Source organism: Anthonomus grandis, chromosome 6 (assembly GCF_022605725.1).
Source record: "Anthonomus grandis grandis chromosome 6, icAntGran1.3, whole genome shotgun sequence".
Lineage (NCBI taxonomy): Eukaryota > Metazoa > Arthropoda > Insecta > Coleoptera > Curculionidae > Anthonomus > Anthonomus grandis.
The window spans coordinates 40,117-97,045 of record NC_065551.1 but is presented as its reverse complement, the minus strand read 5'-3'; the positions used below and the strand labels follow the sequence as shown (position 1 = coordinate 97,045).

Below are 56,929 nucleotides of genomic sequence, written 5' to 3'. Positions count from 1 at the left end.
TGTAAGTTTCCCACTCCACTTGCTGACATCGATCCCCAGATCATAACAGAAGCCGGAAACTTTACTTTTTTTTTAAGACAGTCATTCTGAAACACTTCTTCTTTAGTTCTTATGACACGACTTCTACTATCACCAACGGATACTTCAAATCTGGCTTCATCACTCCAAATAATCGAGTTCCATTGGTTCGAAGACCATAATTTGTGTTCTTTAGCCCACGCTAGCCTGTTTTTCTTCTGAATTTTTGTCAGTAGGGGTTTCTCTTTTGCCTAAAGATACTGAAACTTGAAAACGAATAATAAAAAAAATAATTTAAGCCTACCTTGTAAGTTTTAAATCTCAGTTTTTGGGCGGCTCTGTTGACAGGTTGCTCTTGAAAACTCTTTTGTTGTTGCCCGATTCCACAATAATTTCAATTCGTTGTAATTAGCACGCCGATTTCCCTTGATAATCCGCTTTAAGGCTCTTAAGTTGGTGTTGGAATAACGCGGTCGACTTCCAATTCTGGGTTTTTGAGCAACAGATCCCGTTGTTTTGTACAATTTAATAATATTTCGAACTGTATATATACCTCGATTTGTTAATACTGTCAGCGATTTGGGAAGCATTTTGACCTCTTAAATGCAAGTGAATAATCACTTTTCTTATTTCATCAGAGACAGCCTTACCACGAGCCATTTTTAATTGTTAACAACACTATGCATTGAAAGTTGATTTAAACGTCAAAGTCGGCTTCTTAGCAACGCAATTTGTTTTATACAGCCTACTTTTATTTTATCGAAGCGCATAAACAGACCATTCAACTAAGTTATTTCTATCACGTATTTTGCGATAGAAAATCATTTTGCAAAGAAAAAAATATCGAAATTAAAATGCTTTAAAAATAGCTGCGTCGGTTTTGTTATCTTTCCATAAACATTTCAAGAAACCAAAAATATTATATTTGAAATAAAATTTTAGTTATCACTTAAATAAATTCTAAAAAATCATGTTTTGGGGCGTTGGGCCAACTTCACTAAGACAGGGCTCGTATTTTATAGGTAGCATGGAAGAACATATATGTGAATGTTAACTTTTATGTAATTTTATTGTTGCATAAGACGTTTATTTATTTATTTAAATGCAATGAAAACTCTGGGTTTTATTCTTTTTAAGGTTAACGCTTGATTTTTCACTTTCATCTTTTTATACTGCTCTTTGGTAAGAGAGAGTTAATTAGAGTACGCATCTGTGATTTGCTTTAAAAATTGATAAGTTAGAACAAGTTTAGAGGAAAATATCATGAACTTTTTCAATTTTAAATGTAGGTTAAATGATGTAGGTTAGATTAATTATGTAAATTTTGTATTTGCCATTTTCTACAAGACTGTTTATGTATAATTTTCAATGAGGTTTTCCCATTTACTTAAAATTGAAATAAGATACATAACTTTTAAATTTTGTTTTAAATATAATTACAACAAAATTACAAAACAAATTAAGTAAAATGTATAAACAAAATACTCGAAAACTTAACAAAAATTCGCGACACAAAATATAATGTATAGAAACTTAACGAAAGTTTTGAATGAAACAGAAAAAGAACTTAGAATACTAGAATATAAACTTAACAAACGTTTGGTAACTTAAACATAATTCTAGAATAGTTATCGTAACTATTCTTTCACAAAAAAGACATCAAGAAAACCTATAATTAATCTCTGTTTGTTAGATAACATAAAAAAATACCCGTACTACTCAATAACAATAAAAAAGAAAAACAGAAAAGAGAATCATTGTATATCCTTCTGGACAAGATCCAGTTTGAGATTAAACTAATAAGAAATCCTACCGAACTGAAAATATTATTTCTGAGTAGGAAATATAAACCCTGTTGGGTTGTAAGGTCGGCATCCAGGCGAATGGTATCCAGGAGAATGGAACCACTGCACATCCAGGGGGGCAGAAGGGGCGTAAATCACGGGAGATGTTGGTACAACACCTCCTCCCTCTTGAGAGGTCGGAGGAGCCACGTGTACTGGGGTATAAATCATCGGCGAGACTAAAAAGGGAAGGTTAAAAGAGATTTTCAACACTTATATGTGATTTTTACAATCAATCATTTATATGGCATAGACCGTTTATTCTTACCTGGAGGCCCATTATAAACTTCAATGGGCTGTTGTACGACATGTGGCATATAACTTGCGTTTTGCATGTGACTAGCTGGTACTACTGTGGTACTGTTATAGGCCCCACCTTGAGGTAACACTAAATGGTCCCTAGTAGCTTGCTGAGTGGGCAAACTTGAAACTCCCTGCTCAGCCTCTGAGTCTTTAATTTCTTGATCACTCTGAGTAACCACTGGAGGTTGATTAGAAGCAGTTGGCTCCATTTGGCAGTTGTAATAGAAAGGACGTGGCTCTTAAAATTATAGAATGAGGAATATTTGTGACAGAAAGAAAGAAAGAAAAGGTGCTATATTACGTAAGACAAAACAAAATCTTGTGTACAAGCATCCTATAAACTAAAAAATTTCCAAATTCACTTTAAATTTCAAATTTCAAACAAACATAACATCTAAAACATTTTACCATAAAATTTACACACATTACCAAAATTAATTATAACAAAACAGATTGAAAAAATTTAAAAAAAAAAACATCTTTTTGATAAACTTGATTAAAAAATAAGTAAAGCTGTCAATAAAACAGAATTTAGAGGAAGTAAATTAAAATATTTAATAGGAAACAAAACTAAAACACTAAAATGATGTCAGAGCACAGGTCAATAGGTATCATTAAAAAAATCGTCAAGGCTATAATATGCCCTGGATAATAAAAGTGATTTTAATTTTTTTTTGAATTTCTTAACTTCTAAAATTTGTCTGATACATAGAGGAACATGGTTGTAAATCTTTTTGCTAAGGTATATAAGTGAGTACTTGGTGAGGGAGGATGTAGGGATTGGTAAGGGAAAATCGTTAACCTGGCGAGTCATATGACCAGTGTTAGAGGGAGATTTAGGACATGTATGAATAAGAGTAGCTGTTTCTAAGATAAAAAGAGAAAAAAAAGAGTTAGGATTTTTTGAGATATAAAGAGAGGTTTACAAGAATCTCTTAACCCAGCGGAACATAGGTATCTAACTGCCTGTTTTTGAATCACAAAAATTATGTTTAATAGTCCCTTGTTGCTTAAACCCCAAAAAGGCAAGCCATAACGAAGATGGGACTCAATAAGAGAAAAGTACACTGAACGTGCAACTACCCCTCCCAGCTCATGCCCCGCCATTCTTACTGCAAAGCATCCAGAGGATAATTTTGATGCAAGATTTAGGTTATGATCTTCGAAGCGAAGGCGACCATCAATGGTAATACCAAGGAACTTACAGCTTTCTTTGTTTTGCAATGGGGAGTTTTTACTAAACATAAGGCCCTGAACGTCACACTTAAATCCCATAATAAAGTTTTGCCCACATTAACCCATATTTTACCAGGGTATGAAAAAACAACAATTTTTCGAATAGCAATATTTCTTATGTATTAAAATAGGTTAGAAGTTACAAAAGTTTAAGAAGTTTAACACAAAAAAAAAGTTACATTCAGAAACTTTCAAAAAAGGGCATGTTGCGTTTTCGCATCATTGGCTAAAAATATATACATATGAACAAAAAAAACGTAATTTTACTTTTTATGGTAACGCTCAAAACAATCGATATGGAGGGACACGTTGCATTTTTTACATAAAAATACCGTTTGACTACTACATATTTTGCATCTACGTCTGGAGTGGAGCGACTTAGTGATAATATGACCAATATTATCATATCTTAGCTCAAGACTTGACTAATATTTTTGTCACTGACAATGTTATAAACCTTCCAACAATTGACTCAAGTGCTATCTATAGTGTTAACGAACAAAGGCCACCACCACTTTTTTCCAGATGTCCCTATTCTATAATTGGCTATCCCGTTATCGTGGAGATCTATTCCCCCCATGAATTTGTTGTACATCTTGATAACATTAGGTTGCTGAATAGGATTGTATTTTTTTGCTTTACGGTCATACCTTTTAGCTCTGTATAATGGTTCGTCATTGTAATGGTTACTTATTACTGTTACCACTGAATTATCGTTCCATCTAACTAATGAGACCCCACTGACAGTGTCATGTGCCGAAATGTAGTAGCCGCGTTTTTGTTTAGAAACACTTTTGGTCCCTTCTAAAGGACAGCGGAGGGTTCTGTTTTCCCTTATAGTTCCGCTCGCAAAATAACCTTTATCGGTAAGATATGAAAATAATTGAAACGAAGAAAAATAATTATCAAAAAATACCTAATGCTTCATTGGGTCATTCACTGTAGACAATAAAAAAACAACAACTTGCCCACCCATACCTAATACAGATTTTTGTTTATTTGGATTTGCTCCTGCGTATGGAATGAACTGATATAAATAACCGTCTGACGAACAAATACACTATAATTTAAAACCAAATCTAACAGGTTTACCCCTAATAAACATTTTGCAGGAGTGCCTGCCAAAGTAAGGAACCATTTGTTCGTCAATGGACAGACAATGTGAAAATATACCAAACTGCAACATTTTCTGATTTATGAGATCAAAAAATGGCCTAAGCTTACAAAACTTGTCATTTTTATCTAATTGTGCGTTATCTGACAAATGGAGGTTTTTTTTTATATTGTAAAATTTATTTCGACTCATTTTTTCATAATGTCTATCCCCTTGTCTTCATCAGTTGACCAATATAGTTGTGTTTGTGGTAGTTTTTGATAACCTGTAAATATTAGCAGTCCTATAAACTTTAGTAATTCATATTTATCCAACTCAAAATCATGTCGATTATTGTCTTTTGCATATTTTTCCGAAAATGTTACAATAAGATTTAATACTTGGTCATCAAAGAACAAAAAGAAAATGTCTAAAGGTGACTTTCCGTGGAGTAAATCTACCAATTTCTCAAGCGCAGGGCCTTCATTCGAAATAGGCTGGGACATCATAGGAATTGAACCCTTTTTCCATTTTGGTTCCCTACTTTGAAATTGGCTGGTGTTAGACCTTTCGATTTTCCGTTTCTTTTCTGCCAAATTCTCATCATCAGACGAATCCCAGTCAAATTAATTCAAATGTGCCCGCTATGTCCACATCATTTTGGCTGTTTTTTTCGTTTACAGCAATTACATCGTCATCTATATTTTCTTCGTCAGTCAAGCTATCTGGTTCTGGAGGATTATAAACAGCATCAATTTCAACTAAAATAATTTTCGTCTACATAACAGGCCTAACAAAAATACTTAGTAGATCTTACCAACATCTCCGGAACGTTCTGCTTCCAATTCATCTACTACTTCATATAAACCACTCTCCAGCTCTTTTTGCGTAAGAAATTTAGGCATGCTTCTCGAAAATACACATACACTTAGCACCGATTAAAATTCAATATTACTAAAAACTTTCTTACACACACACACAAGCCTAAACTGCAATATCTCTAGCTGATACGGTTGGCAACTTAAGCGCTATTTCGACCAAAATACAGATAACGTATTTTCCCAGTGATGCGTTTTCGCAACATTTACAATTTGGAGTCAAGTATTTTGGAATTTGTAACATTTTTTTGTTGTCAGTAAAAAAAGGTAAATACACACGTGTTAGCAATACGATTCAGCTAAACAAATTTCGCCTGTATTATGCTTACCAATAATAAACAATAATATTCGAAAGTATGTTAAGACATTAAAATTTTGAATTGGAATAAAAATTTAAAAATCAAATCACTGGTTTATTTATTGAGTGTTTTAAAAAACTTTTTAATTCAACCTTAGTAAATACTATAGTAACGTTAGATATTTCATTTTTTATTTTGTTTATATTATAAAAAAAATTAATATGACTGTTGCGTGTTCGCATCATTGGTAAAAAATGGGTTAAATACAAGCCTGTTTGCAGCACACCACTCCGATAAAATCTTAAGATCCTTAAAAACCTGGGCTCTAACATTATCAGAATCTCTATGATTCCATAAAATGGTGGTATCATCAGCAAACTGAACCACTTTGCCCTGCAGTTTTAATGAACCCAAATCATTTACATAGAGCAAAAATAATAGTTGTCCTAACACTGAACCCTGAGGTACTCCAGTTTTAAGGGATCTGGAATCGGATAAACATCCAGATACTGTAACTCTTTGGGTACGATTAGACAGATAGGATTCCAGCCATTGCAATGCCACACCTCTAAAACCATAATTATTGAGCTTAGACAGCAGTTTTCCATGATCTACACAATCAAATGCCTTGGATAAATCGCAAAACACTGCCGCCGCGGACTCTCCAGAATTCAAGGACACATAGACACTCTCCAAAAAGCCGAAAACAGCGTCATGAGTCCCTTTTCCTGTTTGAAATCCAAACTGATTTGCAGATAAAATGCAATTATGTTGTAAAAAAGACAAAATTCTTTTTTGATTTTTGCAAGTTTTTCAACTATCTTGGAGAGGGTAGATAATATAGAAATTGGACGGAAATTACAAGGCTCACTCAAATCTCCACCCTTATAAAGAGGAATAACCACTGCATCCTTCAAACCTGCTGGAAAGATGCCATTATGAAAGGAATTGTTTATGGCAGAAGCTAAGGCATTCAATGCTGAGTCAGGCAAAATGAGTAGTAATTTTGCTGATATCCCATCAGCTCCAGCTGATTTATGGTTTTTTAAGCTTTTAATTACATCTCTAACGTCAGTAAGGCTAACAGGATAAAAGAAAAAAGAATTTTGAACTGACACTTGTTGAATATAATGCAAAGAATCGATATTAGTATTACCTTGAGCAATAAATGAGGAATATTACAGTAATAATCATTTAAACTATTTGGTCTTACTTCTGGTTTTGAAACTTTCTTGTGAGAATATCTGAAGTCATTTATAATTGACCAACATTCTCTCTGCCTATTTAAGGACACATTCAAGCGGTCACTATAATATTTAACCTTTGCTGCTTTTATCACGTTTCTGTATAGACTGCGATATTTCTGATGATAAAGAATAATGTTTGCATTAGTTGTAAACTTGCACAACTTAGCCAAAAAACGGAGGTTTTTAGCTGAAGTTCTGAGGCCTGATGTGACCCGTGGTTTTCTATTTTTCATTTTAAGCCTCTTTTTAGGAAAACACTGATTGATCTTGTCACATAGCACATGAAATAACAAAGTAAACGGGTCAGGAGCCATTTCAACTGCATTCTAATTAACCAAAGCTGTAGCAGAAGAAAAAGCATTGAAATTTGCTTTGCTGAAAATTCTTCCTACATAATGAGATGAAGGAAATACAGTGTAAATTTGTACACAAATAATCAATAGTACTTGCAGATGAGGATGTTATACGTGTGGGTGAAAGAACATGCATCTTTAAGTCATAAGATTCCAATATACTTAAAAGGGATGTATGATATGACAGCAAGCTTACATCAGTGAAGTTAATATTAAAGTCACCAGCCAATACAACTATGGAGTGTAGAGATAATTGGGATAATAGAGAATCAAGTTTGTCCAGGAACATACCAATATCTCCTGTGGGTGGTCTATAAACACAAAGAACATATAAATTAAATCGCTTACAAAAACAAAGGGAGAATTCAAAAACCTTCTCCAACAGAAAGCTATCATACTTATTAATTTTACAGGAAAAAGCTTCAATTGTTTGTTTAACTAAAATAGCTGTTCCTCCATGTATGGAGTGTTGCCGACAAAAAATTGATATAGGAATATAATCAGATATTAAGAAACATTCGTTAGGCTTTAACCAATGCTCAGTTAGTAATACAATATCAGGAAAATCACATGAATCAAGTAAAAGATGATGCTTGTCCATTTTATTTCTTAGAGACTGTATATTTAAAATAAAACTACTGAAACTTTTCGCATGCTTATTTTCAATGTTATTTATAGAATGTGAGTGAGCTTCATCTTCTGTGTATTTATCTATAAAAAAGAATCCCTATCACAGTCAGTATCTAGAAGTCCAGGTTGATTACTTGGTTTTATTGTAGACACATTTTTTGATGAAATGCTACTTTTGAAATGTTTTAAAATATGGGTATACAGTAATGATGCCAAATCTGATCCAAAGTTGCTGGCATGATTAGACTCTAAAATTCTATTTAGATTAATATTATTTGTGTGAAATATTCTATAGAGAGCCTTATTGCTATTATAAATTACATTATGGTTTGGATACATGTAAGGGCTTGTCATCACTAAACTATTGCTATGTAAATGTATAAAAATTTTTTAAATATCGAATGATGAGCAAATACCATTTAACGTTAAAATCAACATATCATTTTCTATAAATTCCTTAACCATAGATGATGCAGTATAAATCAGTTCATTGTTTGTACTTTCTGGCTTCAGGAAACATTGGACTTTGTAGTTAGCTTCAAACTGCAGACGCAATTTCTTCAGGAACACTCTACTACAATTACCACCCACAAAAAGAAGCTTAGGTCGATTATCAATGGGTGAATTTGGCCTACATAGTAACTGTGTTGGAGAATTTATATTAACAAATTTAGATAAGTTTTGCTGTTCCTTTAATGCACAAATATCGGCATAGCAAGTATCTTTTTCAACTTCTAACACCTTTATAGACTGGATCATATTCTTATTCATCTTAGTTAAATCATTAACTTCCATTTGTAACATATTTATTTGCATCTTATAGGTTGCAGATTCATTTTCTAATGTTTTTATTGTTACAATTAAATTTTTATTTAAGGTATTTAACTCACTGATTTCTATATTGAAATGTATTTTTTCCTCTTCACATACTTTTAATAGTGACAGTAACTCACATTCTTTAGTTTTTAAATTTGTTAATTCAATTTTAAGTTTATCATTAAGTTTGTGTAGATTATCTAGGGAGGAGGAAAACTTCTTTTCGGCCTCTGACACTTCATCTTCAAACACCAAACTGTTTCTTCTCATTCTTTCTATATGCCTATCCTTTTCTTTTAGTTCAATCAACAATTCATGAATCTTCTGCACATAAGACTTCTTTTCATTCTCATTTTCATTAAAATTTATTTGACATTTTTCTGAGCATAAAATTTTGTAGCCTCCCATTTTTATGGCATCAGAATTTCTATCCAAACAACTTGGGTGGAATATAGACATACAAAAGATGCACCAATAATTTGAAAACTCCTTTTTTTGACAGCATTTGAAATTACGATTCATTTTAATAAATTAAGGAATATATAAATACGGTTAGACAGGAATTGCTAGCCAAACAGGAACTTGAGCCTGAGCGTCACCAAGAACACGCGTAAAACAAACACACGAGCACGTCCTAAGGTTGAAGTTCTATGGTTTGAAGGTAAGGTCAATGCCAGCAAAACAAGTCTAGTTAGTTAAAACAGGAAATATTTATAAAACAAAAAAATATTGACTGAAGTAGGAACCTGTTAATTAGGAACACTTGTACGGAAATATAGCACGTCGATGTGGTTATAAAAAAATCAAATCAAAACAAACAAAACTTAGTACCGGCGTAGCCTCCTACGAACTTAAACATGACCGTCACGTATGACTGCTAAACACTGTTTAAGTGTAACTACTGATATTATTTAAATTTAACATACCATGATATGGAATAACGTTAGGAGTGACAGGAGCAGACGCCACCATTGGTTTAAAATCATAGTATGGTGGAGAAGCTGAACTGCAATGCCCAGGCTGTGGCCACACAAATTGCTCATGCGAATGCTGGTAATAGTGACTGTCGTGTACATATTGAGGAGTTTGCCAGTGGTATGCCTCCCACGAGTATCTTAAATATAAATAGCACACATGATAGTTATACAGGGTGTTTTTTATATATTGCGACAAAATTCAGGAACGTGTTCTTTGGACAAGAATTCGCAAAAAAGTTCCTATAAACATAGGTCCTAAACCTTTTAGATTTTGAGCTACAGGGTGGTAAAGTTTTAACATAAAAATTATTTTTTTTTTTCGATAACTTAAATACCCCTGTAGATATTTGTCCAAAGATTGATATGCAGGGTCTGTGTATCCAGAGCCATTTAGCAACATACTTTTAACATTTTTATGTTCTCCAGTGGCGTGTGTGCGGGTTTTCCGCTGAATACTTTAATAAAGAAAAATGGCACGCCACTAGTTTTTCTTGTATTAAAAAATATTTTTAAATTCCCTGTTTTATTTGCAACATTTTTGATCCCTTGGACTTTGTCTGTTAGATGCACGGTTTTCGCACAAAAAATTAAAAAACATTTTTCTACTTTGACTGATCGCTAAATTTTTTTTTTTTTAATTTTATTTAAAATTTCATTGTAGTTCATTATATGTCGCTTTATTTAACATGTTAAAAAAAGTGACATATGAGTAACGTGTTAATATTTCACGCTTCCAAAATCGCGAAGTAGCCTGTGAAAATAATTTTTTTTAACGTAACGACGCAACGATAATTACATTCTTGTTTAAGAGTTAGTTATACCCCTGTATAATAATTATTACATTGTATTATGCACACAATTCCTCGATTTTAGATTGCTTACTCTAATTCTTGTAATCAGTATTAGATATGCATAAGTTGCATATTATTAATATAAATAGAGGTAAAAACAAAATAAAGCAGCTCATTTGTTAGTAGTAATTGCCGATGTACTAAATAAAACTTTTTAAAAATAAATTTTCTTAAACCCTAAAGAAAACTGGCGCAGTCGGTAGGATACACCAAGCGGGTTATATACAAAAATGATAAACCGCGTTCGTTTTAACGATTTATGGTGTATACCAATAAAAGTTAAATTAGAGATTCGGTAGTGCGAACCAAAGGGGCTCACGACCAGGGAAGATTCGTCCTATTAGTGCGAGGCAAGGAACAGCATCGTCCAACCCTCATAACGTATAGAATCCAGGGAAGAGACAGAATCGCTCGTCCTATTGGAGAAATGAAGATTTTGTTGTTATTGTAAGTACATTGATTATTGTTTATTTGATATATTAACAAGAAGGTATAATTTTGAGTGTTGAACGATTTAATTTGACTAGTGGAAAATCCAAATATTTTCTGTTTTATTTTATTTTTTAATAATAAATAAATAAATATTCAAAATGCCTGAACCCAATTATGCGTTAATTAGGTTCCAAGCCGATAATATCCCATCATTTGATGGTAGCCCTAGGCAGATTAATAGATTTATTTCTGCATGCGAAAATTTCATAAATACTTATAGAAATAATATTGATGTGAATGCAACAATAAATACTTGTTTATTTGATACAATTTTAACAAAGCTTACTGGTAGAGCCACTGATTTGGTAGCTTCCAGAGTTGAGTTAACTACTTGGGAACACATTAAACAATCTATCATTAGTACATTCGCGGATCAACGTTCAATAGATTGCATCATTCAAGACATAATTGCGTGTAGACCAAAAAAAAATGAGTCACCACAACAGTTTGGTTTAAGGCTCCAAGATATAAGAAGTCTTTTGTTCTCTAAAATAAACGTTAGTTCAGATGAGAAAAGTCTTAAAGTATTAAAAATTAATGAATATTCGAATTTGGTTCTAAAAACGTTTATTAGTGGTCTCAACTATCATATGCAGTTGGTAGTACGTCTAAAAGACCCCAAGACACTTGAAGAAGCAATGTGTTTAGCTCAAGAAGAAGAAAACTTCATGAGTTTTTCAAAAAGAAATTTTGATTTAAAACCCCCACAACAACAACAACAACAACATGCGTGGAGACCATCCCAACACAATTCCAACAATAATATATTTAGGCGACCACAATTTAACCATCAACAACGCTATATTGCTACACCACATCCATCTTATCGGCAAAATAGATTTTAACAAAACCCGAACATTTTTAATAATAATCAACCAAAGTTTAACCCTGGCTATCCATTTAGACCACCTCAACATAATAATCAACCACAGCCACAACCGTAATTATGGTAATTTTAACCAAAATAATAAACGACCTGCGACCTCTTCAGTTGTTAGGCAATATACTCAAAATAGAGGTGAACCAATGGACACATCGTCCGGTAACAATGTCATACATGCTCATCCCATACAAACACAAAAATCCGATTATCTCATTGAAGATGTGCATAATATGCAAAATTCTGAACCCTCATGTAGACAAACCCAAACACTAGGTTGCCATTGTAACCCAAACTACCCAATTAATTTGAATAATATATATTCAAATATTAATCGACCCCTTAATTGTCATAATAAACAGAACTATGATAACCTAGAATATTACCCTGAAGAAAATAATTTTGATAATTTTCATTATAATCAACCCTTAGATGAACCTGAAAAATTTTATAATAATTTTCCTCATGAGGAAAATTTTCAAGAAGTCTCAGACCCAGACAACAAGACATAATTCTTTTAAATAATCACACCAATTCTGATCTACCTATTATTTATCTACCTGAAATTAACGCAAAATTTTTGATAGATACCGGTAGCGGAAAAAGTTTCATAAAACCCCAATTAGCCTACGAAATTTATCCTAACTCTATAGTTCACGAACCATTTTCTGTAAGAACAGCACATGCGACTTCCACACATAACGAAATTGTAAATATACCCATATTTCCCTCATTCAAGTCCGAGGAAAATCATAAATTCTATCTATTCGATTTTTCGCCGAAATTCGACGGATTGTTGGGAATAGATTTTCTCACACAAATAAAAGCAGATATCGACCTAAAAGATTCTAATTTAGAATCCCAGAATATAACTTTACCCTTACATTTCGAAAAACGTACTTCTCGCGAACCCGATAACAATATATGCCAACCTTGCGAATTAATAATACCAGCAAGAACATCACAAATTGTTAAAATTCCAGTAAACTACACCTCGGGCATTGGCATAATTAATTATAAGAATTTCGAATCGGCAGAAATGCCACAAGCCTTAGTAAGCATAAAACACTCACATACTTTTACTACTATTACGAATTCTTCGGAAAACACAATAAAGCTTACGCTGTTAAAACCCGTAAAAATAGAACCTATAGAAGAACCAGATTTTCATTTTACTGAAAAAATGGAAACCGATTACGAACTAAACGAACATATAGACAATTTACAAAAAGAAAATTTAAAAAATTTACGTCTCAATCATTGTAATTCAGAAGAATATAAGGCTATTCGTAATTTGTGTTACGAATATAGAGAGATTTTCTACTGTGAAAATACTCCCTTAACTTTTACCAACCAAATAAAACATAAAATTAACGTAACGGATGAGACTCCTATTTTTACTAAAACTTATAGATATCCTCATGTATATAAAGCCGAAGTAAATTCTCAAATTTCAAAAATGCTAAAAAACGGGATAATTCAAGAATCGTTATCACTCTGGAGCAGTCCTATTTGGATAGTTCCAAAAAAAATGGACACATCCGGAAAACGTAAATGGCGTCTAGTTATTGATTATCGACGTTTAAATGAAACAACTGTCGACGAAAAATACCCTTTACCAAATATCTCAGATATTTTAGATAAACTAGGAAAATCGCAATATTTCACCACTCTTGATCTATCTAGTGGCTTCCACCGGATAGAGATGGACCCAAATGACATCCAAAAAACTGCTTTCTCAACAGATACGGGACATTATGAATTTAAACGAATGCCGTTTGGTTTAAAAAATGCACCCTTAACTTTTCAACATGCAATGAATAATGTTTTACGCGGATTTCAAAACGAAATATGCCTTGTTTATCTCGACGATATTATTATTTTTTCAACATCTTTACAAGAACATATCGATAGATTAAAAGCCGTTTTTGAAAGACTTAGAAAAGCCAATTTTAAGATCCAATTAGACAGAAGCGAATTTTTGCATAAAGAAGTAGCATACTTAGGTCATCAAATCACAAGTGACGGAGTAAAACTTAATCCGGAAAAAATACACGCAGTTAAAAACTTTCCTTTACCTAAGACCCAAAAGGACATTAAATCATTTTTAGGTTTAGCTGGATATTATAGACGTTTTATTAAAGATTTTGCGAAAATTTGTAAACCCCTACAGCTTGTCTGAATAAAAATTCGAAAGTAGATTATTCCCCTAAGTTTATAAATGCTTTTAATCACTTAAAAGAACTTCTTATAAATGCACCTATTCTTAGATACCCAGACTTCACGAAGCCCTTCATTTTAACCACAGACGCTTTAAATGTAGCTTTAGGCGCTGTACGGTACCCAACGACCTTCCAATAGCGTATGCTTCACGGACTTTAAACGAAACTGAACAACGTTATAGTACCATCGAAAAAGAACTTTTAGGAATCGTATGGGCCTGTAAATATTTCCGACCCTATTTATACGGTCAAAAATTCACGATATATACGGATCATAGACCGTTAGTTTGGCTTGCAAATTTAAGGGAACCAAATAGTAAACTAATGCGCTGAAAATGTAAATTAGAAGAATATAATTTTGATATCATTTATAAAAAGGCGCTTTTAAATACAAATGCGGATGCACTTTCTCGCATACAGTTAAACGCTATAGAAACCGAGTCCACCTTAAATAGTCCAGGCAATATAAACATTGATATAGCACAATTTTTTGATAATGCAAATCAATATAATTCTAATTTACTTAATCCTAAATTAGTATCTAATACAGTAAAGGACTTAGAAAATCCAAGATCCCCTAAAATAAAAATTTTATCAAACATTCAAATTCGACCCCCAAACCCTACTACAGTTACACAAAATAATATGCAAGGCAATTTAATTCACGACGAGACAATGCACACAGTACATACGACCAACTCTGATAAAAATTATGTCTCTATGACTCTGTTAGATGAAATCATTAATAATAAATTAAACCAATTTATAATCAAAAAATCACCATATCCAACTTATAAGAAAGTAGATCGAGAAAATTTTGATGGAAATAAGGTTATTTATGCCACCCTTCCAACAGACATGGCACAAATTATTAATTTCTTAAAGGAATATTTAAGCCATTCACCCTCTTATATTTATTTTTATTCCCAAGAATTAAGACAATATTTTCATCAAGCCCTAATTAATCATTTTCAAACTTTTAAATTAATAGAATGTACAAAGCTTGTAAATAACGTAAAAGAGGATGAGAGAACCTTATTAATAAAATATAAACACGAAGGAAAGACAAAGCATAGAGGTATCGACGAAACGTTAAAACGAAACGAAAAGTTTTTAAAAGCCAAGTATTATTGGAAACCATTAAAAAGGGACGTAACCGATTATATAAATAGATGTGCATATTGCCAACGTGCAAAATATAATAGAAAACCCCCTGATTAACCTCTAGTATTAACTGAAACCCCAAGTAAACCCTTCGAAATAATCCATATAGACACATTTATTATAGGGAATACCAAATTTCTAACCTTTATAGATAAATGTTCAAAATACGCCCAAGCACTGCCATATCATGGAAATGCAATATCCTGTAGTGAACAACTTATAAAGTTTTTCTCCTTTATAGGCGTACCAAAACTTATAATTTCTGATAATGGCTCCGAATTTAAAAATGAAGTCGTTAAAGAGCTACTTAAAGCACACAATATTGACATTCACTTCACAACCCCTAATCATCACGAATCTAACTCACCAATAAAGCGGTTACACTCTACATTAATAGAACATATTCGTTTATTGCGTCAAGCAGACCCTAACAGCGATGTTTCAAACTTAATGCCATATGCTATTATAGCTTATAATAGTACCATCCATTCGAGTACTAACTTTACTCCTTTCGAGTTAGTACATGGACATACAGACAGCAGAGATCCCATGAATTTAGTAGCTTCACATGTATATGCCGAATATATTCATAATCATAAAAATAAAACCCAAATATTGTATGACGAAATTACAGACAATTCCACTGCATTAAAACAAAGAATTATTGATAAAGTTAATCAGACGAAAAGACAAATAAACCCACAAATAGGTAACATCATTTATAAAAAATCGGACAAACGATCTGAAAAATTAAAAATAGATATCTAGGACCTTTTACAGTTACGCAGATCCTAGAAAATAGTAAATTAGAAATTGAAAATCCAAAAAATAAAAAAAAGGAAATTGTACATATCAATGAGACTAAATTAGTCTCTATTCTTCCAGATGGACTTGCACCGTCTACGGAACCAGTGTCAAATTCAACGACCTTAACAACAACCCCGGAATGATACCCTTCAGACTAGGCACAGCACAATTAGTCACCAATCATTGGTCATTTGTACAGATTATAAATTTACGACCACTGATTAAAGAATTTACGTCTTTAAAAAATCACTCTAAAGTTTTCTCCACTAACTTAAAGAATAACAGCGATTATCATAGTGAATATTTTAATTCCTTAACTTCATTACATGCTATGGAAAAACGCATTGAAACTCTCATTAATCAAATATTTCCCTATGAGTTTCATAACATTTATTAAAAGTATCATGAGAAACTTGGACCCAACTGACGCAGAACACATATATGATAGTATTGAAACCTTACAATCGAGTCAAAATCAATTAAAAATTGATGCAATTAATCGAATTTCTCTTTTAGATAAAACAATAGATCACTTCAAAAATACAATTATCAATATCACTTATAACGAGCAAATTCTGAAAGAAAGAATTCTTCAAATTGAACAACCAATTAAAACCCACGATATTCATAACATTCAACTACATGAATACCTACAAATCTTTACTATTGCAAACCAAATCACTTTAATTTATTAATCAATTTATAATACACTAGATAAAATCGAAGTAGCCTTAACATTCTCTAAGACAAATATTCTTCATAATTCAATAATAAACCCCGATGAATTGTTATTAAAAATAAAAGAAGTAAGTAAACATTTAAAGGGTCATGATAATTTACCCCTTATTAATAATAAAGAAAATCTATTGACCTTAGAAAGACTTATTAAAGTTAGAAGCTTTCTTAAAGATTTTCAAATAACATTTATCTTTGAAATTCCACTGGTTGATGAGAATACGTTTCAGTACTATAATTTATTTGCATTACCAGTTCCAAACAATGAATCCTTTCTTGTTAATTTACCTTATAGACAGTATCTTGCGCTGAGTAACTCAAAATACTTCTACCAAGAGAGACAATGTCTAGAAGTCCAAAACAACCAGTATTTATGCCAGAATACACATAGCAAGATTATAGAGGATCATCCACCATGCGCTGTAGAGCTCCTGACCCTAAGGTCGACCCCTACCACCTGCCATCCCTTTACAATTCATCTGCATGACATACATGTTACCCAAATCATTGATGGCAAATGGGCAATAACTACCCCTAACAGTACTGTTGCCAAAGTCAAATGTGGAAACTCTGAATACAGCCAATTACTAAAAGGATCCTATCTCATGGAAATTCCCCAAAATTGTATGGTTCAAATTGAGTCAATGGTTTTTGAATCATTCGAACCCACTGACTTAACCTACGAACAGGTTAATCTTCCAACCCTAAATTGGACCAAGGTGATACAACATAGGCCTGTCTTCAACCCTCCTTCAATCGATTAGAAGCTTGTCAATCTTAAAGCAGCCGATGACATCCAGCATGAATTAAAAATCCAAGCGAGAAGTCTTCAAGAAATGACGTCACCCGTGTACTTAAACAAAACCAGTTTTTGAACAATTTTCATTTACATTTTAATTGCGATGGTTATCTCTTATTTACTTTTCAAAAAGTTTTACATGAAAGTGAACCAGACAAACTCTAATAGAGAAACTTCACAAAATAAGACTATTTTTGAAAACATTATTTAATCAATTTATTTTACTATTTTTATTATGGTTATATTAGGTATAGCTTATTTTAAATTTGTTTAATCGCTTTTAGAATATAATATTATATTATTGTATACTTTTTATAATTTTGTAAATCTAATCTAGGAATTGAAAATTATTCTGAAAACATACCCTTTAGGATATGCTTTCATCTCGCATGGGAGGAGTTATACCCCTGTATAATAATTATTACATTGTATTATGCACACAATTCCTCGATTTTAGATTGCTTACTCTAATTCTTGTAATGAGTATTAGATATGAATAAGTTGCATATTATTAATATAAATAGAGGTAAAAACAAAATAAAGCAGCTCATTTGTTAGTAGTAATTGCCGATGTACTAAATAAAACTTTTTTAAAATAAATTTTCTTAAACCCTAAAGAAAACTAGTTTAATCTTTTTACTACATTCTTCCTCTGCCCACGATAAAGTTGATATTTGTATGATTTTGTGATATTTTAAATTTTAAATAATAGTCACGGTCCGCCAGTTGACAAGATTAATTTGTTAAAAAAATGGCTAACAATTACACAAATAATGAAATGTGCAATATGCACTCCATTTATGGAGTGGCTAACGTAAACGCACGAGAAGCCTTGCGTATTTATGCTGAACGTTACCCGAATCGTGTTATTCCTCATCACTCCATGTTTACGCGTTTACACCAACGTCTAAATGAAACCGGCAGCTTTAAAACTCACCACTCAAAACGGACATCCCCGAACAGTTACTCCTCAAATTGAAGAACAGGTGCTCAATGAATTCGAGGAAGATCCCACCACAAGCACTAGGAAAATTGCTCAGACGGTACACATTCGTCCAATTCTACTCTGCACTCGCAAGGCAAAACACCGCCATATTTGCCAAGAGTGAATTCATCGATGGGAGAAATTTCGTTTCCCCAACGAATTCTTAAAAGCGTAGACACCAACAAAGCTTCTGGACCCGATGGAATTCCAGCCCTAGTACTAAAACGTTGTGCAGACGAATTAACTCCTCCCTTATGTAGACTGTTCACGGCATCGTATAAACAGGGCTCATTTCCAACAAGCTGGAAAACTGCTCAAGTGCAAGCTGTACCCAAAAACGGAAAGAAGACGATGCCGTCCAATTACCGCCCGATTGCACTAGTTCTAGTAATATCGAAGATTATGGAGAAAGCAGTCAACCAACAATTGTTAAGATATCTGGAATCATCTGGACTAATCAGCGATCATCAATACGGCTTCCGAAAGCTTAGATCCACCGGCGATCTTCTGGCTTACGTCACACACTTGTGGACGGAGGCCATGGACAAGCACGGCGAGTCCCGCTCAGTCGCCGACATTTCCAAGGCATTTGACAGAGTGTGGCATGAGGGACTACTAACCAAGCTCTCCTCAATCGGCATACAAAACTCATTATTGAATTGGATCAAAAGTTTTCTTGAACAACGAACAATCCAAGTAGCCGTCGATGGACACCTCTCCGACAAATTTAACATTAACGCTGGAGTCCCTCAAGGATGAATTCTATCCCCCACCCTTTTCTTGATATATATCAACGATTTGCTAGGAACCACTGTCAATCCAATCTACAGCTTTGCGTACGATAGCACACTTATTTCCACATTTAAGTCCGCCAAACCAACGACAGCCGCAACTTCTCAGAATCTTAGGCAGCAACAAATAGCTTCAACCAACAACGATATTAGAGCAATCTTGGAGTGGGGCGATAAGAATCTGGTCAATTTTAACGCTAAAAAAACGCAGGCTGCAGTATTTACGATGAAGACTAACCTTGGTGGCCCGGAGCTGGTTATGGCAGGGAAAACATTGCCAATGAAATCATCTTTACATCTTTTAGGAGTCGAAGTCACCAACAGTGTGTCCTGGCATGACCACGTTGCAGAGAACGCCAGGGCAGCTTCCAAAAAACTCGGCGTGCTTTTCAAAACGAAAAAACTGTATACACCAGAACAGCTGCTGACTCTTTATAAGGCTCAAATACGGCCTTCCCTCGAGTATTGCTCGCATGTCTGGAGCTCTGCACCCAAGCATAGTTTAAAGCTGCTAGATTCTATACAGAAGAGAGCTATTCGTCTTATCAACAAACCAGAACTGACAAATAGTCTGGATAGTCTGGAACACAGGAGAAAGATGGCTGATCTCTGTTTATTCTACCGTTATTATCACGGTAAGTGCTCCTTTGAGCTGGCAGGCCTGATCCCACCCAGGGCTGTTCCGGCAAGAAGGACGCGTCTAGCAGTTGCGGCTCATCAACATCGAGTCCACCTGCCTACCCCAAGGACATCGCTGTATCGGGACTCATTCATCTGGAGAACATCTTCTTTGTGGAACGGGCTTCCACCTCACATATTTCCCGACGCATACAACCTACAGCGATTTAAGATAAATGCCCACAAATATCTTCGCGCAAGCACCACTCCAATAGTGACATAGGACTTTCCTCTTGTGCTTGTGTTTACCATAAAAAAAAAAAATTAGCAACTTTACAGTTTGGAATATTCTTAAAAGAAACCTTTTATACCCGAAAAGAACGGCTTCGTGTCGTTGGATGCAAGAACGCATAAGGCAAGATGCACCGTTTATAAGAAAAATACCACCGATGAGGCTAATTTCTCGAGGGACGCAATTATGAACCTCCACAATAACCACATACATCAGCACCAGTTTTTACTTAATGTATGGGTCGGCATTATTGAAAACTTTCTCATCGGTCCATTTTTTTACCAGCAAGGTTGACTGGACAAGTGTATCAAGAATTTCTTGAAAATGAATTACCAGCGATTCTAGATGTCCCCATTCAGCTGAGACAGCAAATGTTTTTTTTACATGACGGTGCTCCAGCCCATTTTAGTTTAGTGGCTCGGCAGTATTTGGATATAACGTATCCAAATCGTTGGATAGGTCCGGGAAGTATTCACCCTTGGCCCCCACGGTCTCTTGACTTAAATCCGCTGGATTTTTTTTTGTGGGGCCACCTTAAATCACTGGTTTATAGAAATCCAATTGATAATGTGGAGGAATTGCGTAATCGCATTATAACGTCTTGTGACATAATTCGGCAGACACCAGGAATTTTTTAACGTGTCCGCCAATCAATGCGACGTCGATTAGACGCTTGTATTGATTTAAGTAAAATCTGTATTGTTGTGACGAATTCATAATGAGTTACTTATTAAATTGGGTATTACATCATTTATAGCAAAAATCAATTTAGAAATTTTTATCTCGCACGCTCAACAATTGAAAAGAAGAAGAAAATAGACTTATTCACGTATTTAAAAGAAATATGAACTTAAATCTGTAACGATACCATTCGATATACTTAATTTAATTTAAGTTCAATAAGTTTTAAATATTTAAATTTAATTAATTATTAAAAACAATAATTTACTTGAGGTATAATAGATTTTTTATATACTTAGGAGCTGAGGTTCAATCTATTAATCTCTGAGCTCGTTTCTTCTTTTCAATATCCTACCTAACTTTGTTATGAATATTACAATTAAAAAACGATAAAAAACAACAAAAAGACCTACTTTTTTTTTAAAATACCTAATTTGAACCAACGTTTCGGTAGTTATATCTACTACCGTTATCAAGGTAATTAAAGTAAGATTAAATTAAATTAAAAATAAAATATACTTACCTTTTAAAAAGTATCATTAAAATTTCTTCCTAATTCGAAAATACTTTATATACTTTTTTATATGATTTGACGGTTTATTAATAGTTTGACAAACTATTTTGAAAGATAATAAAAATTTCAAAGGTTACTTTTTTAAAATTAAAGAGGTGTGATCTTAATGTAAATTAATCATAGAAAATACATGAATATCAAATATTTTAAATCATTAATTAATTTTGAAAATACCCTGATCTACTTCTCTCTTTAGCAAAGGAATCCATGTATTATGAAAATCAACCGAACAAGTAGCTAAGCATTTATCTTCATTTAACATTATAAATGCACTTTCCTTTAGCTTAATTAAATTTATTTTAATTTTGATAATCGTAATTTTGAAATTGGTTCCTTTGCTAAAATTGAGGAAGCATTTCAGTCTATTCTGTGGTTATTGTCGAATGCATGTTGGGTAATTTTTGATTTTTGAAAATCATTGTTTTTTATGTCAGATTTATGTTCATTAATTCTTTTTGGTAATGGTCTACAGGTTTCACCTATGTAAAATTTACCACAAGTACAAGGAATTTTATAGATTACATTTTTATTAAATTCATTTTCATTGAAAGGTTTAGTTTTTGTTTATAAGTATCGTAATGTGTTTTGTGATTTAAAAATAGTTCTTATATTAAATTTTTTAGCAATTCTTTTTGTAATAACTCAGGTCTTAGGTTCTAAAAAATAATAAATTTTCTATAATAATTTGCGAAAGCTACAAATCTTTTAACTTCATTGGTATTAGTGGGTCTGGGATATTCTTTAAGAGCTTTAACTTTATCATTATCAGGTAAAATTCCTTTTTCAGAAATAATATGTGCAAGGTATACAATTTCTTTTTTTAGGAATTCACATTTTAAGGGATTAAGTTTTAAATTAGTTTTACGAAGCCTATTAAAAACAGCAATTAGATTTTTATTATGATCTACAAGATTTCTCCCAAAAACTATTAGGTCATCTAAATAGATAAAACAGCTTTCATAATTCAAACCTGACATAGCAACTGTCATGAGTCTTGAAAATACGCTTGGACTAATTTTTAATCCCATCGGTAATCTTTTCATCTGCCATTGTCCCCGATCAGTAGTAAAAGCTGTATATTTCCTACTTTTCTTATCTAACTTTACCTGGTAGTAATCTTGACTAAGATCCAAGTGGGAAAAATAAACAGCTCCTCCTAATGAATCAAAAATGTCAGTAATATTTGGAAGGGGATGTTTTTGGTCTTGAATTTGCTGATTTACTAACCTATAGTCTACAACTAGCCTAGTTGAATCTTCATTTAACCCTGTGAACCAAGTGAATCGATTCTTTATAAACATTTGTGACAGTTAACTTATCGCCTGGCATGTGAAAAATATCTGCATATTTAGCACAAATACTTTCTATTGCATTTTGATCATTTGGATCTAAATAACTTAATTTTAGCAAGTCGAACAGTTTTTTCACACGATTCACCGATATGTCATCTGTTGAAAATTTGCAAAATTCATAGTTGCTTAACTTTTTTACTCTAGGAACACAATTTTTAGAGAAACCTCAGTTTCCCTAGTGTTTAAAATTTTTACAGGTATTTTTCCATCTTTAGGTTTTACAATCATGTTCGCTATAAAAACACCTTGACACAATTCTCCAGGTAAAACCACATATTCTTCTGTAAAACCAACAGATACATAAGAAATTGTTTCACATCGTGGAAACAGAGTCAAAACATTATCATAACACGTAGGCTTGAAGGGTAAGACAACGTTAGTATTATATTTTGTTAAAGTTAATGTATTCTTTTCGTAGTCTAAAATACTCTTATATTTTCTTAGAAAATTTTCTCCTATAATTGCATCACTAGAGCAAGTAAGAGAATCAAAAACGTAAAATTTTTCTTCGAATGTAATACCGCCTGCATGTAATTTAAGATAAACATAGCCTGTTGACGCAATTGTTCCACCAACTCCTTTAATTTCTATACTATCGCTATGTAAGTGTAATTGTGAATTTAAAACCTCCGATTTTATGGCACACAATGTCGCGCCTGAATCGATTAAAAAGTTTACGTTTTTATTAAATATTGTAAAATTAACGATGTTTGTATAAGAATTAGAATAAATAAATATTTCATCATTTTCCGTATTAGGAACGAAAAAAATTATTTGTCGGTGCTGATTTTAATTTACTAGTGGAGCAAGGTTGCACATTTTCTTGATCTAAGTTACTCTGATGAAAAGTGTTAATATTATGGTGTCTACCTGACGGCGAAAAACGCGAACCATGGTTTCCTCGGTTATTAAACCGTCCGCGAGAATTCCGCTGAAACCGCTGATTGTTTTGAGAATTTCTGTTGTTGGAAATACTATTATGATGATAATTATTGTTATGATAATTATTATTTTGACTTGAAAAATTGTTGTTTCTATAATAATTATTGTTTAATCGAGAACCCCTATTGTGAGAAGAACTTCTTAGAAATCTTCCTCTTCCTCTAAAGGCGGTAAAGATTTGGGGATTACCTCTAAAAAAGTCGTTTCTTCGTCTTGAGCTAGTCTAATAGCATTTTTTAATTTAGAAAAATTTCGAGAAGCTAATATTGTACCTAATCTTGGATTACGCAACCCGTCTGTGAAGCGTTTTATAGCTAATCTTTCTTTAATTGGCTTTAAAACAGCGTAAGCATTTTCATCACTTCTAGCCTGCGATATTGTTAAATTAACAAAAAGGTCTTCCGATTCTTTTCCAAAATCTTCAATGGACTTATCGCCTTGTTTAGAATTAAAAAGCTTCATTTGTAAAGCACTGTCAGATTTTACTGTTAAAAAATTCAATTTAATGTCAGATATTCGATCCCTTATGGAGTTATAACTGGTATTGAGTCTTAGTTTTGCGCTATTTGACAACCTAATTTTAAGAACAAATGTTATTAACAAGGATTTACCCTCTGCATTTAACATAGAATCATAGAGTTCAATGGCATTGATTAATTTTAACGTGGTACCTTCGGTTTCGTCCATTATAGGTAGCAAACTTACAGCAACTTTAAGGTCAAAGGAAGCCATATTGGTATTCGTTTTATTTGTGTCTTTATTTTGAAAACTCCGAATCTCGTTATATATTTTGTTTATTTTAGAATTAAGTTCTTTAACAATAAAAATTTCAGAGTCGTCTAATTCTTTACTTTTTATTTTTTCATTTATTAAAGATATTTCACTTTTCACTTGTGTATAAACTACGTCAGCCTCATTAATCTTTTGGTCTAGAATTGGAGTTTTTCGTCGCTCATAATTTAATTTCACAATATACCCTCTAATTGTTTCTAAGGCATTTAAGTGTTCCTGTAACTTATTATCCCCCATTAAGTATTACCCCAAAAATAGGAAGTTGTAAATTTATCATATAAAATAATTTTTAAATGATACCTAGTTCTTGGTTTAAGGGTCCATATCTTCCTTAAAGTATACATAAAACAACTAACAAAACAAACAATAAAAATATAAATTTAAACAGTTACTTACAGCGCTTATTCTTCATATTTATATGTATGTATATATATTTTTACGACCTTATTATTATACTTTTAACTTCTAGTCACACCAGTTTATCCACAATTTTATGTCCTTTTTATACAATTTTTAACCAGCAATAACCTAAAAAAAAAAAACCTAAAACAAAAAAATTATTGGTCCTCTTCCATAATATTATCTCTTGAGTCTCAATTCTTCTTTTGCAATTTCTCTTCTGATGGTTCTTCTCATATTTTTCTTGTACTTTTTAATAATAAAATACAACAGTACTGTTAGAGCTACAGCAACAAGTACGATTAATAAGGTGTCTGTCAAAGAGAATGCCTGGCTCGAGTTTTTAGTAGTGGCATCACCAGATGCGGATTGGGCAATTACAACTGTCTCATCAACTTTCGACTGTGATTTTCCCATCTTCTTTACTAATTATTCTTCAGCAGGGTCGCTAATAACTCAGGTCTTAGGTTCGTTTTTAGAGGCCATTAATAATAGTCAAAATTCAACCTTTCTACATAGTTTATTGAACTATTCTGATCACAATATGGGTCGTATATTGACCGGACATCGCACTTGCTTACTTTGCAGAATTGCATAAAACTATAACGATAACAATTACCCTAGCATATTAATTAATTCTAATAATATACCGGATGATTTTATTTATATTAAAATTACTTCATACTACATTACATTTTTATCTTATCAGAAAAACCTGGAATAAATGGTAAAATAAGATTTGTCGTAAAAAATGGTTGATTGAATTTTATACGTGGATTATCAAACTCTTTAAAGCAATTTTCTAAAAATTCTTTGGGATAATTATTTTGAATTAAGATATTTTTAATAAAATCTTTTTCAGTTGTTAAATATTGATTATTACAAATAATGTGTGCACGATCATATAAACTTTTTACCACTCCTTTTTTTACCATTATTGGATGATTAGAATTAAAATTAAGATATCTATTAGTATGAGTTGGTTTACGGTAAATTCTAGTTTCAAAATTTTGTAAATCCTTTTTAATTAAAATATACCTTTTCAAGAGTAAATTTTATAGTAGATTCTTTTGAGTTAATGAAATTTAAAAAAATTATAAGATCTATTTCGTTATGGTGATATATTGAAAAAATATCATCAATATATCGCCACCATATTTTAGGTTTTTTATCAAATGTATTAATAATTTCAGATTCAAAATTTTCCATAAATATATTACTTTAAATTGGTGAAAGAGGAGAACCCATAGCCATACCAAAGTTTTGTTGATAAAATTCATTATTGTATTGGAAATAAGTAGTTTTTACACAATAGGTTAAAAGTTCTAAAATTGTATTAACGCTTAGTGTTGTACGTACTGCCAAATTATTATCATTCTCTAATTTATTTTTAACAATATTTGAAGTTTTGTCAACAGGAACATTAGTAAAAAGACTTACAACATCAAAACTTACCAATAGATCATGAGGGTTAAAAGAAATTGTAGAAAGTTTTTCTAAAAAGTGTTGAGAATTTTTAATGTAAGAATCAGAATTATTAGTGTATGGAGTTAAGATATTTAAAAGATATTTTGCAAGAGGATGAGTAGATGAATTTATGCTACTAACTATAGGTCTTAAAGGAACATTTATTTTATGTATTTTTGGTAAACCCTTAAAAATGTGGTGATTTACTATTATGTGGAGTTAATTTAAATCTATCAATATTAGAAAATTGGTTTCTATGCTTTTTAAGTAAATTATAAATTTGTCTTTCAATTTTTTCTGTAGGATCTTTAGATAATTTAGAATAATTGCCATCATTCATTATTAAATTTAATTTATTTTTATAAGTGTTAATATTTAAAAACAGTAGCATTACCTTTATCGGCTGGAAGTATTTTAATATTATTATCGGTTTTAAGTGTCTTTAAAGCTTTTAATTCTAAAGAGTTTAGATTTTGTTTAATTTTAATTGGTTTTTCAATTTCTATCTTTGCCCTAATTCTAAATTTAAAAAAAAGGCTAAAGAGAGAAGTAGATCAGGGTATTCTCAAAATTAATTAATGATTTAAAATATTTGATATTCATGTATTTTCTATGATTAATTTACATTAAGATCACACCTCTTTAATTTTAAAAAAGTAACCTTTCAAATTTTTGTTATCTTTCAAAATAGTTATCTTTCAAACTATTAATAAACCGTCAAAAGTATATAAAGTATTTTCGAATTAAGAAGAAATTTTAATGATACTACATTGCTGAAAATTTAAAAGATAAATATATTTTATTTTTAATTTAATTTATTCTCACTTTAATTACCTTGATAACGGTAGTAGATATAACTACCGAAACGTTGGTTTAAATTAGGTATTTTTACAAAAAAAGTAGGTCTTCTTGTTGTTTTTTATCGTTTTTTAATTGTAATATTCATAACAAAGTTAGGTAGGATATTGAAAAGAAGAAACGAGCTCAGAGATTAATAGATTGAACCTCAGCTCCTAGGTATATAAAAAATCTATTATACCTCAAGTAAATTATTGTATTTAAAACTTATTGAACTTAAATTAAATTAAGTATATCGAACGGTATCGTTACAGATTTAAGTTCATATTTCTTTTAAATACGTGAATAAGTCTATTTTCTTTTTCTTTTCAATTTTTGAGCGTGTGAGATAAAAATTTCCAAATTGATTTTTGCTATAAGTGACGTAATACCCAATATAATAAGTAACTCATTATGAATTCGTCACAACAATACAGATTTTACTTAAAAATATCTATTATCTATATTCTTTAGGCAAAACAAAATGGAAGATTTACATTTTAAAATTATTGACGACATTCTTGAAGAATATTTAGATTTCCAAGAATTAAAGATTAATGTTGCTAATAGTAAATCAGTTAAAAACCGGAAGTATTTAATAATCCCTTTACCATTTGACAATAATTCTTGTAGCCAACACTTGTTTTATTGTTTATTTAAATATCAAGACTTATTTGAATTAAATGAGGTTTATTGCATTAAAAATAATTTAGATCTACCTTCTTTAGAAACGATGTCATTTATTTTTGCCGACAAAGAAATCAAATTAAAAATTTGTCAAAATATTGTAACCACACCTGATGAAGACCAAATACCTATTATCATAGAACAATACCACCTTGGCAAAAACAATTTACACCGCGGAATTAACGAAACTTGTCGAAGAATTAGACAAAAATACAATTGGCGCGGTATGAATAAGAACATCGAAGACTTTATAAAAAGGTGCGAAATTTGCCAAAAAGTCAAAATTGTTAGGAAAAGCTTAAGTAGAGCTCTAGTAATTACGGAAACCCCCCGAACACCATTCGAAAGAATAAACATTGACATTTTTGAATACCCAACTCGTAACTACGCTTTAACCATTAACGATGAACTCACGAAATTTGTTCAAGCTTTACGGAACCAAAAAGCTTCTACCATTGTAAATACACTCTTAGTTTACTTCCAACACTTTGGTACGCCCCTAAGAATTCATTGCGATTCTGGCAAAGAATTTGATAACACACTTCTAAAAGACCTATGTCAACTTTTTGATACGAAAATAACATTTTCAAGTGTAGGTCATCCCGAATCGAATGGCTCTTTAGAACGTTTCCACGCGACCCTAGGCGAAATGATAAGAGTAAATCTGGCCGAACATCCGGAAGACCAACCCTTCTCGATTTTACCTTATGCTGTTATTTGTTACAATAACACTAAAAACAGAACACACGGTTTTACTCCGTATGAGTATGTATTTGGTCATACATCAAATAGACCCCCAGAAACACTTTACAATCAAGAAGCCCTTATTTCAAAATACATCCGCGATCTACATAATAGAATGAGCTATTTTTATAAAGTTACTAGGCAAAGAACAGAGGATGCTAAACAAAAGTTAAAAGAAAGATTTGATCAACGTATATCGGAAAAACAACCCGAATTCTCCGTGGGTGATAAGGTTTAAGTCCGAGAATCACAAATAAAATCCAAATCCGAAAACAAATTTAACGGTCCGTATGTCATAACTAAAATCCTTTTAAATTCAGCCAACTTATTAAACCCCGAAACGAATAAAACAACCAAAGTTAATTTCGATAGAATGAAACCATATTTCGAATAGGTTTTATCTCCCTATCATTTCCTTGCAGGTTACTGGGATTGACTTCGATCGCCAGCAGCCAATACCGAATAACGCCCATTAATAATACAGTTGGACTCTTTTTCAATGAAGAAATTAACATTAAAATTTCAAACGACAAATGGACACTTTTAGTATATCAAGATTTACTTCCCTTTAAACAAGCAATTGAGCATAATCATAACATCCTGAACGGTTTATTAGACAGCCTGTCAATCGAAAAATCTAATCGAATGATGGCAGCTTTTGTTGAAATACAAACTCACACTAGTCTTCTTAAGCAAATTTCGAAATACGTAAACGTTAAATATCAAGAATTAATCATCGGTACTAAAGATATTAATTTAAGAGAAAAACGAGGAATATTCGACGGTATCGGAACTGTTTGGAAAGCAATAACTGGAAACTTAGATGCATTAAATGGACAATACTTTAATGACTGTATTGACAAAATCAATAGTAATGAGGCAAATATCGAACGGCTTATGCAACAACGAATTTCAGTTACAACTTCTGTTATAAAGAGTTTCAATTCTACCATACAAAAACTTAAAATCGATGAAGAAACCTTTAATCAGAATATTTGCGAAATAGAAACTTTAATTGCTTCACTTTCAGATGATCTAGCTTTTCATCGTGCACAATTTAAAATCTTAGACTTATGTGAATCGCTAATGGAAAGCTATACATTCATTAAAGACACTATAAATGACGCATTAAATGCAGTCACCTTTGCACGCTTAAAGATGTTACATGGCTCTATAATAAAACCATCAGATTTAGAGGATTCACTTGGGGAAATCTCTCACTCTCTACAAAAATACAAGTTACCTTTGCCAATTTCAACTTCAACTATTGCCCAATACTTAGATTTAATCGAATTAGATTCTTATCAATCTGATACAAAAATAGTATTTGTTTTAAGAATACCTCTTGTTGAACCCTCAGTATATACCCTGTATCGTCTTTATCCAATCCCGATCTTAGATAATCGAACAGGTCTTTATGACACAATATCAACTACAAATAATTATATTGCGCGTGATTATGATTCATTGTTTTTCACTACATTTCAAAACTTGGACCATAGTAAAAATATCGACAGGGCAACGAAAATCTGCACTAATGTACTTCCGTACCCCATCGACAGTGGTGCGATCTGTGAAGCACAACTCCTTAGGCAACATACAAAACTGCCTAAAACCTGTAGACCTTCCATTTTCTATGCAGAAGGTTACCATGTGCAGCTTATCGGTCAAAACTCATGGCTAGTCACAACATCAAGTCCAGTTCCAATCACCATTAAGTGTCAAAACAAGGGTATAGTCTCAGAAATTCTCACGGACAATACCATAGTGATCCTTGGAACTACCTATGGTGCGTTTGTTGGAAGTACGAGGATCCAAGCTTCACTTGAACGAGAAACAAATGAGACTTCGTCGAAGCCAAACTCATCTCCAATATTGATTCCATACTCTTGCTGTGATCAATTGCCAGAGAAAGCGAAAATGCCGAAACTCAAACCATTACGCATCAGTGAACTAAATGTTGATGACCTGAACATTGACCGAACATAATCTCAATCAGTATTCCGAACAGCTTGACAAACTAATCAATCAACCCTTCATCAAAAAACACATGAATTGGTTCACTATTACAACAATTGTATCCATAGTTCTGCTCATAGTCCTTTACATTACTTGCAAGTGCCGAAGACGTCGAACTCCAACCATTGGTATAGTGACGAATAGTTCAAACAATGATGACTTCCCACCATTCCAACCTAAGCCCAGAATACGGACATTTAGAGAGCAGCTTTCGAGGATGGTCCCAAGAAGACGTCCTAGTATCCACCTAGGAGACCAAGAAGAAGCAATGGAAATCAACGCCAATAAGAGTTCTGCTTAAAAGTTGCTGTTTAGATTAACACCAACTTTTCTTTTAAAAGGGGAGCTGTTAGATGAGAATATACCATGAAACCCGATACCAAGGCCAACCCACATGTTTACCGTCTCAACCAGATCCGTAGGCGTTTCCAGGAATAAGCAAACGTAGCACCTTTTATGCTTAGCTGTTGTTTGTTTAAAAAGACTGTGAAAAGAACCTTATCATATTGTTCTCATGATAGTCAGCATTTTCTGTTTATATAAAAAGCTTGTATGCATTGCTTGTTAGCTCTAAGATTATTATTATGTATTTAGTATAAGATAAACCTATGTCGGTTTTTATTTTTGTAATTTGAAATAAAAGTTTTTTAAAAAAGTTATTTTTGAAATCTCAAATCTCACATTTATTATTAAAAAATTGCAGTAAACTAAAAAAAACGAATAATTACTAGAATAAAAAAGTCTAATCAAATCTGAGCAACATGTCCATGGTTTTTAATTTTTTGTGCGAAAACCATGCATCTAACGGACAAAGTCCAAGGGATCAAAAATGTTGCAAATAAAACTGGGAATTTAAAAATATTTTTTAATACCTACAAGAAAAACCAGTGGCGTACCATTTTTCTTTATAAAAGTATTCAGCCGAAAACCCGCACACACGCCACTGAAGAACATAAAAATGTTAAAAGTATGTTGGTAAATGGCTCTGGATACACGACTCTGCATTCCAATCTTTGGACAAATATCTATAGGGGTATTTAAGTTATCGAAAAAAAATCATTTTTTTGTTAAAACTTTACCACCCTGTAGCTCAAAATCTAAAAGGTTTAGGACCTATGTTTATAGGAACTTTTTTGCGAATTTTTGTCCAAAGAACACGTTCCTTAATTTTGTCGCAATATATAAAAAACAATATGTATAGTCAAAATATAGAAAGTTACTAGATTTACCGTGGATACTGATACATATCTGGTGTATTAGGAGTGAGAAGTCCTTCAGCCTGGGGTAAGGAAACAGTAGTTTCTGTCGTCGAATCAGTCTTTTCAGTTACAGTATTATTATTGCTAGATATCAGCTAAAATAATATATGACATTTTACCTTTTTAAATTTATTGTCTTGCACTTACTAAAGGTGTTCCCACATATGGCATCACACGCACGTCGTTTGAGATACTAGAGAGATCATTAGTACTCTTGCTTTGTACTTTATTTTCTTTCCTTTTCTTACGCGTTGATCGCACTTTGTCTATAGGGGCGATCTGTAAAATCTCTCCTGATGATGATTGGTTCTTTGCAAACCTAAAAGTTTCACAAATTATTTTACCTAATTAAAAATCGTGTTTAAATTATTTAACAACCTGTAGGGTAGCGGCCAAGGCTTAGCGTTAGCTTCAGGAGACAATTCTGAGTAATGGACAACCCTTTTTTCAACACATTTTGTCAAATAAACCACACATTTATCTTTGTCTTTATGCAGTTCTTGAATGTAGCAGTCAAATTTTTCATATGTGTTTGGCTCTGTAAAAATGCAACGAGTACCAAGTTTGAGTTTGTCATCTCCATAGTACCAATCACCCAATCTGAATTCTGAAAAAATTGAAATAAAAAAGGAATTGAAGGCAAGCCATCCCTTTACTAAATGACCATTCTTAGAAAGCTTTGAAGTTTAATTACTATAGATCATTGTGCACTGGATTTTATTAGTGGTTTAAATGGCGCAAGCTTTACTAATTTTCGATTTAAAAAAATAAGTACCTCTCCTAACATCTCCCCAAGAATCATACTCAATATTCCTATAAATTAAAGGGTCTAAAGCCTTGGCAACTTTAAATGGAAAGGGAGCGACGATAGCATTTTCCAATTCTTCTGTAGTGAATTCTTTTCCTCCGACGGCCCTTTTCTCTTCTAATTCTGTTATGTTGACAACTGGCGTTTTTTCATAAAGCATAGCCTTCACTATGCGATCTACGTTTGGGATTTCAAAGACATTTTCATACAGGATCTTGTATATGATTGCTGAAATAGGAATAATGAATAGAAGCCTTTCATAAAGATCTTTAAAATAAAGGTATTAAGCAATTAGTATTTTTTTATTATGAATTATCCTGTATATCAAACATAGATAAATAAGGACAGGTTTTAAATTTCATTTTGCTTACATTGACAGAATCCTAAATTTACAATATGTTCCTTTTTATAAACGGCGTCATAGTGGTCGCCATCCACTAAGCATAACATTATAGGATCCCCGGGATAATGCTGACAAGTAATATCATGAATTTGCTGATTTGGAAGGCAAACAAAAACATCTTTTCTAAAAAATATATATATATGTAACAATGTGTGAAGTATACAAGGTGCCTCCGATTAAGTCGGCACTATTGGTATCTTTGTTAATATTTAAGATACAGGGTCGGTTAAATTAGCAAACTAGTAGGATTTTTTCTGTTGATTAAAATGGTGAAAACAGAAAAAAAATTGAACATCGCGTTTTCGAGAAAATGTGAAAAATTTACTTTTGTTAAATAATATCCCCTGTATATTTTTACATAAATCAAAAGATAATAATTTTCTTAATAAAAAAGTTTATTTACACTAATAGCCTAAATCTAAAAATAACAAAGTTATAGCGATATTAACAATTTTGTCAAATTTAGGCAAGTTGGCCTTGAACTTTTTGAGAGCAAAACAAATAAATCATTGTTTGAATAATAAAATGACAGTAGCCGTAGATATTTTATTAAATAAAGAAATACTGACAGTTACATGTTAGCAAGGTTTGTGATTTTTGTAAAATCTAAATTAGTAAAATGCCTTTTACGCATATTTTAAAATGTGATATGTTAGAATCTTACCTTGTATGTCGAAAAAATAGTGACAGAGCGCTAGAAAAGTACCGCCAGAGATTCCAGACTCGTAACTTGCCAAACCGTAGATACTTTTTAATTCTCTACAGAAAATTTAGAAGTAACGAAAACGTGTTTGAAAGAACTAGAAAAAAAAACCAATTTATAGTAAGCGAGGATGATGAAATTTCTATTTTGGAATATTTTAAAGCTCATATGGAAAACTCAACTAGAGATTTAGCAAGAACTTACGGTATGAGTTTAGTAACAATTTGGCGGGTCTTAAAGAAACACAAATTTGTGCCATATAAGTATCGACCAGTACAAACATTGTTGCCTGGCGATAACGAAAGAAGACTTGCTTTTTGCAACTGGTTACATAATGCATATGAAGCTGTATAATTTGGAGCGATGAAGCTAATTTTTCAACAACACAAGTACACTATTGTTCACAAGAAAATATTTTCCTTACTGATCCCAGAAATCCTCAAAATCAATTTAGTATAAACGTTTGGTGCGGCTTAATAGGAAGCCAAGTAATAGGACCTATGTTGATCTCATATTATCTGGAGCGCTGGAAGATTATTTGGATAATGTTAACGGCAACAAATCTATTTTCAACAGGATGGAGCACCTCCCCATCAACTAAATGATGTAAGATTATTACTTAATAGACTGTTTGACGACACGTGGCCCGATTTGTTTGCCACCTAGGTCACCAGACCTAACCCCTCTAGTTTTTTATTTTTGGGGTTACATAAAAAATTAAGTGTATAAAAAAATACAGAACCGTTGATGAACTTCAAACACATATTAGGCAAATAATTGGATCAATAGGTCGAAGATCAATCTTAAAAGCTACAAGACGTGTGCTTAAGTGTGCTCAGAAATGTGAATTGAACGAGATGGCGATGTTTTTGCTCATTTATTGTAAATTAGTAGTTTTACTTGATGTTATTTATGTCAAAGCCAACTTGCCTAAATCTGACAAAATTATTAACATCGCTATAACTTTGTTATTTTTAGGTTTAGGCTATTAGTGTAAATAAACTTTTTATTAAGAAAATTATTATCTTTAGATTTATGTAAAAATATACAGGGGATTCCATTTAACAAAAGTACATTTTTCACATTTTCTCGAAAACGCGATGTTCAATTTTTTTTCTGTTCTCACCATTTTAATCAACAGAAAAAATCCTACTAGTTTGCTAATTTAACCGACCCTGTATCTTAAATATTAACAAAGATACCAATAGTGCCGACTTAATCGGAGGCACCCTGTATACAGGGTGTCCGAAAAAAGGACATATAGGGTGGACCAAAATAATGCGACTTTCGTTATGTCATTTTTTAAATGAGCGCTCGATATTCAATATACAGGGCGTCAAAATGATAAATATAGAATCGTTTTTTTTTTTTAAATAAGTCGAGTGTTTCATAAGATATTAAATTAAAATTTGGTATGAGGGGGTTTTTTAGAACGAGAAATTGAAATCCGTTCACGGATTTGCTATACCTTGCACAGGGCGCCACCTGCGGTATATTGCATGTTTTAAAAATAGCAAAACTTTTTTGTACCCCTGTATAATAAAGTTCTAGTAAAAAATTCTAATTATCCAATTTTTTCTTGTAAAAAAATTATTCTTAGTAAATGTCGGCCTGAGAATCCGTTTATTAGATATCCTAATTTTAAAATCTAGATACTTCTTTCTAAACAAATTGGCTGACCTCACGGATCCAGTAACTTTTTACGTACTGTCAAAGTAAGAAATTTAAACGCTTCTGACGCTTTTTACAAGCTTCTCAATTACTCCTAAAATAAATCTACGGTTTTTAATTACATATTTGTATTTGGTGTGTTTTCTTACAACTTATAAAACCATAATGGCTCATAGACCAAGAAATGTACCCTTTTCCGAAATGGCGGATATGTTTTTGATGTTTGGCAAGTTTTAAATATTATTGTAAATACCTGTCAATTTTTAACTAGGAAAATGTGATTCCAATGCTAGTTTAGCCGCTAGACACTATACCCAGACATTCCGAAACCGATTTCATCCCAAAAAATAATAATTTTTAAATTTGATTAACTGCCTAAGGGATACTGGAAGTTTCAGCGAAAGACGGAAGGGTAATTGCAGCGGAACTCGTGCGGTGCAAACAGGGCAAGAGGAAGAAATTTTAAGAATAATTGTCGAAGAATCACCCAACATAATTACTAGGGTTTTGGCTGAACGGGTCGGAAATATTGGGAAAACCGAGACACATCATATTTTATGGAGTCAACAACTTTACTCAAATCATCTTCAAAAAGTACAGGGTCTTTTACCCGACGATGCCGAGGCAAGACTTGCTTTTTGTATATGGTTATATGAAATGAATAATAGAAATGTGGATTTTATAAGGGCGATTCTGTTTACTGACGAGGCCACGTTCACGAGAAACGGCATGAAAAAAATATCCATAACGCACACATATTGGCTGAAGAGAATTGTAGGGCCATGAGACACATCATCAAGTGGGCAGGTGTTTTGGATAACTTTCTTTTAGGACCTATCATTTTACCAGGTAATTTGACTGGTGATTAATTTCTGTTGTTTCTACAAGAAATACTGCCCGATTTGCTTGATGATTTGCCTCTAAATTTAAGACAAAATCTTGGTTTCAACTCAATGGTGCTCCGGCTCATTTTGCTATAAATGTTAGAAACTATTTACATCAAGTATTTTCTGATCGCTGGATTGGTAGGGGTCGAGATGCTCCTGTTCCGTGGTCACCTCGTTCGCCCGACCTTACACCTTTGGATTTTTCAGTCTGGGGATGTATGAAAGACTTTGTGTATGTGGTTCCGATTTTAAACGAGGATCATTTAAGTGTTTGCAGCTGGAGAGTATTTCAGGTTGAAACCAAATATTTTTCAAAGTTGAACAAATAATTTAGGGTGAATATTTTATGATTTTTATCATAATAAGTAATTTAGCATTAATTTAGAAAAAATTATTTACGTTTATTTTGTTAACCATTTTCTGTCGATATTTTCGACGCGCTCAAAGGGGCCCGTCGGAGGCGCGTTGGAACAAGTTAGTACGGTTTGTGGCAGCTTTAATATAACAGATAATATGTTAACTTTTTAGAGTTAAGAGTCGGAATGTAAAAATATTTAAGCAATGTTAAATTGGCTTGTACAGGGTGTCCCATTAAGAATGTTCCTTGGCTGTATCTCAGGCCCCAATAATCGAAGAGCGTTGAAAAAAAAATTAGTATAAAAGTGGCTCAAAAAAAAAAGCTGGAAAAAATTTTGATGTTCATTGGTCAAGCGCTAGAGGGCGTTCTAGCTACTTAAAAACCTTAAAGTCTATTTTTTTCCAAAAAACCCTTAATAACTTGCATCCCAAAATATTATCGAAATAATCTACAAAGTATTCCTGACAAAAATGTTTTGACAACCATTTCTGTCAAATGTCAAATAAAGTGGTGGGGAGAGTTTCTATCTTAAATGAGAAAAATGGTAAGAAGTAGGCTTTGGCTGCACCAATTTTTTTAAAACAACTTTTATTTAAAAGCTCTTTTATTGCTTTATTTTTCTACCAAAAAGATATTATTGAAAAGTTTTCCTAAAACCCGCTAGGGGGCGTCTACTTCGAACTTATGCTATTCGACTGATTATTTTAAGAAACTCAAATGCAACCATGTGTGTTTTTTTACGGTATTAAGAGCGGAGGACAAAGCTTAATAATTTAGTAAAAACCGCATTTTGATATCACGTCTCTAACTAAAGTTACAAAAAAAAATGTGTTCATTAGAAAGTGAAAACATCAAATATGGTCGTTAAGTTCTATTTACCAGACGGGTTAAAAAAACTGGTGTCTAAATGAATCTTTGTGTAGAGAAACAATCTTGGTATATCAGCTTTTTAGAAATTCCGGAAGGTGGCGTTTATTTATACACTTCTTTATACAGGAAGTTTCATTGGTAATAAATCAGGTAATAAATCAGTGTTTATGGGAAAACTATGCATAGGAACGTTTTAAATATTTATCAACGTAGACGCGTCATTGTAACACGACAAAAATACTTTGATAGTTTTGGCACTTGGTACCGATTAAACTGAAAAAAGAAAAAAATCTTGCTTATTTTAAATAGAATAAAAAATAATATTATTTTAAGTCCTACACTAATCTAATGCCTGCCGAGGTGTTCGAATTGTCGTCCGTCTTGTTCTATACAATTTTGAACTCTTCGTCGGGTTGATTCCACGGCTGCCTCTATTTCTGCGGCTGGTAAACTCCGAATAGCGGCCCTTATTCGCTGTTTCATATTTTCTCTATTGGTAGAAATCGAAGAAAATACAATGTCTTTTATTCTACCCCATAAATAAAAGTCAAGGCAGGTTAAATCTGGCGATCTGCAAGTATATACAATGTAATTTAATAATGTTTCTATAACGATCCACCGATCAGGAAACCGCTGATTGAGGAACGTTCGCACTTGTACCGCGAAATGAGCCGGGCATCCGTCATGTTGTAAAAACATGTTGGCTCTTATAACCAGAGGCACCTCTTCTAATAATGCTGCGAGCTCACTTCTTAAAAATCCAAGATATCGTTCTCCAGTTAGGCTCTCATCAAATAAAAATGGACCTATAACCTGAGATCCTATTACACCGCACCAGACATTAACACTCCACCTTCCCTGATGCTGAATCTCGCGCATCCAACGAGGGTTAGTTTCAGACCAATAGTGCATATTATGTTTGTTAACTCCTCCGTCACTATTGAACGTTGCTTCGTCTGTCCATAAAATTTCGTTGAGAAAATTTGGATTTTCGAGCAACATATTCTCCATCCAATGACAATAATCTAGTATTCTGTCATAGTCTTCTAGATTTAATGCCTGGTGGAGTACTATATGGAATGGATGAAATCTATATGCAAAAAAAATTAAATTAAGGAAGTATCTAGGCACTTATTTTAAAAAAATTGTTTTATACCTATGTTCCTGCAAAATTCTGTGAACTACAGAACGAAGTATGCCTAAATCGCTTGAAATAGTTCTGATGCTTAAGTGCGGATCAAATTCTACATAGGCCAAACAATTTATTATGTTTTCCTCCCTTCTCCTACGACCTTGTCTACGATAGGTTGGATGGACTACACTACCTGTTATCTGAAAACGACGGGCCAAACGAAGAAATATGCCTCTACTCAGACGCCGGTTTTGAGGAAAACGTTGAGCATACAGCGTTGCAGCTATAGTAGCATTTTCAAAACATTCATAAAAAATTTTGATAACATTTACCGACTCTTGCAAAGACAGACGCATTTTAAATTAAAGTCAAAGAATAAACTCTGATCGAAATAAACAATAAATTTATAGGACCACCGAAAACTTTTAAGCAGCTGTCACAGAGTTGTCACCAGTCTTCTTGTTTTTTAAACAAATGCAAATTGTTAAAATTGGCATAATTTAATTATCTTTTTATTTATACTCGAATAAACTGCTAACCGATAGTCTTATATAAACTTTAATTTTTAGTTTCTTTATGAACACAACTAATATATGTTGCTGTATTTTTTCCAATATTATTCTTTTAACTTATTTTAGCACATCATGTGGTATTATTTGTTGCTACGTTGTCAAAAAATTTAACACGTTCTTATGCATAGTTTTCCCATACTGAATAGATTTATTCCCGCTGAAACTCCTGTATAAAGAAGTGTATAAATAAACTCCACCTTCCGGAATTTCTAAAAAGCTGGTATACCAAGATTGTTTCTCTACACAAAGATTCATTTAGACACCAGTTTTTTTTACCCGGCTGGTAAATAGAATTTAACGACCATATTTGATGTTTTCACTTTCTAATGAACAAATTTTTTTTTGTAGCTTTAGTTAGAGACGTGATATCAAAATGTGGTTTCTACTAAATTATTAAGCTTTGTTCTCCGCTCTTAATACCGTAAAAAAACATACATGGTTGCATTTGAGTTTCTTAAAATAATCAGTCGAATAGCATAAGTTAGAAGTAGACGCCCCCTAGCGGGTTTTAGGAAAATTTTTCAATAATATCTTTTTGGTAGAAAAATAAAGCAATAAAAGAGCTTTTAAATAAAAGTTGTTTTAAAAAAATCGGTGCAGCCAAAGCCTACTTCTTACCATTTTTCTCATTTAAGATAGAAACTCTCCCCACCACTTTATTTGACATTTGACAGAAATTGTTGTCGAAACATTTTTGTCAGGAATACTTTGTAGATTATTTCGATAATATTTTGGGATGCAAGTTATTAAGGGTTTTTTGGAAAAAATAGACTTTAAGGTTTTTAAGTAGCTAGAACGCCCTCTAGCGGTTGACCAATGAACATCAAAATATTTTCCAGCTATTTTTTTTGGGCCACTTTTATACTAATTTTTTTTTCAACGCTCTACGATTATTGGGGCCTGAGATACAGCCGAGGAACATCATCTTAATGGGACACCCTGTACTGTTTGATAGTCCTTTACCTTTACCGTAAAGAATTATTATTTAATCGTTAATAGAATAACATAAAACATAACAATTAATTTTTTAAAGGAAAAGTTTCAAAATTAATGTTTAAATTTTATGATTTTATCATTTGTTCTCAAATCTCTTTAAATTTTATGATTTTCTCATCAATTTGGTTTGGGGGTTGGGTATGGTAGTTAAAATAAGTTATTACATATAAAACTTTTATTTTCAAAACACATGAATAATAAATTGCGCCAAAAAATATTTGCTCACCTGTCTTGAGCGGATATTGGCTCGCGAAAGTGAGTTTCTTTTTTAGAGATTTGTGGTCCTATTTGTTGTAGTAAAAATTCAAAGTTTGTTGGAGACATTCGGGTGAAATTTTTATATTGTCCTCTAATTTGTTGAAACTTTAAATGCTGCATAAGTTCTAAACCGGGACGTTTTTTATACAATTCAGTACACCACCATCAGCGGGACTTTCGCTTTTGTTTCATCAAGGTATCTGCAATTACTATACAACCACTAGCGATTGCTATTAATGCTGTAGTTTCTTCGTCGTCTGACATTGTCACGAAATAAACACTAGGTACTAATCAAAGCAGAGGCTAGAACTGAAAAAAAAATATCCGACCCGGTGGCGCGTAGCAGGCCCGTCGCCCCTCGCGGATAAAAAGTCGCGTAGTGGGCGCGCGATAGACCCGTCAGAACAAAAATCCCGAGAAAAGCGCGCCGCAGACGCGTCGCGGTCAGGTGGCGTGCGCGGCGCGTTAGGTCTGTACCCGGCTTAATAAACGGATTCTCAGGCCGACATTTACTAAGAATACTTTTTTTACAAGAAAAGGTTGGATAATTATAATTTTTTACCAGAACTTTATTATACAAGGGTACAAAAAAGTTTTGGCATTTTTAACACATGCAATATACCGCAGGTGGCGCCCTCTGCGAGGTATAGCAAAAGCGTGAACGGATTTCAAGTTCTCGTTTCAAAAAACCCCCTCACACCAAATTTTAATTTAATATCTTATGAAACACTCAACTTATTTTAAAAAAAAACGATTTTATATTTCTCATTTTGACGCCCTGTATATTGAATACCGAGCGCCCAATTAAAAAATGGCATAACGAAAGTCGCATTATTTTGGTGTACCCTATATGTAGTCGGCGGATTGGCCTTCTTTTTCCGGACACCCTGTATAAGAGATGTTAAAATGCTTACTTGTATTTCTTACTAATTAGATGAATTTCCAAATTCCCACAGACTGCCATATGCAACTCTAGATTATTTAAATGGTCATTCCATTCAGATTCAGTTTTTCCCAAATGCCTGAATTCATCAAAATGCTCTCTTCCATATTCAATGCATTCTTTTCTCACTTTTTCATGGAAAACTTGGCTATTAAACAGCTGAGTAAAAAATTTGAAAAAAAAAACATGTTAGAAAAATATCTCTCCCTATTTTAAACTATTACAATAATTGGGTAATGCACTAAAAAATTAGTCAGGAAAAGCAACATGTCAAAATAAATCATTTAGACAGGTAATGATGTATATAAAAAGATGAAAGCTCAAAAGATACTAAATCAATCCAAAAAAGAAATCCTGAACAAATATGGTTTTATTTATTTCATTTGTATGAGGTGCCTGGCCCAAAACATGCCATTTCAATGTGAAAAAATGAATTAAAATTCGTTTTGAACCAAGCAAACACAGGTTTAAACACAAGACTCCTTATAATGCATTAAAAAATAGCAAGCTATAAGCATAAGAAGCGGTTATACTAATTCACAGCTTACTTACTTGTTTTTAAAATAATCTTCGCACACATCCAAGAATTATATTCCTGTGCCGTAGTAAACTTTAAGTCGGCATAAACTAAATAAAAACTCAATATTACTGGATTTATATTACATAAATTTTTATTAATTTTAAGTGGACGGAATCCATAAGTCATCTGAACATTTTGGATGTAAACATTTTTTTTAATTTAAATATTAACATAATTTTTCATTACAATAACATAACATAGACTTAAAGGTGCAAAATTAAATACCTTTAAAAGTAGTTGACACTTTTTTAGGTTTGAAACATTAATGTATTTAAGATTTGTATACCTACTAGAAAGTTTAATAAGTTTGCTTTACCTGGGTCATTAAGAAAATTATTTATGTATTTATTAATATACAGGATACAACATTGAAGTCCAAAAATGTAGTCCTAATACAATTTCAGTATGTACAAAAATATAATAGAGGAGAGTAGCCTAATACTGCATAGGTTCCTAATATCGGACATTACTCTAAATCTGTAATAGCACAGCGCCATCTCGTAACTTCCATAGTAATCAAGAGAACTATTACGCAGATCATTTCCTACAAGAATTACAGAATCCTATCATTGTCATTTTGCTACTGTAACGGTTTTCGATGTGCATAGATTTTAACAGTGTATAATTTTTGGCGTTATTTCTGGAAAAGGTAGGTTAAATTATTTGTTTGTTACATACCATATCATTAAGTACATTGCAGATGATACCTTTTAATGTATAAATTGCTTCTGTGAACTATTTTTTAAATGTAAAAAAAACGGTAAATTTAGTGAGGTTATGTACCGTAATATCGGATAGTATTTTGGTTTCCTAATATCGTATAGTATCCGATATTTGGAATTAGTTTTCTGGAGCCGCTTTTAAATGAATCAACTGATTTTCTGTTATAGATACTTGCGTTTTACTCTTTTTTTTTTTCAATAATAAATGAGAATAAGTTTCATATACCATATTATTATGCTTTTAACCTTGATTAATTTTTACTTTTAACCTTGATTAGTTTTTTGCTTTTTTTTCTAGATGAACGGAAAACAAGAGAAAGGTCGTAAAACATGGGATGAATAAAACAAGAGCCATGGAGCTTGCGGTAAATGCTGTTAGAAGCAAAGAAATGGGGTATTTAAAAGCGTCAAAAGTATATAAAGTTCCAAGAAGTGCCCTTGTTGATTACGTAAAATCAGACAAGCCAATACAAGTATTAACAGCTACGAAATTAGGAAGAAGACCTGCGCTAAGCAACGAAATTGAAAATCTGTTAGTTACATATTGTTTAAATATGGAGAAACGGTTTTATGGACTAAGAGGTTCCGATATTAGAAGGCTAGCGTTTCAGCTAGTTATCCAGAACGGGCTACAACACCCTTTTTCTATAACGAAATCAAGTGCAGGAAAAAAGTGGCAAAAAAGGTTTTTAAAGAGACATCCTGAACTGAGTTTTAGAAAGCCACAGGGTGTATCTGCAGCTCGCATAAAAGGGTTTACTCGAGAAAATTGCGCGGCTTTTTTTGATCTGTTAGAGCCAGCCTTAGCAGAAATCAAATTGAATCCAGCCAGATTATTTAATGTAAATGAAACAGGCATTACAACTGTTCAACACAAACATTCAAGGTTTCTCAGCTTATGAGGTAAAAGGCAAATTGGGGACATTCGAAAGGGGAGCTCTTGTTACTGTAGTCACTTGTATGAGCGCTACCGGAATATATGTGCCACCTATGCTAGTATTTCCTAGAAAAAATATGAAGCCTGAACTTCTAAAGGGAGCACCGCCAGCAACGATCGCCAGATGTCATCCTTCCGGTTGGATTCAGCATGATCTGTTTACAGCTTGGTTAACACATTTTATAAAGCATGTTAAACCAGCAAACGGCGATCCAGTGGTTTTAATATTAGACGGGCACTACTCTCATACGCGCAACATCCCTTTAATTGATTTAGCAAGGGAAAACTATGTGCATATTTTTATGTCTACCTCCTCATTCGACACATAAGATACAACCCCTAGACGTAGCTTTTATGTCTCCATTTAAAACATATTATGCATTAGAGATTGAGTCATGGCTCAAAAATAACCCAGGAAGAGTGGTAACACTATCAGGTCGCTGAGCTGCTAGGGAGAGCATACCTACGTGCTGCAAGCGTTGAAGTGGCCGTAAATGGTTTTAGAAAATGGGAAATTTTTCAGATGCGTTTGCGCTCAACAGGCATGTATTCCGAGACGATGATTTTGCTATTAATTTTCAACGTGAAAGAACCCCGCCACCACCCCAACAACTTGATGAGAACAGGCCAGAATCGGAGGAAATAGAAAGCGAAGATGAAATACCTCTATCTTCTATGAGGGACAGGATTAAAACACCTGATGCTATCCCCACAAAACCCTTAATAAATAGCTTGACCACTCCTTCTACAAACAGAAAATTGGTGAAACCAATAGATATCAGCCCTATGCCTAGTTGCTCGTACACGTCCGGATCTACGAATAAGCGAGGAAGACGTGGCACTACTGCGTTAATAACTGGATCGCCTTACAAATCAGAACTGGAAGAAACTTTAAACAAAAGAAAATTAAAAACTCCGATAACACTGCACTTAAGGGTCAAAACAGAAGCACAAAAGCTAAACCAAAAAAAAATGGTAAAGGGAAGGGAAAAGCTAAAGAACCTCTCACCTCATCCAGTGATGATGACACTGATACTGAATTGCAGTTAGTAGACAGTGATGATGATATGGACAGAGATGCCAAAGATGCCGAGTGTCTGTATTGCAATAATTTTTATTCAGAGGACAGAGCAGGGGAAAAGTGGATCAGATGCAATCAATGCTTTCGTTGGTGCCATGAAGAATGTGCAGGAACTGACAAAAATCTATGGTTTATTTGTGAGATGTGCTTAGATTAACTTTAAGGTTTTTCATAAAGTTTTTGAACGTATTTTCAATTTAATATTAATAAAAATCTAAACAAATACCTATGCTTTTTATTTTAAACGTTTAAGTTCCGAATGTCGGATATATGCCATATTAGGAACACCTACTATCCGATATAAGGAACCCAATTTCAAAATAATAATTTATGCACTGTTATGTTTTTTTTAACTTTTGTGAAAGTTAGAGCCAGTTAGAGCTATTTCGTGTCACATAATGTGAGAACATTTATCATCCTAACCGTTTTTAACATGCAATTAATTTATGTGGTATGTAGGTATTTTTTGTTAATTAAAAGAAAAAAGTATCTGATAATAGGCAACTTTCCTCTACTTAATGAGTAATTTAGTTTTAACATTTTGCTTTTTAATAACAATGGTTGTATTTCTTTGAATGACAAATTAATTATTGAAATATTTTACAAATTTGTTCTGAATAATGTTCATAATGTGGACATTGTAGAATGGTGACCAAACTACTGAGGCATACTCAAGGTGGGATCTTACAAGAGAATAATATAACACCATTACTGTTTTAAAATCTATTCATTCTATACCGCACACAGAGGGTGGTTGCATCTGGATTTTCGTCAGGGATAGCACATATTAAATGTGGTGTACCTCAAGGGTCAGTGTTGGGTCCTATTTTGATTTTATTATACGTTAATGACTTAAGCTCTCTATCACTGCATGGACTAGTGGTTCAGTTTGCCGATGATACTACAATTCTGTGGCATAACAAAGATCAAAAAGTAGTCAGATCTCTCATAGTAGAGGACCTTCACAAAATTAAAGAGTGGTGCATCTGCAATCAGCTTGTATTCAATGTTGATAAGACTTTTGTTCTGGGCTTTAAGTGTAATGTAGAGGGTTTTTTGTTTGATGAGCAGAGCCCACTACATAGTGGGGATTATTGTCGATTTCTCGGCCTCTTCATTGATGAGAGTTTAAGGTTTGATAACCACGTTTTGGGCCTCGCTGCTAAACTTTCTTCTGGTTGTTTTGCAGTCAGGGTTGCCAGGCATGAGTTGGAGGGGTTGTTTGCTCGTTCAGTTTATTTCGCCTTAATAGACTCTCATATCCGTTATGGGTTACCATTTTGGGGTTTGTGCTCCAAGGGACTCCTTAACATGATTTTTACTATTCAGAAAAAAGCATTAAGGTATCTGTGTGGTGTTGGTCTGAGAGTCTCTTGTAGACCTCTTTTTGTAGCTGAAAGAATTTTAACAGTTTTCTCACTCTTTATATTGGAAACTGCAACACTCATACATAAGTCTGTAAGTCCACCATCCAGCACCAGTCATAATACTCGTCAAGTGGGCAACTTATCTCTTCCAATCCCCACCTCCTCACTTACGAGAAAGTCTCTTATATTTATTAGTCGTAAAATATTTAATCATGTTCCTTTTTCGATTAGGACTGTTACAGACCTTAAAAAGTTTAGGAGAGAACTAAAGAAATTAATCTTACCAAAGGCTTACTACAGCATTGGAGAATATTTTAACGATTCATTTTAATATTTAAAATTATTTGGTTTTTTCTTTGTTTATATAAAATATGCTTCTATGTACAATCAAAATCGATTCTGTATTCTGTTTTTGTCCTGTATAACCAAATAAATACTTGTATTATAAATTCTAGGATTAGGAAGCTTTTAGCATAAGTTTGTAAACTTAGCAAATAAAGTATATTTTGACTTTGACTTTGACTATTAAGATTGAAATATAGGCATTTGCAGGCCAAAATTACTCACTGCCTCCACTAACCATAAACTCTAAACTGTAACTGAATTAACACCACTAATGTTATAGCTACATTTTACACACTCATCCCTGCATAAAAACTTACAAAGTTACTTTTATTAATAGTTTGTCTAATTGGTGTAAGTGTAACTTTTTAGATCTTAACATTGATAAGTGTTTCAAAATTTCCTTCAGTAAAAAGAAGATTATGATGATATTGTATTATTCTATAGATGGTCACTTTCTGCAAAATAAAGAACAAGTTTAGGAATACTTTTGATTTTCAAATAAATTTTAATGGATGAAGGCAATAAATGGAATGGATGTTGTAAAACAATGGCTGGATTTAAATAAATTGTCATTGTTACGAAAACCATTTTTATTCCTTTTACTACAACAAATGCCAAAGTAAAAATGTAGAAATAATCTACCTGTTGACAAGTATTTGACAAATTTGAAAACTCAGTCATAAATTCTATATTCTTCGATATTTTTTAAGCAGAAAATTATTCTTACAATAATATAAATCATCAGTTAAGTATGGCTTTATAATATTGGGTGGAACATATCAATCTAATTTGAGACCATTAAAAATAATTCAATATTATATTTTAAAAATAATCTACAGAGAGAGCAGGCTATATCCTACTAGTAAATTGTATAACAAAAAAATCAATGATATACCATTGCTTTATATACAATTAACATGTTCACTTAGCCATAAGAACAAAAATGTTCATACATATATAAAAGACAACTGCAACACAAGACAGATATCTAATAATTTTCTTGTTCTATCTGTTAAAAATAATCAAACAATTCACCAGGTTTCTTAATTAAGTACCCCCAAAACTTTGTAACTTATTGCCAATTATGATAAGATCAATAAAGAACTTAAAACTGCTCAACAAAAGATCTAGAATATATGTCGAGAAAAGAATATGGTTTTCAAATTCAAAAAGTAGCTTTATTGTCCCAAACAGAGTTTTTGACAAAGCCCTATTAAATCAGTAAAACTTAGGACTAGTAGATATCAGAAATTAAATAGTTATAATAATTTTTTTTCAAATAATACATACACATTTGGTAATCAGGACAAAACATCATTAAAAAATCTCATCTAATTTATAATATGCCTTAGTAATTTTAAATCTAATGTAAGAGGGTGTTTTCATGTTTTCTTATTCAAAGAGGAAGGTGAAAATTTTTTTAACCATGTAAATAAAACAAGTTCTCACTTGTTCTGAATGTGGAATGGTCCACCAACGGGTGTATGTAAGATGAGTTCCAAACAAACTACCTCCTTCTTGTGCTTTTTGAAAACCATAGTTATAGTCTCTTAAAGAGTCAAGATTCTTTTTTGCACAAAAAGATGCTGACAACATACACAATATCTCACTCCTCAAAGGGCTCTAATTGCTCTTTTTTTGCAAAACAAATACTGTCTTAAAGAGATAGTAGGCATATGTTCCCTCCCAAAACACAAATCTCATAATGAAGATGTAACTCCACAAGGGCATGATAGCATTTTTTGCCATGTAAACATTTAAGTTCTTAGAAATTATTTTAAGGGCATAGCAACCTGATGACACCCTATACACACTGTAATTATGTCTTCCTGGAATATGAGCCTTACACTTAAATCGGCTCCTTATTTTAGTTTATTACTTTTGGGTAAGTGAGAAGAAAAAAAAAACATTGTTGCTGTTTTAAATATTATGTAGCCTCAAGAGTACATACGGATACACAAGGTATCTAGGTAGTCATTGTAAACTGAAAAAACATTTTTCTGTAAACAGGTTTATTTCTTTTTTTTTTAATAAATTTGAAATTTCAATGCATACTTACATGTAAAAAATATAGCATTTGAAGTTTTTTCTACATCCAAGTGTTTGTAAAATAATAGTAGAGGTCTATTGTAAATTTGCTGTTCAAAATTAAAAGGTGGATAAAATTTTCCAAAGTTTGAGCAATAAGAAATGTAATTATAGTAACCCTAGTGTAGTCATTAACACTTAACATTAGCTGTCGGAAAAGGATACAACATTCTATGTGGCGATATAACTGAAGTTGTCGACCAAGTTGCTATGTCTTAATGTAAACTAGAGTTTTGACTAAAAATTATTACACACAATGCTGAGAAATGCTATATTTCACTTTTGTTAAAGTTTATGTCTTAAGCTATGGATAGGAAATTTTGTGGGAGCCTTACAGAATGTAAATAATGTTATCTCTCAGGGTCTAACAACATGTTTATACAATATAAAGCTTACTGTAGACTTTATATATATATTGTAATTCAAATAGCTTTTTGACTTACTTGTTCACTAACAGTCCTAAACATACAGGTTTCATCATAGGCCACGTTCTTCCTGTAGTACCCCAAATTTTCTAACCAGGTATCAACAAATCCATGATTTCTGGATTTCCTTGCTAACCCGTGCATAGTCATTTTCTAGAAAATTGTTACTGTAACGTTTTCTACGAAATTCCACCTTAACAATGAAGAAGGGCGTTTTACAAATGCCGCCTTCGAAACAAGATTGGCGTCTTATCTGTTTCTCACAATTTGAAGTTTTTGAAAGTATTTGAAAAAGAAAACGAGAGCAACAAACGACTGTACGCATGAGCAGAAACAAGCGTCATTCCGTCCAGGAATCCCGCGTGAGACGTCTAACAAATGTCTGTTTTGGTAGTGGGCAAAAGTCAATTCGTCTTGACTTTTACCACAACCTTCTTTATCTCTAGCCACGAACATCATCACATCGGCAACATAGCGAGTCGATCGACGCCGCCATATTGGAAACCCCATATATTAGTAGGTAATTGCAGCGGTTTCCGTGGGTGTTTACCTCGTTTCTCTCTTAAAATTCCGGATTTTTGTGCTTAAATTTAAATTACTAACGTTAAGACTTAATTTTAAAAACCTACTCTAAGTTCTAGTTATATTGTTTAATGTGGATTTTGCGTAGTTATTTAAATAATCGAACTTAAAAGTCGAACAAAATTTACCGGCCGGCTAGCTAAATGACGTTTTAAAAGTGGGTTTGTATTGTGTGTTTCTTGGCTTTCTTCCTTAAAATGGTTTTGTGACTTGTATTTTGAACTTGTGGTAGTTCATTTATTTGGTTAGTCTGTGGATAATAATATATTGCTTTATAGCTTAATATACATAGGGAGAAATATGGAAAATTGGTGTAGGTATTTGTCTCCCTACTTGTAAACAATATGTGGTAAGTAAGTAGTTTAAGTCAGGGTTAGGAGTTGTAGTAGCCGGTAGTAGATAAGTTTATATAATATTTGTACATTTTTAACATCCCAAGTCCATGCTGTGTCCCTGGATGCAAATCCAATTACAAAACCTTCATTAGATGCAGGCGAGGTAGCTGAATCGGTGTTTGGTTTTCCTAAAAATGAGCAAATTAAAGGTAAATGGCTGAAAGCAATTCCTAGAGACAACTGGACTCCTACTAAGCATTCTGTTGTTTGTGCTAAGCATTTTGCCCCCACTGACATCATTCGGGAGGATATTTATCTTTTGCCAAATGGCACAACAACAAAAATACCTACTAAAACTCGATTAGTTCCTTCAGCAGTTCCTCAAATTTTTCCAAATTTACCTGGATATCTTTCAAAAAAGGTTCCTCTCCCTCGAAAGAGTCCAGAAGAAAGAAATAAAGAACATGAACATCGTCTTGAACTCAACAATCTTGAATTTGAACAATCAGATCTTATTACAAATTTTCATATGATAATAAATAATTATCTTAAAAAAATTAGTATTTCAGAGTTGTGGAATGTAAAAATAGTTGATAATTTAAAAATATGTTTTTACACCTTAAATTTGACTAATACTTGTTTAAATATCGCTAATCAAGTCATAGTAGAGACCGACATGAAAGTAAAAGTGTTTATAAATAGGAATGAACTGACCCATATTGACCTGAAATGGGTGTTACCTTTTGAATTGACACTAAATAGGTGGTCTCAGCTAGAGAATTTGTTGTCTAGATATAAATTCCTAGCTGTGAACCATCAGCTGAAGAATCACTTAGCGATATTCTTAAAAAAAAGCGTAAATTGCTTAAAGAGGGGCATTATTTTAGTTAATAATAATTGTGATTTGGAAACAGCCTCGGAATTAGCCAATTGTTATAATAATGAGGACTCGAATGAGGACGTATCTGAGAAAACTAACAATCTTTGTAACAGGCTTTTACTTTTAATTGATCAAATAAATCTCCTATCAAAGCATAAACGTTATTCACCATCAACCATTGTGATGTCTTTTATGTTATATACTTCCTCGCCTTGCACTATATGCTATGCTTGCTTGATATATATTGCTATATTTTATCTGCCCTGTATACTGGCTATTTTGTGTTTAAAATCACCCAATACTTATTTCTGTAAGTGTTTTTGACGACATTTTTAATGATACTTAACTTTCAATTTAAAACAATCATTGTTTCACATTTATTATGTATCACAATGTATAATATGTAATAATTCAGGCTTTGCATATTAATTTACAATTTAACACTTTATATCCACCATTTATTTACCATATGTAGAATTATTATTCGAAAAAAGCCAAAAAAAATATTTGATCAATAATAAGTAAACATCCAGAGGTAAATATTTTTTGTTGTTGTATAAATTGGGATATAATCTTGATATTATGAAAATAAAGTTAAAAAATCATATCAAATCTATTTTCCAATGAATAGCATAATGCCTTCAACAAAACGGGCATTTCTGTTAGTAAAAAAAACTTAAAATCATTGCCGAGTCCCGTTAAATACGGCTCGATCCGGAAGCATAAGCGGTTCGCGGTGTTGCCTTGCGATGTTCGCAGCTAGAGTAAAGATGGCTGTGCTTTTACTTTTACGCATTTCTATGCGTAGAACAATATTTTTTATTACTTTACTTTTAAAGGGACAAAACTGGTAAAATCTAAAATCATTAGACTTGTTGGTCATAATTCGATTGTGGAAGTCGAGGTCGAAGTCCAAGCTTACGCAGATAATCTTGTGATCCTGTTAAAAGGAGCAAAGCAGCATAACAGCCTTCAAAGGCAGGCCTGCGTTCTCATTACGGGAGCGATCGGAACCACCCCGACATCCGCCATGTAAGTACTACTTGGACTGACCCGTCTGCACATACACCTCAAGCCATAAGAACTACTTACAGGCTGCACCGGCGTGACGAGGGCGCGCTGTCACGCCGGAACGATTTTCGTCCCAACTCGTGGGCACAATTATTAGAGTAGCAGAGTACCAATCCTGTTAAAAAAAAACAATTCTCCAGAGAGGGGGAACCAGACCTCTGTGAGTGAAACTCCTGGAACACCTAGACAAAGGCTCTTCGATCCAGAGTCCATGACCCAGCTCCTCCATAGAATGGAAAGAAGCAACTTGGTAACGAGAATACGAGCTTCTACCTCCAAAAGGACATTAATGGACACATCGATGGCTGATGCAGAGAAGCCGATATATAAGAAAAAAGAAAGCCCTGAGGTATTTGTCATTAAGGAGATTCTAGTAACCATCCAGAAGATTTCTGAAGAGTTATGCAACAACATTGAGAAAAAAACCAGACGCGAGTTGATAGATATAAACTCCAGACTCCAGAAACAAGTCAAGACGATCAAGCTGAAGACGATACTTAAGTGGTTGGAGAAACATAGATATGACCCCGTGGATAATATGTTTATTGTCACAGAAACTCAAACTGAATATCCATTAGGAAACAGACCAAAAACATGTGTGCAGGGAACCCAGACGGATAGCTGGTACAGGAGTAGCCCAAACTTGGTATCTGCTTTGCCAACGGATGTGACTTTCGCGACGTGGAAGGAACAATATGAGCCCAAGAAATGGACAGAGCGGTGTTATACAAAAACCGAAATCAAGGTCGGGAATCCTCTGGATACTGAAGATTCTACAGTGAATGGGGTCTTGATAGACAAAGATAATGTCCAGATGAATAATAGTATCCAACGCCAGTGTGCCAACCGCTACCCGGAACTCAAATCAATAAGTGGACCCTATGAAATAATCGAGAGAGTGAGTAAAATAAAATCTAAATCTGGAGCAATAACTCGACGTATCAGAAGGTTGCAAAGATAATGCCACAAAACACCGATGAAGATTTATGGGAAACACAAGTGTCTTAAGTCCGACATAGCCGACGATGAGTTTGTGGTCCTACACCACATCCGGCAGGTGGAGCTGGAGAAATTTAGGATGATGTGCGAAAGCATCTTCCATGGGTCAATAATACACGCAATAGTCTATACCACGAACAGTGGTATGTGAACGTGACCAAGGCCGAAGCTAAAAAAACCAGACCGACATGCGCCTTGATAATCGAGGACAAAGTCAAATCGCTTATTAGTATAAAAACAAATATCAAAAACAATGAGGCGAACAAGGCCATTAAGACTATGAGGACAACCAAGGACGGTAAACTTCTCATTATCACCGAAAAAGATCAGGACTCGGTGAAAACCATTAAAGATATCGTTAGATAAAAAATGTTTCTCAAATGACAAGGTCCGCACAAGTGGTCTGCCCACAAACCCGACTGAGACCGTACATATACGAGGCCTGGACCTCACCACGTCCAGGGAGGAGGTGATGGAAGCAGTAAGGGAAAAAGTTGGGAGCATTGAGGATGAAGACTGTAAACTGGGTGAATCCTCCAACCGAGAAAGCACTATGGCGGTGACCCTGGTGCTAAACAAGAATAAAGCAGATGCCTTGACAAAAAAGAGGAACATAAGAATAGGCATTGTCAACTGCTCGGCCGAGAAAAGACTAAATATCCAACGATGCTTAAAGTGCTGGTCTTACGAGCACAACACGGCAACCTGCAACGGACCGGACAGGAGGGACATGTGCTTTAAATATGGTCAGCCGAGACACGCGTCGAGCGCGTGCACAAATGAAGGTGCGTGCCTTTTATGCGAGGAGACTGGAAGCCGGGTCGGGAAAATGCATTGCTTTCCGAAGAGCCCTTTCCACCACAAAGAGATTAATAAAAGAAAATAGGACAGAGCCTACGATAAGCAATCCAACTGTGATACTATAGTATGGTCTGTATGTATAGACTGTAATACTAGATCAAAAGACCGTGACCCAAATAAGACGCTGGTATACTTAGTTTGATTTCGAAAAAAATAAATTTTTGGTGAAAAAATTCGATACGGGGGGGTATACCCGAAAAATGAAAAAACCCAAACTTTGAAGGTCGATATCTCGGCTTCTATGGGAGCTATCGAAAAAATTCCAACGGTTTTGTCTTAGTTTCGCCATTCTGAATCCAACGAGACCATCCGCAAGGTCGTAGCTTTTACGATAGCCAAGATATGGCATTTTTAATGCCCATTTTTGGCCTCAAAAACGGACGTCGAAAACGACTTTTTCAGGATTTTCAAAGTGCTCTCATTCCCTTAGTTCTGCTCGGATCCTGTTATAACCCAGTGTTTTCGTAATCTAGGTGATCCAAATAAGACGCTGGTACACTTAGTTTGATTTCGAAAAAAATCAATTTTTGGTGAAAAAATTCGATACGGGGGGGTATACCCGAAAAATTTTGAAGGTCGATATCTCGGCTTTTATGGGAGCTATCGGGAAAATTCCAACGGTTTTGTCTTAGTTTCGTCATTCTGAATCCAACGAGACCATCCGCAAGGTCGTAGCTTTTACGATAGCCGAGATATGGCATTTTTGATGCCCATTTTTGGCCTCAAAAACGGACGTCGAAAACGACTTTTTCAGGATTTTCAAAGTGCTCTCATTCCCTTAGTTCTGCTCGGATCCTGTTATAACCCGGTGTTTTCGTAATCTAGGTGATCCAAATAGGACGCTGGTATACTTAGTTTGATTTCGAAAAAAATCAATTTTTGGTGGAAAAATTCGATACGGGGGGGTATACCCGAAAAATGAAAAAACCCAAACTTTGAAGGTCGATATCTCGGCTTCTATGGGAGCTATCGAAAAAATTCCAACGGTTTTGTCTTAATTTCGTCATTCTGAATCTAACGACACCATCCGCAAGGTCGTAGCTCTTACGATAGCCAAGATATTTCATTTTTGATGCCCATTTTTGGCCTCAAAAACGGACGTCGAAAACGACTTTTTCAGGATTTTCAAAGTGCTCTCATTCCCTTAGTTCTGCTCGGATCCTGTTATAACCCGGTGTTTTCGTAATCTAGGTGACCCAAATAATACGCTGGTATACTTAGTTTGATTTCGAAAAAGATCAATTTTTGGTGAAAAAATTCGATACGGGGGGGTATACCCGAAAAATGAAAAAAGCCAAATTTTGAAGGTCGATATCTCGGCTTCTATGGGAGCCATCGGGAAAATTCCAACGGGTTTGTCTTAGTTTCGTCATTCTGAATCCAACGAGACTATCCGCAAGGTCGTAGCTCTTACGATAGCCGAGATATGGCATTTTTGATGCCCATTTTTGGCCTCAAAAACGGACGACGAAAACGACTTTTTCAGGATTTTCAAAGTGCTCTCATTCCCTTAGTTCTGCTCGGATCCTGTTATAACCCGGTGTTTTCGTAATCTAGGTGACCCAAATAATACGCTGGTATACTTAGTTTGATTTCGAAAAAAATCAATTTTTGGTGAAAAAATTCGATACGGGGGGTATACCCGAAAAATGAAAAAAGCCAAACTTTGAAGGTCGATATCTCGGCTTCTATGGGAGCCATCGGGAAAATTCCAACGGGTTTGTCTTAGTTTCGTCATTCTGAATCCAACGAGACTATCCGCAAGGTCGTAGCTCTTACGATAGCCGAGATATGGCATTTTTGATGCCCATTTTTGGCCTCAAAAACGGACGTCGAAAACGACTTTTTCAGGATTTTTAAAGTGCTCTCATTCCCTTAGTTCTGCTCGGATCCTGTTATAACCCGGTGTTTTCGTAATCTAGGTGACCCAAATAATACGCTGGTATACTTAGTTTGATTTCGAAAAAAATCAATTTTTGGTGAAAAAATTCGATACGGGGGGGTATACCCGAAAAATGAAAAAAGCCAAACTTTGAAGGTCGATATCTCGGCTTCTATGGGAGCCATCGGGAAAATTCCAACGGTTTTGTCTTAGTTTCGTCATTTTGAATCCAACGAGACCATCCGCAAGGTCGTAGCTCTTACGATAGCCGAGATATGGCATTTTTGATGCCCATTTTTGGCCTCAAAAACGGACGTCGAAAACGACTTTTTCAGGATTTTCAAAGTGCTCTCATTCCCTTAGTTCTGCTCAGATCCTGTTATAACCCGGTGTTTTCGTAATCTAGGTGATCCAAATAAGACGCTGGTACACTTAGTTTGATTTCGAAAAAAATCAATTTTTGGTGAAAAAATTCGATACGGGGGGGTATACCCGAAAAATTTTGAAGGTCGATATCTCGGCTTCTATGGGAGCTATCGGGAAAATTCCAACGGTTTTGTCTTAGTTTCGTCATTCTGAATCCAACGAGACTATCCGCAAGGTCGTAGCTCTTACGATAGCCGAGATATGGCATTTTTGATGCCCATTTTTGGCCTCAAAAACGGACGTCGAAAACGACTTTTTCAGGATTTTTAAAGTGCTCTCATTCCCTTAGTTCTGCTCGGATCCTGTTATAACCCGGTGTTTTCGTAATCTAGGTGACCCAAATAATACGCTGGTATACTTAGTTTGATTTCGAAAAAAATCAATTTTTGGTGAAAAAATTCGATACGGGGGGGTATACCCGAAAAATGAAAAAAGCCAAACTTTGAAGGTCGATATCTCGGCTTCTATGGGAGCCATCGGGAAAATTCCAACGGGTTTGTCTTAGTTTCGTCATTCTGAATCCAACGAGACTATCCGCAAGGTCGTAGCTCTTACGATAGCCGAGATATGGCATTTTTGATGCCCATTTTTGGCCTCAAAAACGGACGTCGAAAACGACTTTTTCAGGATTTTCAAAGTGCTCTCATTCCCTTAGTTCTTCTCG

General features: G+C 33.5%; 1 protein-coding gene across 3 annotated transcripts; it reads right to left on the bottom strand.

Moving 5' to 3' along the window:
* Positions 1–1,455: 1,455 nt before the first annotated feature.
* On the bottom strand, positions 1,456–49,608 carry LOC126737390 (putative bifunctional UDP-N-acetylglucosamine transferase and deubiquitinase ALG13). 3 transcript variants are annotated; one of them, XM_050442276.1, is made up of 12 exons: positions 49,248–49,393; positions 42,581–42,808; positions 42,237–42,311; positions 41,656–41,843; positions 33,263–33,417; positions 32,859–33,119; positions 32,462–32,690; positions 32,231–32,402; positions 32,054–32,178; positions 9,644–9,831; positions 2,131–2,403; positions 1,497–2,041 (listed from the first exon to the last, which is right to left on the bottom strand). In XM_050442276.1, the coding sequence occupies exons 4-12, from the start codon at positions 41,703–41,705 to the stop codon at positions 1,845–1,847; spliced, it is 1,650 nt and encodes a 549-aa protein (XP_050298233.1). In that variant the 5' UTR covers positions 41,706–41,843; positions 42,237–42,311; positions 42,581–42,808; positions 49,248–49,393; the 3' UTR covers positions 1,497–1,844. The 3 variants fall into 3 exon arrangements, with proteins under 3 accessions (XP_050298232.1, XP_050298233.1, XP_050298234.1); XM_050442277.1 differs by lacking the exon at positions 42,581–42,808; XM_050442275.1 differs by lacking the exons at positions 42,237–42,311; positions 42,581–42,808 and having other exon boundaries at positions 1,456–2,041; positions 49,248–49,608.
* Between the last annotated feature and the right edge of the window lie 7,321 nt (positions 49,609–56,929).

Bases quoted from the DNA above. Each gene is read 5' to 3' on its own strand.
- LOC126737390 (XM_050442275.1), bottom strand. From the start codon at position 49,379: ATGACTATGCACGGGTTAGCAAGGAAATCCAGAAATCATGGATTTGTT. The intron at 33,418-41,655 runs GTAAGCATTTTA...TATATTTTTTAG, and splicing joins CTAATTAGTAAGAAATACAA to AAAAGATGTTTTTGTTTGCC. The intron at 32,403-32,461 runs GTTGTTAAATAA...TGAAACTTTTAG, and splicing joins CCTTGGCCGCTACCCTACAG to GTTTGCAAAGAACCAATCAT.